Here is a 72,089-nt window from a genome sequence, read left to right as displayed (position 1 = left end):
AAGATGAAAATGTGAAAAATACAAATAAAATACTGAAATGAAAATTAAGAAAAATTTATATAGTCTTGGGTTGTGATTATCTTCTTAAGCATAAAAGAAAATCCAGAGGTTGTCAAGGAAAAAAATATAAATATCTAAAAACAAGAAATAGCCTGGAAGAAAAATATTTGCAATAGCATGACAGATAACAGGAAAATATCTCTAATGCCCCAATAGCTTTTGCAAATGGAAAGGAAAAAATAAACAAATCTGTAAAAATATGTACATATCATATTACATAAAATTCCATTGCTTTGTATTATAATAGAGATATATATCTGAGATATATGATATATACACAGAATGCTTAGATGGATGTTTATTGTGACATTGTAAAAGCCAATATATTAGAAATAGCTAACTCATCAAAAGGAAAAGGTCAAATCAACTGTGGTCTAGCTATATACTAAGAAAAGTACATGGTAGTTAAAAAAATGAGATTTTTTTTTTTAAATTTTAATTGGAGGCTAATTACTTTAAAATATTGTAGTGGTTTTTGCCATACATTGACATGAATCAGCCAAGAATGAGATTCTTATGGTGAATATTGCTGAGTAAAGACATTATATATCTTTATGTTGCTATTGTCACAAGTAATGAATTACCTAGTTCACCTTAATATAATTTCCTTTAACCACACATTCAATTCCAATTTCCTTCCCACAATTAAACATTTATCAGCTTTGTGGATATCTATCTAAAAATTTATATATTTCTGTTTTGTATTTTAGCTAAATATTATGTTACATTATGACTTTCAGGAGCTCTTAATTATGAATTATAAACTAGTAGGCTCTCTGATTATAAGAAGACTCCTGTACAGCTCACCTGAAACTGAGTCTATGGTTATGTATGAACATTAACTTTACAGTTATTGTTTTGTGCATTTATCTTTTAAGTCATATAGAAGAAAAAGAGACGTTATAAACCAAATATGCAAAACTATTTGCTTTTGTATTTAGCTAGGTAGCTGTCTCTACCATTGTTGTTTAAGTCTTCATATGACTTTGAGTTATGCATTTACCTTGTGTCCCTTCATTTCAGCTTGGAAGTCTTATAGGATGTTCCAAAGGTCAGTGAATACAAATGCAATGAATCTATTTTCTATAGTATAAATATAATTTACGCTATTCAAACTATTCCCCTATTGATTAGCATTCAAGCTATTTCTATATTTTGCCCACTAAAAGAATTGCTACCTGCCATGAGCATGCTTGTATATATATTCAAACTACTGGTGCTTTTATTTCTGTAGAATAGATTCTGGAAAGTAAAACTGCTTGATCAGAAAGTACATGTTCTGGGAATTCTCTGGTGGTCCAGTGGTTAGGACTCTGCACTTTTCCTGTGAGGAATTGGGGTTCAGTCCCTGGTGGGGGAACTAAGATCCAGCAAGGTGAGTAGCAAGGCCAAAAAGAAAAAAAAAAAAAAAATTCGTGTTCTTTTACTTTTTCCAGCTTTCCTTGCACATATGTTGGGGCCATCGAATGTAATATAAGACACATCTAAGGCTTATAAACAATGCAGGGTGATCTCTCCACACTCCTTTCAGTAACCTTGGAAACCATGTGTGCCATCTGGATCACATAAAACTGTGAGATGAATGCAGGCTAGATACCCAAACAATCAGTGGAGGAGAGCCAAGCTGGAGAGCCAATAACTCTCATGAACTGACAGGAAGGAATAATAAACCATTTTAAAGTCAGTGAGTCAGGAAGATCCCCTGGAGGAGGAAATGGCAACTCACTCCAGTATTCTTGCCTAATCCCATGGGCAGAGGAGGCTGGTGAGCAATAGTCCATGCTGTCACAGAGTCAACATGACTCAGCAGCCACATCTTAACATCTTGACAAAGTCAGTGAGATAGCCTCGTTAATCTTAATATACTGCTTTAAATACACCTTAACCCAGTTTCAATCCCTTCTCCACAAACACTTATCAGTTTGACAGCTATCCATCTAGAAATTCATATATTTCAGTATACATTTTAGCTTAATGTTATAAAATTACATTTACTGCCCTACTGTTTTTACTTAAAAATATTCCTAGAGATGCTTCAAAAAAGAATCTCATCCTTTTTAATGACTATGTAGTTTTGTTAGAGCATAGTTTATTTGATCTTTCCCTCCTGATGACCTGGGTTATTTCCAATATTTTGACTCTTACAAACAATTTCACAGTAAAAATCCATCTATGCATTTTTGAGCATGCGTGTATGTATATCTCTACAGTAATACAAAGCAGTGGAAGTGTTAGGTCATATAGCATGTACATAATTTTACTTGTTTGTTTATTTACCAGTGTACGCCAGAAACACATAATCATCTTGAAAGTCCTGTTGAATACTGATGTAAAAATTCTCAACAAAATGCTACCAAACTAAACTAGCAGCATATTGAAAGGATTTTACATCATGATGAAATAGGATTTGTCCACGAAATTAAAGAGTGATTCAATACATGAAAATCAAGTAATGTCATATAGATTACATTATATACATGTATTAATATGTACATTATATGTTACATTAATATAAGAAAGGTAAACACATTGTCTCAATACAAAAGAAAGTATTTTACAAATTCCAACATTGTTTTATAATACAAACACTCAACAAACTAAGAATATAAGAGGGTTGTCTTACATGATAAAGGAATTTATAAGAAACTCAAAACTAAATTATACTCAACAGTGAAGGATTGAAATCTTTCCATGTAATATCAGAAATAAGACAAGGTTACCTGCTTTCATCAATATTTTACTGAATGTTCTAGCCAGGGAAATTAAGCAAGAAAAAGACATTAATCAAATCCAAATTGGAAAAAAAGTATCTTTATTTGCAGATGATGTGACACTATATGGGCTTCTCTGGTGGCTCAGATGGTAAAGAATCCGCCTGCAATGCAGGAGATCTGGGTTCAATCCTTGGGTTGGGAAAATCCCCTGGAGGGGGGCATGGCAATCCACTCCAGAATTCTTGCCTGGAGAATCCCCATGGACAGAGGAACCTGGTGGGCTGTACAGTCCATGGGGTCACAAAGAGTTGGACACAACTGAGCAACTAAGCACATCATATATAATAAATCCCAAAGAGTATGCAAGAAGGCTGCTGCTGCTGCTGCTAAGTCACTTCAGTCGTATCCGACTCTGTGTGACCCCATAGACGGCAGCCCACCAGGCTCCCCCGTCCCTGGGATTCTCCAGGCAAGAACACTGGAGTGGATTGCCATTTCTTTCTCCAATGCATGAAAGTGAAAAGTGAAAGGGAAGTTGCTCAGTCATGTCTGACTCTTGGCTACCCCATGGACTGCAGCCCACCAGGCTCCTCCGTCCATGGGATTTTCCAGGCAAGAGTACTGGAGTGGGGTGCCATCGCCTTCTCCATGCAAGAAGGCTACTAGAGCTAATAGATGAACTAACTTGGCAAACTGCAAGACACAAGATAGCCATCCAAATTCTGTTGTATTTTTGTATACTAGCCATGAGGAATCCAAAAATGAAATTAAGAAAACTATTCTATGCACAAAAGCATGATAAAGAGCAGAATACTTAGGAATAAAGTTATCCAAGGAAGTTCAATATTCATACACTGAAAATTACAAAACTATTGAAAGTAATGAAAAAAGACCTAAATAAATGGAAAGATACCCCATGCTCATGAATTAGAAGATCTATATTCTTATAGTGGCAATAATTCCCAAAGCAGTCTACAGATTCAATGTGATTCCTTTCAAAAAAAAGAACAATCCATTTTCCTGAAATGGATAAGCTAACAAAAATTCTTATGAAATTTTTGAAATCCCAAATAGGTTAAAAAAAATCTTGAAGGGAAAACAAAGTAAAAAAAGACTCACATTTTCTTATTTCAAAATCCTATAAATTTATAGTAATCAAAAGAGTGTACTACTGACATAAGGATAGATATATAGATAAATGGAATAGAATTTAGAATCCAGAAATTTTTTTAATGGCCAATTAATTTTTGACAAGAGTGACAAGTCCATTCAATTGGAGAAAGTATAAGCTGTTCCATAAGTGGTAATGAGACAACTGGATATCCGCATGTAGAAGAGTGAAGTTAGATTTCAATTCACATTATATCCAAAAACAAAAAATGGATTAAAGATCTAAATGAAGAAGCTAAAACCATAAAACTTTCGAAACAAAACAGAAGCAATTCATTAGCCAAAAAAAAAGATGAATTGGACTTCATCAAAATTAAAAACATTTGTCCATCAAAGGATACTATCAGAGACTTCCCTGGAGGTCCAGTGGTTAAGACTCTGTGCTTCCACTACAGGGGCTCATGTTTGATCCCTGGCCAGGGAACTAAGATCCCACATGCCATGCCATGTGGCGTGGCCAAAACAAAACAAAACAAAACAAACAAATTAATAAATAATCTTTTTTAAAAAGGGACACTATCAAAAAAGCGAAAAGACAACCTACAGAATGGAAGAAATATTTCTGTATAATATATCTGATAAAGGTCTAGTGTTAGAATATATGGGCTTCTCTGATGGCTCAGCTGGTAAAGAATCTGCCTGCAATGCAGGAGACCTGGGTTCAATACATGGGTTGGGAAGATCCCCTGGAGAAGGGAAAGGCTACCCATTCCAGTTTTCTGGTCTGGAGAATTCCATGGAATAGTTCACGGGGTCTTAAAGAGTCAGACATGAATGAGCAACTTTCACATTAGAATATATAAAGAATTCCTGCAATTCAACAACAAAAAAACAAACAACCCAATTTAAAATTTTTGCAAAGGACTTTAATATAGACTTTTCTCCAGAAAGGATACAATTGGTCATAAGGAACATTAAAATATGTTCAACATTATTAGTCATTAGAGAAATAGAAATCAAAACCACAATGAGATACCACTTACGTCCACTGTGATGGCTCTAATCCATAAAACTGAAAATAACAAGAGTTGGTAAGAACATGAAAAATTGTAATCCTGGGCTTCCCTGGTGGAGACTTCACCTTCAATATATGAGACAGGAGTTTGATCCTTGATCCTGGAAGATCCCACACACCTCAGAGCAACTAAGCCTGTGCGCCACAACTACTGAGCCCATGCACCCTAGAGCCTGTGTTCCACAACAAGCGAAGCCACTGTAATGAGAAGCCTGTGCACTGCAACTAGAGAGTAGCCACCACTTGCTGCAACTGGAGAAAAGCCTGCATGCAGCAATGAAGACCCAGCACAGCTGAAAAAAAATGTAATCTTTACAGATTGCAATGTGAATGTAAAATGGTACAGGGCCTGTAGAAAAGTGAGTTCTTCAATGGGTTCAACATAGAATTACTGTATGATCCAATAATTATACTCCTAGAAATGAACCCCTTTTCAGAATTTAAAATAGGTATTCAAACAGTTGTACAGAAATTTTTATAGCAACACTATTCACAATAGCCTAAAGATGGAAACAACCCAGATGTCCATCAAATGATGAGCTGACAAACAAAATGGGATGCACCCATGCAATGGACTACCATTCAGTCCTAAAAATGAATGAAGTACTGATACATTCTACAATGTGGATGAACCTTGAAAACATTATGCCAAGTGAAAGAAGCCAAACATGAAAGGTCACATATTGCATGATGCCATTTGTATGAAATCTCAAAATATGTAAATACATAAAGACAAAAAGCAAATTAGTGATTCCTAGGGCTGGGGACAGGGCAGAAAGGGGAGTGACTGTTTAATGGGTACAAGATATCCTTTGGGACTAATGCAAATGTTTTGGAACTAGATAGAAGTGACAGTTGTGCAGCTTTGTGAGCATACTAAATGCCACTGAATTGCACACTTAAAATAATTTTATTTTATGTGAATTTCACCTCAATACAAAATTATATGCATTTTCGTGTTTAGAAATATTTCCTTTTGCTCCTAAGAGTTTGTACCAATTTACAGTGGCGTCAGCAATGCATGAGACTATTCCCTTCACATCACCAGGACTGTATTAAAAACCTTTTTGATCTCTAGTCTTTTCAGACTACCCCAGTTCATGAAGACTGTCACTTTCTCGAAACTATTTTTGACCTTCACCTTTTAGTCCATAATCATTCTCTAAATATGCTCGTGTAGGGCTTTACCTACTTAACAGAAAATCATTGCCAACAGGTCAGTTGTGTCCTCTTAAACCTGTCTCAGTGATAGAAACAAAGTGCTTTGCATTAGTGTTTTCTACATTTAGATCCTCAGATTTATACCTATGTTACAGATATTGTTCTAATTTTACAGATAAAAAACTGAGGTTCAAAGTTTTAGGTAATACTTTTAAACCCTGGAGTGTATCAAGGCTGGGATTCTAGCTTCCCAATCTACCTATCATTCCATGTGTCCTTCTGGCTGATGAGACTTGTTTATCAGCTTCTACACATTTATATTTTAATGGCCATACTATGTAATGCATATATGTATTCATTTAATGACACCCCCTGCTGAGGATGAGGGTAGCAGTGAACTTATGTTCTTTAGGCTGAGAAGTCTGGGACTGAGGACCATATAGATTGGCTGGTGTCAAAGTCAAAATGGTATAAAGCAATGTGCAATTTTAAATTACCAGCTTTTTTTTGCTGAATTTGAAAGGCTATCTTTATTATATTCTAAAAGTCAAGTTGTTTCTCTGTCTGTATCAACCTTCCAATGGTATTCCTTAGCTTTTTCTCTATTCTTGGGCAGTCACTTAAAAAAAATATTCTTAATCTATCTGGCAGTGGAGTTTGCTTTTACTGTTTGTTTTAATCAATTTGTGTATTTGTATATGCATGTGTATTTATAATTAAGAGAAATTTTATTTTTTATTTTTTAACCATTTATCATTTCTTTATTATTATTATTATTTTTTACTTTACCATACTGTATTGGTTTTGCCACACATCAACATGAATCCGCCACAGGTGTACATGTGTTCCCCTTCCTGAACCCCCCTCCCATCTCCCTCCCCGTACCACCCCTCTATGGTACATATACACAATGGAGTATTACTCAGCCGTTAAAAAGAATACATTTGAATCGGTTCTAATGAGGTGGATGAAACTGGAGCCTATTATACAGAGTAAAGTAAGCCAAGAAGAACAACACCAATACAGTGTACTAATGCATGTATATATGGAATTTAGAAAGACGGTAACGATAACCCTGTATGCGGGAGAGCAAAAGAGACACAGATGTATAATTCAGAGAAATTTTAAAGCAACATTTTCAAATTCCAAAAAGATTTCTTGTGATTTGAATTGAAACTGAAATGAATTTAAATACATGAATTTATGCATAATTTTCATCTTTTACAGTAGTTGTCCCACATAAGCTCTTGGGCCCCCAAGTGTACCCAAAGATTGCACTTATTGTCTCTCCTCTCAGTATTCCATGGTAACAAGGCTGTGTGAGCTGCTAAAAGCTTACATATAAATAAGTAACTCAAAGTTCCTTTTTACCTTGGTGAAGGTGGTGGTTTCTGCCCCACTACATCATCCTCTTAAAAAAATATTCTTCCAGAAGTACCTGTTTCATATGATTATGGGAGAAAGTAGAAATAAGATATTAAATAACAGTGGTTTTTATAAGATTTCATATTTGAAAAAATAAATCAATTAAATAGGAACAATATATAATGTACAAATGTCTGCAAGTAACATTCCATAGTATTCCAGGAAAAATATAATTGAGTATCTTAAACCTGAACCATGGCAGTATAACAGGTAATAGGTTTGGGGAAAAGTAGGCAGAGGTGAAAGATAATTAGAAGGATGAATTCTCAGGAATTGGTTATTGATGTGATTGAGGGAATAAAAGTAAAGGATAATACCCAGGTTTCTGATTTGGCATGTAAAAGGATATTGGCATTATTTATTTAGATGGGAAATGGTGGTAGCTTAAATGTGTGTAACGGTAGGGGAGTTGGATAAAAAAAAACAAAAAACTGGTTCTAGAGGCATATTAAAAAGTTATATCCCAATCAACATCCAAGCAAGTTATTCCGTGGAGATCACAAAATAGTCAAAGGTTTATAAGGCGAGGTAAAAGACCCAGAATAGCCACCACAATACTGAAGAACAATGAAATTGAAAGACTGGCTTCAATGACTACAACAGAAATGCAAGGCTTACGATAAATCTAAAGTAATCATGATAGTGTGGTATTTTCAAATGAGAGAAGACTAGATGAATGGAACAGAATAGAGAGCTCAGAAATAGACCCACATATAGTCAATTGACATTTGAGAAAGGAGCAAAGACAATCCAATGGAGCAAAGAGAATCTCTTCAAAAAGTGGTGCTGTAACAACTGGACATCTATATGCAAAAAAATGAATGTAGACACAGATCTTACACCCTACATAAAAATTAACTCAAAATGCATCACAGACGTAAATGTAAAATGTAAAATTATCAAAGTACTAGATGGTAACATAGAAAATCTAGATGACGTTGGATGTTGGGCATGGCAATGACTTTTTAGATATTACACCAAAACCATGATACATGAAATACTTGACAAGATGGACTTCATTAAAATGAAAAACAGCTCTGCAAAAAACAATATCAAGAGAATTAGAAGACAAGCCACAGACTGGGAGAAAACATTTGCAGAAAACACAACTGAGAAAGGACCATTATCCAAACTATACAAAGAATTCTTAAAATTCAATAATAAGAAAACCAAAAACATGATTTAAAAATGGGCCAAAACCCTTAACAGACACCTCGCCAAGGAAGAGCCACAAATAAGTATATGAAAAGATGCTCCACATCCTAAGTCATCATCTAAATACAAATTAAAACAAGATACACTGTACACTTATTAGAAAGATCAAAATCTACAACATTGACAACACCAATTGCTGTAAAGGATGTGAAACAATAAGAACTCTCATTCATTGCTGATGGGGCTGAAAAATGGTTTAACCATTTTCTAATACTGGCAGTTTCTTAAAAAGTAAACATCCACTTATCATATGATCCAGCAATCATGCTCCTTGGTATGTACACAAACGAGCTGAAAACTTACGTCCATATAAAAATCTGCACACAGATGTTTGTAGAAGTTTTCTTCATAATTGTCAAAACCTGGAAGCAACCAAGATGATTTTTACTAGGTGAATGGATAAATAAATGGTGGTACATACAGACAGTGGAATCTTATTCAGAACTAAAAATGAATGAGCTAAAAACCATGAAGACATGGAGGAGTCTTAAATGCATATTACTAAGTGAAGCAAAGCTAGTCTGAAAATGCTACAAACTGTATGATTCCAACTACATGACATTTGGGGAAGATGCATGGGTCCTGGTGGAGAGATCTGACAAAACGTGGTCCACTGCAGAAGGGAATGACAAACCACTTCAGAATTCTTGCCTCGAGAACCCCATGAACAGTATGAAAAGGATGAAAATGCAAAATGATATGACACTGATAGATGAGCCCCCAGGTCGGTAGGAGTCCAATATGCCACTGGGGAAAACGTAGAAATAGCTACAGAAAGAATGAAGAGGTGGGCCAAAGTGGAAAGCACACCCAGTTGTGGATGTGTCTGGTGGTGAAAGGCCGATGCTGTAAGGAACAATATTACATAGGAACATGGAATGTTAGGTCCATGAACCAAGGTAAATTGGACATGGTCAAGCAGGAGATGTCAAGAGTGAACATTGACATTTTAGGAATCAGTAAACTAAAATGGACAGGAATTGGCGAATATAATTCAGATGACCATTATATCTACTACTGTAGCCAAGAAGCCCTCAGAAGAAATGGAGTAGCCTTGAAAGTCAACAAGAGTCCAAAATGCAGCACTTGGGTGTAATCTCAAAAATGACAAAATGATCTCTATTCATTTCCAAGGCAAACCATTCAATATCACAGTAATCCAAGTCTAGCCCCAACCACTAATGCCGGAGAAGCTGGAGTTGAATGGTTCTCTGAAGACTTACAAGACTTTCTAGAACTAACACCAAAAAAGATGTCCTTTACATCACAGGGGACTGGAATGCAATGGTAGGAAGTCAAAAGATACCTGGAGAAACAGGCAAGTTTGGTCTTGGACTAAAAAATGAAGCCAGGCAAAGGCTAACAGAGTTTTGCCAAGAGAACACACTGGTCATAACAAACACCCTCTTTCAACAATACAAGAGATAACATGGACATCACCAGATGGTCAATACCCAAATCAGATTGATTATATTCTTTGCAGACAAAAATGAAGAAGCTCTATACAGTCAGCAAAAACAAGACCTGGAGCTGTGGCTCAGATCATGAGCTTCTTATTGCAAAATTCAGGATTAAATTGAAGACAGTAGGGAAAACCACTAGACCATTTAGGTATGACCTAAATCAAATCCCTTATAGTTATACAGTGGAAGTGACGAATAGATTCAAGGGGTTAGATCTGATAGACAGAGTGCCTGAAGAACTATGGGCGGAGGTTTGTGACATTGTAGAGGAGGCAGTGATCAAGACCATCCCCAAGAAAAAGAAATGCAAAAAGGCAAAATGGTTGTCTGAAGAGACCTTACAAATAGCTGTGAAAAGAAGAGAAACAAAAGGCAAAGGAGAAAAGGAAAGATATACCCATTTGAATGCAGAGTCCCAAAGAATTGCAAGGAGAGATAAGAAAGCCTTCTTCAGTGATCAGTGTGAAGAAATAGAGGAAAACAATAGAATGGGAAAGACTAGAGATCTCTTCAAGAAAATTAGAGATACCAAGGGAACATTTCATGCAAAGATGGGCACAATAAAAGACAGAAATAGTATGGACCTAGCACAGGCAGAAGATATTAAGAAGAGGTGGCAAGAATACACAGAACAACTATACAGAAAAGATCTTAATGACCCAGATAACCACAATGGTGTGATCACTCACCTAGAGCCAGACATCCTGGAATGCAAAGTCAAGTGGGCCTTAGGAAGCATCACTATGAACAAAGCTAGTGGAGATGATGCTGTGAAAGTGTTTCACTCAATATGCCAGCAAATTTGGAAAACTCACCAGTGACCACAGGACTGGAAAAGGTCAGTTTTCATTCCAATCCCTAAGAAAGGCAATGCCAAAGAATGCTCAAACTCACACAATTGTACTCATCTCACATGCTAGCAAAGTAATGTTCAAAATTCTCCAAGTCAGTATGCTAACTGTGAACTTCCAGATGTTCAAGCTGGATTTAGAAAAGGCAGAGGAATCAGAGATCAAATTGCCAACATCCGTTGGATCACAGAAAAAGCGAGAGTTCCAGAAAAACATCTACTTCTGCTTTATTGACAATGCCAAAGTCTTTGTGTGGATCACAACAAACTGTGGAAAACTCTTAAAGAGATGGGAATACCAGACCATCTGACCTGCCTCCTGAGAACTCTGTATAGAGGTAAGAAGCAACAGTTAGAACTGGGCATGGAACAATGGACTGGTTCCAAATTGGGAAAGGAGTATGTCAAGGCTGTATATTGACACCCTGCTTAGTTAACTTATATGCAGAGTACATCATGCGAAACGCTGGACTGGATGAAGCACAAGCTGGAATCAAGATTGCCAGGAGAAATATCAATAACCTCAGATACGTAGATGACACCACACCTATGCAGATATGCATATGACACCACACTTATGGCAGAAATCGAAGAAGAACTAAAGAGCCTCGTGATGGAAGTGAAAGAGGAGAGTGAAAAAGCTGGCTTAAAATGCAACATTCAGAAAACTAAGATCATGGCATCTGGTCCCATCATTGCATGGTAAATAGATGGGGAAACAATGAAAACAGTGATAGACTTTATTTTGAGGAGCTCCAAAATCACTGCAGATGGTGACTGCAGCCATGAAATTAAAAGATGCTTGCTCCTTGGAAGAAAAGTTATGACCAACCTAGACAGCATATTAAAAAGCAGATAAATTACTTTGTCAACAAAGGTCCATCTAGTCAAAGCTATGATTTTTCCAGTAGTCATGTATTGTGGGGAGCGAGCTCCACCCGTGGCAAAGGTCATGAGGAAGGAGGCTTGACATACGCAAAGGCGGGATCAAGCCTCAGGAGTCTCCCTGGAAATTCTCGAGCAATCTACCCCCAAAACCAGAGTCTGCCTACTTTCTGCTTTGTGCTTTCACCTACACCTCTGACTTTACGGGGGGCTGTCCCCCACTACCTCTCTGAAAAAAGAGTTAGCTTACAGCTCCAGTTAATAATTCCTGGGTGTGACAGTGTTTAACCTACAAACTCCTTTGGAAATCCTCTAGCCTGCCTGAATAGGTTTTTCCGGCCACATGTGATTGTTCAGAGCCTCCCAACTGTGAGAGGCAGGAGATGTTCTAAACTGTCTAAACACAGATTCTTTTGAGTAGTTAAAAGATTGATTAGAAATTGTATTGGTGAAGGGATTTTCACTTGTTGAGCCAATGTTTGCTGCTAAGTTTCCATATCCCTTACCTGCTGTGTCCCTGGCAGTGTATTGATTAATATAATTGGTGTAAGTAGTAGCTTTAATGTTTGTAACCTGGGACCCTTGAGTTAATTCTTTTTCTTGTTATAGCCCACCACACCTTTGCTCTGTAGGAATGCAACTTTACCTAATGCTTTTGGAGGGTGGCTCCTGACCAATCACCTTTAGAGAAAAATAAGTTTTCTGAAGAAAAGGTCTTAAAATGTTAACAGGCCTCCGGGCCAGAAGATGATGCAAATCACCTAAGCTTTTGCATATGATAAGTTTGCAGGAAGAAAGCCTGGTTTGCTGCAAGACTCTACCCCTTCCCCCATTATCCTCTATGCATAACTTAAGGTATAAAAACTACTTTGGAAAATAAAGTGCGGGCCTTGTTCACCGAAACTTGGTCTCACCATGTCGTTCTTTCTCTTACCTTCTGGCTGAATTATTCAGCCTCTTTTCTCCACTGAATTTCCTCACTGAGCTATCCTTATTTCAGCCTCTTTTCTCCACTGAATTTCTTCACTGAGCTATCCTCATTCTATTACTCTTTATATCCTTAATTAACATTTAATTAAGCAATTGTCTCCTGATCTTCGCCTACGCCGTCTCTCCTTCGAATACCCTGGATCAGCCGGGGCTGGTCCCCGGCAATGTATGGATGTGAGAGTTGGACCACAAAAAAAGCTGAGCGCCACAAGAAGTGATGCTTTTGAACTGTGGTGTTGGAGAAGACTCTTGAGAGTCCCTTGGACAACAAGGAGATCCAACCAGTCCATCCTAAAGGAAATCAACGCTGAATATTCATTGGAAGGACTGATGCTGAAGCTGAAACTCCAATACTTTGGCCACCTGATGTGAAGAATTGACTCATTTGAAAAGACCCTGGTGGTGGGAAAGATTGAAGGTGGGAGGAGAAGGGGACAACAGAGGATGAGATGGTTGGATGGCATCACTGATGCAATGGACATGAGTTTGAGTAGGCTTTGGTAGTTGGTTATGGACAGGGAGGCCTGGAGTGCTCCAGTCCATTTGCTCAAAATGAGTCGGACACAACTGAGCGACTGAACTGAACTGATGTGTGTGGAGAAGGATGTACTAATTCTTCAAGGTGTATCTGTGATTGAGATGAGACTCTGTAGTTCACATAGTTTAAGAAGGGAGTTTATCATATAACAAAGCAAGTCACAAAGCTAGTAAGAGACAGAGTGTGGATTTGGTTCCAATGCCTGGAATCTTAGCAACTGAGCTATCCTGGGGCTATTATGGGTACAATTTTTATATTTTCACTAATGTTTTTCTGATTATACTATTAGTTAATAAGAAACTTACATTATACTTTCTTACTGCAGTCAAGTATTTTTCTATTTGTCCTGTTATTCTGATTTTTATTTTTTGCTTTATGTCTTTAGGTGCATATAAATAAAGAATTAGTATACCTATTAAATGTCCCTTTTTATCTGTATGAATGTCCATTGCTTTGAATTCTACCTTGTTTAATATTTAAACAGCAGTATCAGTGTTCTTATAGATACAATTTGCATAATATACCTTTCAGTATTCTCTTAGGTTCACCCATTCTTTGTTCTTATATTCAATGTGAATCTTATAGAACCATCTCATAAATCTTTTTACTGGAACACTAAGGGGCAGAATGGAGATTTAAACTCAACTAGAAGTGACAACTTTTAACACTTAGACTTTTAGAGCCTGAGCTATATTACTTCCCTGAATACTGCAAGTCCTCTCTCCTCAGTCTCCATGCTCTCCTTGGCAGATCCCATTTACTACAATTCCACATGTCTAGCTGGAACTACCCTTTGGCCCTACAGACTTTTGTCCAATCTCAAGTGGAACTCTCCTCCTGAATGTCCCAAACTTACCTCAGTCTCAACAGGTCCAAATTTGTTTCACCATTAATTGAGATTAACTCTGTTTGTCCATGAGGTTGCAAAGAGTCGGACAGGACTGAGCCACTAAGTTCACACTGTTTCTCTGTCTCAGGTTTCCTGCTCAGTGATTTTCTAGTTGCAATGTTAGTTCTGGTCACAAGGTGACCCTGTACTCTACTTTTTAAGTTTCTTCAATAGACATTCAAATTTTGTTAAAAGAGAAAAATAAATCTGCCATTATTAAAAAAAAAAAAGTTAGGGGATATTCTTTACCTCACAATACCTATTCACTTTTGAAAATGTGTATGAATCACAAACACAGACAAAATCTACTTGGCACATTTCTTTCCCACAAAATATGCATTCATGCAACTAGTGCCTCTCTTCACCCATTGCTGACAACTGTCTTAATTTTCTACTTAATAGCTTTTCTCTGTGTCCTAGTTTATACTTATGCACAGTTTCTGTTTTCCCTAATTTCATCTTTCTCACAAGCTGGACTTACTATGATTACTTCTCAAGTCCTCAATATTAGGGACTCCATTTTTTTCCATTTTGCTTTGTTTCTTTTTTGATTCCCAGCATCAACAGCCTGATTATCTCCCCCATCCCCAGTTTTATCCAATGAGAGGGAAACATGGCTCCCTTTAGAAGAAACAATAGGATTGGAATTTGCCAGTATGAAAATATCTAAAAAATATATAATTTTGAAATTATATTTAAGAAAATAGGTGGCTGTTACAATTATTGCTTTAATGAATGTATTATTTGTTTTATTGAGAAACTGAGAGCACTGATTCTGGACCCAACAGTTTGGGCTATATCCTGGATTTACAACTTACTAGCTATACAATTTTAGGTAATTTGCTTAATGTCTATATGCTTCTGGAGAAGGCGATGGCACCCCACTCCAGTACTCTTGCCTGGAAAATCCCATGGATGGAGGAGCCTAGTAGGCTGCCGTCCATGGTGTCGCTAAGAGTCAGACACGACTGAGCGACTTCACTTTCATTTTTCACTTTCATGCATTGGAGAAGGAAATGGCAACCCACTCCAGTGTTCTTGCCTGGAGAATCCCAGGGACGGGGGAGCCTGGTGGGCTGCCGTCTATGGGGTCGCACAGAGTCGGACACGACTGAAGTGACTTAGCAGCTATATGCTTCAATTTCCTCCTATGTAAAATGGGTACATTGATAGTACAGCCCTCACAGATTCCTTATGAGAAATGGATTGATTAGTACCTGTAAATAGGTGATAACACTGTCTTGAATATGGTGTACATTAAAAGTATGTTATGAATATTTTTATTATTACTATCATTTTCTGTGTTTAACATGATGACATATATATATATATATATATATATATATATTCAGAATTGCTTTAATGGCAATAATATTATAACTGTACAAAAAATTAACATCTAAAACTTGGATGTTGAAGTAAATAACAATAGAAAAATTACCTCTTATCACACATCCATTCCCAAATGTCTTTTGTGGTGAATTTCTTCATGACCTTTTCTATTGTGTATGTACATTCCTATATATATTTATGCACCTTACTTTCTTGATTATTAGATTACAGCATTAACAACATACACTATTGATTCATTAACACTTTTTTAAGAAAAAATAACATTATCATATAAAATCTACACGTTTTTTATGATATATTCAAATGTGAGAAATGTTGAAAGATTCTAAGAACATTGATCCTAACAGAATAAAACAATTTAGATCATGTGATATACGCATTGCTACAATCCTTGATATTTTGATGTACTTCCTTGTAGTCTTTTTCTAGGCCTAATTTTTGTGTCCCCTTGAAATTCATATGTTGAAATATATCCCTGCTGTGATGTTAAATGGAGGTTGATGGAGCCTTTATAAATGGGATCAGTGCTACTATAAGAAAAGACACTCCAGAAATCTCCCTTGCTTTTTCCAAAATATGAGAACACACAAAGGATATTGCAGTCTATGAATGAGGAAGTTGGCCCTTTCCAGAAACCAAACGTGCCAGTGTTTTGATCCTAGACTTCCTGCCCCAGAACAGGGAAAAATAAATTTCTGTTATTTAATCCATCCATTCTGTGGTATTGTTACTGTAGCCCAAATGAACTAAGACAGTGCTTAATATAATTGTTTCCACTATACTACCAGTGGTTCTTCCTTGTTAGTACATGATCAAAATCATGTTAATAATATATGTTCTGGGGCCCAGTTGAAAAATGTGTTTGATTTATGTAATCCAGGGGAGGACGCCAAAATTTACATTATTAGTAAGACAGAGTGTTACCAAGTCCAAGCTCTTACTGCTTGCCACGGACCAGGTCAATAAATTAAAAGACAAGGCATTGGAGCAAAGAACAGCAACCTTATTTAAAAAGCCAGCAGACCGATAAGATGGTGGACTAGTGTCCCAAAGAACCCTCTTACTAGAGTCAGAATTCAGACTTCCTTTATACAAAGAGGAGAGAGGTTGTGGTTGGTTGTTGCAAACTTATTGGTGGTCACCAGACCCCAGAGGGGATGTAATACTTTGTTCTTGCAGCTATCCAGGTAGGTCTGATCACAATATTCCTGTAAACCTCCAACAAGACAAATGTTATTCTCTGTTCTACAACTTTGAACTCTATATGAATAGAAAGTGTTAGACCTTTAAAGGTCAAGCCTGGAAGACAGAGACTTGAGAAAGAACTGTAATGTATATTTCAGGCTACAGGCAACATTCCTTTACAAAGGTTCAGAGCAAGCATAACTAAGCACAGGTAATAGAGAACAAAAGTTAGAGGTAAAGGAATAGACCCAATATTGAGTCAGGTTTGTTCTTCTCTTTTAAAATAGGAGATTTTAAAACAAGTAGTCTGTATGAGAAATTATTTGTGTTTTGATTTAGCATGCCACCTGGTCTCTACTGGGCTTCCTGGTGACTCAGTGGGTAAAGAATCTGCCTGCAATGCAGACAGATGTGGGTTCGCTCTCTGGGTTGCGAAGATCCTCTGGAGGAGGGCATGGCAACCCACTCCAGTGTTGTTATCTGAAGAATCCTATGGACAGAGGAGCCTAGTGGGCTATAGCCCGACAGGGTTACAAAGAGTCAGACACTGAGCATGCATCATGTCGGTCTCTACTAGGCTCCTTAGGAAATACATGTCTTTGCCTCTAGAGAAATGAAATAACTTACCTGCTGTTCTTTAGTCAAGAGTAGAACTGGGTAAAGGACTTGAGGATCCCCACAGAGTCAAAATGGCTTTATTAAACATTTATTCAACATTTACAATATGGCAAACATTGTAATAGACATTTGGAATATAAGGGTGATAAAGAAACTGTATGTGCTAAGAGAATGGCACAGTTCTGCAGAGGAGTTATTGCTAACACTTTTAGGATTTTTTTTTAATCTTATAAAATATTTTAAACTCTTTTCATGTAGTGATAATATCAGATTTGGGGAATGTTACATAGTTTTGATCAAAAAAGTGAATATCTCTGTAATTTATATATATGTTGCCCTAGTGAATGGGTCTGCCCATTTCTGTGAGAGACTGTAGAGCACTCTGAGAGAGAAGTCACCTCTGGAAATAACATGGCAGGCAGAAAAAGTCAATGTTGTCACCATCTGGAGATTATTCTTACAAATTTTCACTAGTAGAAAAGAAATACAGTCCTTATTATAATTAAGATAATAAGTGGCTGACTCCAAGTGTTCAATTCATTATTTTATTTCATTCATCATTTATGTTATTAATGAAATCTCATATTCATGTTTTAACCCAGAGCTCTCCACCCAAATAGAATCATGTCTGAGTCCCTAGAGAGCAGAGGACCTATAAATAAAATAGGAAAGCCCTGTTTTTACTAAAACCTTTACTAAAATCTGCTAAAAAAAAAAAATAAGATTTTATCTGCTGAGGCACATTTGTGTAGTATCCACCTTCATAAGTGTAACAATAATCTCCTAGAAATCAGGAAGGCTTTGTCATCTTGAGGACTCCAACACGTCAACCACTGTCAGCAGAAGGAAAAAAAAAAAAAAAGGAGAAATGACAGTAGGGTCTAAGAGACATGGCAGTATCCAGAGGAGGGTGGAACCTACTTCTTAGTTGCCTTAAATTGTTCTTGGGCATAGGTAAGATATCCCTCAGGCTTCCTAAATATCACTGGAATTTGGGGTTTGGAAAGAGCAAGGGAGTTGGGTAGGGTCCAAGCCAACAAAGATTACACACACAGTACCTCATCTGATCCACTCAGAGGCCTTGGACACAAAGAGTATTCCCTTTTCCACAGATGACACCCTTTAAGGGAATGTCAGGGTAATAAAGGTGGCTTCCCTGGTAGCTCAGAGGTTAAAGTGTCTGCCTGCAATGTGGGAGACCGGGGTTTGATCCCTGGGTTGGGAAGATCCCCTGGAGAAGGAAATGGCAACCCACTCCAGTATTCTGGCCTGGAGAATCCCATGGACAGAGGGCTACAGTCCACGGGGTTGCAAAGAGTCAGACATGACTGAGCAACTTCACTTTCATTTTCTTTCAGGGAATAAATACCAGGGGTTTTATTGCTAAAACAGAAATTCTAAACAAAAAATACACCCTTGAAATGTATTTTTTTGTTCTTTTAACAAGTTTAAAAAGCTGATTGACACATTAATTACTTTTATTACACTTAAGGGCACAAGTCATAAATACAAATTTGGGGAAAATACAGTTATCACAGAGAAAGAAATTAAATAATTCATAATTATGCCATCTAAAGATAAACACTCACATTTTAGTATATATATTTTGACTCATTGTTAATATATGTAATACATAAATACATAAGCATTAAAATGAAAGAATGATAAATTTACTCACTGCTTTCTAACTTTTTTTTTTTTTTTTACTTTTGAAACACACAATGAACATGTTTCTATTCAAATGAATGAAAACACCTCTGCTGACTAAGAAAAGCTTGTTGATTTGGTCTGAATTCAAATAGATGCTGATAGTATTCAAAGTTTTGAAGCAACTGAATGAGTAAAATTACACCAAGAAAAGGCAAATAAACAGAAAACAAGATTGAAAAGTATTAACCTCAGAGAAAACCTCAGTATTCAAGGGGTAAGGAAAAGTTCATCGTGATGATGAGGGTGATCCTGCACCCATGCTAAGTAGCTTCAGTCTCATCCGACTCTTTATGACCCTATGGACCATAGCCCTCCAGGCTCCTCTGTCCACGGGATTCTCCAGGCAAGAATACTGGAGTGGGTTACCATTTCCTTCTCCAGGGGATCTTCCCAACTTAGGGATCGAACCTGTGTCTCCTATCTCCCGCATTGGCAGGCAGGTTCTTTACCACTAGCGCCACCTGAGAAGCCATCCAGGGTGGTCCTACTAAAGCTAGATGGACTATACTTAAACTTCAGGGCCCTGAGTTGAACTCTCTCATCTCTTCCGTAAACATTTCCGTATCATCTGCATCCCTATCACGTTATTTACAAACCTAAAATCCTAGGAAAGCAGAGCCCAAGCCCCTCTAATATTGCCTTCAGGCGTCTGGCTTTCTTTCCCTCCTAGAGCTTCCTCTCCATTCAGCACAGGGGCAGGATCCCTTCCTTTTGTGTCTTCCCCCCTCCCCCAGGGAACATTTTCCATGTTGAGATCCTCCCCCCCCCCCCCATCTTTGGACTCCATTACTTGTAGGAGACAAAATGGGAAAGAAAGGACTGAATGCTTGAGGCAAAGATCAGCACCGAGGACAGAGATCCTACTATACGCCTTTCAAGAATCAGATTTCTGTGGTTTCTGAAATTCTGTTTTTCACACATGAGAGGACTACTGCGCCCTCCAGGAGGCCTCCAGACGGAGCTCCGTCTTCCCGCTTGCTTCTCTTCCCCCCACCCTTTTAAACTCACCAATTTTTCCTTTACATAGACCCTTCCCCAAGCTTCTGAAGGCACAAAAGGGGAGGCTCCGTAGGGGTGCCTCAGATTGAGCTCTGTTCCCGCCCCCCCCCCCACCCCGCCCACTGTCCCTCGCATAGACTGCGCCTATCTTTGCTGTGTCTGCCGTGTCGCATTCTCACCTCCAGGCGCGCGAGGTGCTTGGTCCTGATCCGAGGACCCTCACACCTGATGGTTGGGGTCAGAGAAGCGGGAGGTGCCGTAGCAAAAACTCGGTGCGGATCTGCCCCTGCCGGGCCCTTCCTGGCCTCTCCCAGCACTGTATTTCCCAACTTTGTCCCTCCTTATCCACAGCCATCCTCAACTTTTGGTACACCTCCTCTTAAATACTCCCAATGGTGGAAGAGGGGTGACTATTTAAAATAAAACTCATTCTCCGTGTGTCTTTGTTTCCTCCTCCTGTGATTCGTTTCTGCACTCCTATGACCAAGATGTTTTGCACCAAAATGGGCGTGGGACATGGGAAGCAGGGGTTGAGTGGAAAGCTTTTCAGCATATTCCCATACTTATGTACTCATAAGAAGAAAAGCTATGACCAACTTAACATACAAAAAGCAGAGACATTACTTTGCCAACAACGGTCCCTCTAGTCAAAGCTATGGTTTTTCCAATAGTCATGTATGGATATGAGAGTTGAACTACAAAGAAAGCTGAGCACGGAAGAATTGATGCTTTTGAACTGTGGTGTTGGAGAAGATTCTTGAGAGTCCCTTGGACTGCAAGGAGATCCAACCAGTCCATCCTAAAGGAAATCAACCCTGAATATTTATTGGAAGGACTGATGCTGAAGCTGAAACTCCAATACTTTGGCCACCTGATTGGAAGAACTGACTCCTCAGAAAAAATCCTGATGCTGGGAAAGATTGATGGCTGGAGGAGAAGGGGATGACAGAGGATGAGTTGGTTGGATGGCATCACCGACTCAATGGACATGAGTTTGAGGAAGCTCTGGGAGTTGGTGATGGACAGGGAGGCCTGGCATGCTGCAGTCCATGGGGTTGCAAAGAGTCAGACATGACTGAGTGAACTGAACTGAAACTACTTGCCCCCAGCTCACCCAAAATAGACTTTGGGTAAGGAAGCTGTGACCAGAAAGCAGACTCTGATCCATTTGAGGATTCTGCCCTCAGTCCCCAGCCGTCCTGGTGCCAGGGTTATCCCAGGCAGCTTCAGTCGGAACACAAGCTTACAGTGTTGCTGAACCATTGCTTCCCCATGCCCTCACGCCTCCCCACTCCACCCCCCACCCCTCCCACCCTGCCTCATATTCCTTGACCAGAAGCTTTTCCTCCTCTGCCAAGAGGAATGGACCCAGGGCCCAGGTAGACTCCCATCTAGTGACACTGTTGCAGGAAAGGGCACCCCTTCCAGGGCCGTAAAGTGGGCTCTGGTCTAACACTTGGAAATGATTTGAGCACCTCTTCTGGGGCCTGAAAATGGGCTCTGGTCTAACACTCAGAAGTGAATTGTCCGAGGAGACACACGTGCTGACAAAGCAAGAGATTTTATTGGAAAGGGTGCTGGGGTGGAGAGCAGTAGGGTAAGGGAACCCAGGAGAACTGCTCTGCCACATGGCTGGTAGTCTCAGGTTTTATGGTGATGGGATTAGTTTCCAGGTTGTCTTTAACCAATCATTCTGACTCAGAGTCCTTCCTGGTAGTGCAAGCCTTGTTCAGCAAAGATGGATGCCAGAGAGGATTCTGGGAGGTGGTTGGACATGTGGTGTCTCCTTTTGATCTTTCCCAAACTCTTTCAGTTGGTGGTGGCTTATTAGTTCCATGTTCCTTACCAGGACCTCCTGACATAAAACAACACATGCAAATGGTTACCACGGTGCCTGGCCAGGGTGGGCAGTTTCAGTCAGTGTGCTTGCCCTAAAACACCAAAACAGTTCAGGTTCCTAATCCTCCTTCCCACTCAAACTGGGCAGCAGGAACCCTCAACCCTTGATCCTCCTGTCACCCTGGATCTGGAATGTCTGTTTTTCCACCTCAGCATTTCAAGAAGCCAGATGTACTATTTGGCTTTCTCCAATAATGGGTGAGGGGGCACTTCCCAGGTGGCGCTAGTGGTAAAGAACCCACCTACCAATGTAAGCAGACATGGGTGGGTTAAGAGAAGAGGGTTTGATCCCTCCGTAGGGAAGATCCCCTGCATGAAGGCATGGCAACCCACTCCCGTATTCTTGACTGGAGAATCCCAGAGGAGCTTGGCGAACTACAGTCTATAGGGATGCAAAGAATCAGCCTGACTGAAGTGACTTAGTATACAATCATAAGGAAGAGACCACTTAAAATTCTTGTCAGGTTAGCCCTTTCCCTTGTTCTAACCTCTCCTCAACCTGCTCCTTCTCAGAACCTCCTCTCGTGGTATTCTTTTCCCCTGAAGCCCTTACCTGCACCTAAATGGCCAGAAAGCTAGGTATCAGGAAAGAGTGCTGGAAGTGGAAAGTGAAACATTATCTTTCTTCTGTGTATGTTCACATTAAATTTTTTAAATTTTAAATGCTTTGTTTTTGCATTTCAGAAATACAGTACTTACATTTGTAGGGGAGGAAGAATATGGGTATTTATCCTCAGATTTCTCTTTTCGTTGTAGTGCTTTACTATTTGGCTAAATTAACATGTATCAAATAGAAAATATTTTCCATCAGCTACAAAAGAAAGAGCAATTTTTAAAAACATGCTAATTGTTCACAATCTTTAAGACACACTCTTTGGAGAGTAAAGTAACACAATAAAAATAAGATTTTCTACTAAATAGGAAATTCTTCATAACTTGGTCATGTTTATCATTTAAAGAATGCTTCTGGTGATACTTCCCAAATAGTTTTTAAAAATTGGGTGAATTCGTTTGAAATTTTTAAACCTAAATTTTTCTAAAAGAAATCCACATTTTAGATGTTCAGCAAATTAATCCATGTAGAGCCTAGTAAATGTCCTATTTCTGTCTTGTTTTAGAAAAATGAGCTATCTCTTCCACTTTGAGGCATTTTAATCTTTATAAATGTGAATTAGTTCAGTTGTGTCCTGTCAGAGGGATGCAGCCTGCTAGGCCTCTCACCTCTGGCCTCTTTACCTCCAGGAAACCCAGGAGAAGTCTAGCCTTGCAGAAGGGTTGCTGCCTGCCAGCCCATCCCCACCTAGATGGCTCTTCAGCCAGACTTCCAAAGAACTCTCACCCACTAACCATATTAATTAACTTAGACAAGGTGTTCTCAACAAGAGAAGTCTGTGGACCACCTGAAATTCTATGCAAATTTGTACAAGTTTGGGCTAGTGGGGTACATGCACTTTTGTGGGAAGATGGTTTGTACCTTAGGTACCTGAGAAAGCCTATACATTAGCAGGGCAACATGATGGGGAAACTGAAGCTGTGAAGTAGAGACAAGACAAAGGAGGAGAAGGAGATATGAGGGGAAGGGAGAAGAGACTGAGTCCAAAGCTGAGCCAAGTTAATAGTAAAACACTACAGTGCTCAGGTCCTGGCTCCCAGAGTTCCATTCAAAACTGGCTGTCAATTCTCAGATCCCCTTAGGATCCTAGTCTTCTCTCACTTCAGTTCAGTCACTCAGTCGTGTCCAACTCTTTGCGACCCCATGGAACTGCAGCACACCGGGCTTCCCTGTCCATCACCAACTCCCAGAGCTTCTTCAAACTCATGTTCATCAAGTCGGTAATGCCACCCAACTATCTTATCCTCTGCCGTTCCCTTCTCCTCCTGCTTTCAATCTTTCCCAGCATCAGGGTCTTTGCCAATGAGTCAGTTCTTCGCATCAGGTGGCCAAAGTATTGGAGTTTCAGCTTCAGCATCAGTCCTTCCAATGAATATTCAGGGTTGATTTCTTTTAGGATTGACTGGTTTGATCTTGCAAGTCCAAGGGGCTCCCAAGAGTCTTCTCCAACACCAGAGTTCAAAACCATCAATTTTTCAGCACTCAGCTTTCTTTACAGTCCAACTCTCACATCTATACGTGATTACTGGAAAAACCATAGCCTTGACTAGATGGACCTTTGTTGGCAGAGTAATGTCTCTGCTTTTTGTATGCTGTCTAGGTTGGTCATAGCTTTTCTTCAAAGGAGCAAGCGTCTTTTAATTTCATGGCTGCAGTCACCATCTGCAGTCCTTCTGGAGCCCAAGAAAATAAAGTCTGTCAGTGTTTCCATTGTTTCCCCATCTATTTCACATGAAGTGATGGGACCAGATGCCATGATCTTTATTTTTTGAATGTTGAGTTTTAAGACAATTTTTTCACTCTCCTCTTTCACTTTCATCAAGAGGCTCTTTAGTTCCTCTTTACTTTCAGCCATAAGGGTGGTGTTATCTGCATATTTAAGGTTATTGATATTTCTCCTGGAAATCTTGATTCCAGCTTGTGCTTCATCCAGCACCATTTTGCATGATGTACCCTGCATATAAGTTAAATAATCAGAATGACAATATACAACCTTGATGTACTCCTTTCCCAATTTGGAACCAGTCTGTTGTTCCATGTCCAGTTCTAACTGTTGCTTTCTGACCTCTGTACAGATTTCTCAGGAGGCAGATCAGGTGGTCTGGTATTCCCATCTCTTTAAGAATGTTCTACAGTTTGTTGTGATCCACACAGTCAAATGTTTTGGCATAGTCAATAAAGTAGAAGTAGATGTTTTTCTGGAACTCTCTTGCTTTTTTGATAATCCAGTGGATGTTGGCAATTTGATCTCTGGTTCCTCTGCCTTTTCTAAATCCAGCTTGAACTTCTGGAAGTTCATAGTTCATGTATTGCTGAAGCCTGGCTTGGAGGATTTTGAGCATTATTTTGCTAGCATGTGAGATGAGTGCATTGTGTGGTAGTTTGAGCATGCTTTGGCATTGCCTTTCTTAGGGACTGAAATGAAAACTGACCTTTTCCAGTCCTGTGGCCACTGCTGAGTTTTCCAAATTTGCTGGCATATTGAGTGCAGCACTTGCACAGCATCATCTTTTAGGACTGCAAGCAGCTGTACAAGACTGAAGCAACTGAGCACAAGTGAGCACATAAATGACATATAACACTATATTAGTTTCAGGTGTAAAATATGGTGATTCAATATTTGTATATATGACAAAGTGATCACCATGATAAATCTAGTTCACATTCATACACTATTTTATAGTTTCAAGAACACTTGTGAATAGATGATATAGCTGGAAAAGCAGAATCCCCATCATTGAGGCCTTTCAGAGAAAGGGCTTATGGAAAGGGTAGACTGCCAGGTCAATAGGAGCTCAGAGAAGGCAAAGGCCAGTTAGTCCAAAATAGTCAGAGGAAGCCTCATGGAAGTAAAAGACCTTGACCTAGGCCTCACAGGGTGGGCAGGACGTAGATGGAGGGTGGGAAGGGAAGAGACCAGTCTGACTGTATCCTGACCCCATGTCCTTACCATTACCCTGGCCTGTTTTAAGCTTCCTTGCTGGGTCAGGTTCATTGTTCCTCTTTCTGGGTATTTATGTCTATTGACAGTGGCTATTGTCTGAAAGCAGGTACAGTGAAAGCACTTTTTGACAAGCTCTGCACTACCCCCAAGGACTTTCTCACTTATTTCCAGGTTATAGACTCTGAATTGGTCAATCTTTCTGGATAGTTCTTGAAAGTGAAAGTGTTAATCACTCGGTCGTGTCCAACTCTTTGTGATCCCATGAACAGTAGTCTACCAGGCTCCTCTGTCCATGAAATTCTCCAGGCAACAATACTGGAATGGGTAGTCATTTGCTTCTCCAGGGGATCTTCCCAGGTCTCAAGCACGTCCCAGGTGTCAAGCACTGCAGACAGATTCTTTAAGGTTTGAGCCTTCAGGGAAGCCCTTTAGTTCTTCAGTTCAGTTCAGTCGCTCAGTCGTGTCCAACTCTATGCGACCCCATAAGTCACAGCACGCCAGACCTCCCTGTCCAACACCAACTCCCGGAGTTCACCCAAACTCATGTGCATCGAGTCAGTGATGCCATCCAGCCATCTCATCCTCTGTCATCCCTTTCTCCTCCTGCCCCCAATCCCTCTCAGCATCAGGGTCTTTTCCAATGAGTCAACTCTTCGCATGAGGTGGCCAATGTACTGGAGTTTCAGCCTCAGCATCAGTCCTTCCAATGAACACCCAGGACTGATCTCCTTCAGAATGAACTGGTTGGATCTCCTTGCAGTCCAAGGGACTCTCAAGAGTCTTCTCCAACACTACAGTTTAAAAGCATCAATTTTTCGGTGCTCAGCTTTCTTCACAGTCCAACTCTCACATCCATACATGACCACTGGAAAAACCATAGCCTTGACTAGACGGACCTTTGTTGGCAAAGTAATGTCTCTGCTTTTCAATATGCTATCTAGGTTTGTCATAACTTTCCTTCCAAGGAGTAAGCGTCTTTTAATTTCATGGCTGCAATCACCATCTGCAGTAATTTTGAAGCCCAAGAAAATAAAGTCTGACACTCTTTCCACTGTTTCCCCATCTATTTCCCGTGAAGTGATGGGACCAGATGGCATGATCTTCATTTTCTGAATGTTGAGCTTTAAGCCAACTTTTTCACTCTCCTCTTTCACTTTCATCAAGAGGCTTTTGAGTTCCTCTTCATTTTCTGCCATAAGGGTGGTGTCATCTGCATATCTGAGGTTATTGATATTTCTCCCAGCAATCTTGATTCCAGCTTGTGCTTTTTCCAGCCCAGCGTTTCTCATGATGTACTCTGCATGTAAGTTAAATAAGCAGGGTGACAATAAACAGCCTTGACGTACTCCTTTTGCTATTTGGAACCAGTCTGTTGTTCCATGTCCAGTTCTAACTGTTGCTTCCTGACCTGCATATAGGTTTCTCAAGAGGCAGGTCAGATGGTCTAGTATTCCCATCTCTTTCAGAATTTTCCACAGTCTATTGTGATCCACACAGTCAAAGGCTTTGGCATAGTCAATAAAGCAGAAATAGAAGTTTTTCTGGAACTCTCTTGCTTTTTTGATGATCCACTGGATATTGGCAATTTGATCTCTGGTTCCTCTGCCTTTTCTAAAACCAGTTTGAACATCTGGAAGTTCACAGTTCATGTATTGCTGAAGCCTGGCTTGGAGAATTTTGAGCATTATTTTACTAGCATGTGAGATGAGTGCAATTGTGCGGTAGTTTGAGCATTCTTTGGCATTGCCTTTCTTTGAGATTGGAATGAAAACTGACCTTTTCCAGTCCTATGGCCATTGCTGAGTTTTCCAAATTTGCTGGCATATTGAGTGCAGCACTTTCACAGCATCATCCTTCAGGATTTGAAATAGCTCAACTGGAATTCCATTACCTCCACTAGCTTTGTTCGTAGTGATGCTTCCTAAGGCCCACTTGACTTCACATTCCAGGATGTCTGGCTCTAGGTGAGTGACCACACCATCGTGATTATCTGGGTCATGAAGATCTTTTTTGTACAGTTCTGCTGTGTATTCTTGCCACCTCTTCTTAATATCTTCTGCTTCTGTTAGGTCCATAAAATTTCTGTCATTTACTGAGCCCATCTTTGCATGAAATATTCCCTTGGTATCTCTAATTTTCTTGAAGAGATATCTAGGCTTTCCCGTTCTATTGTTTTCCTCTATTTCTTTGCATTGATCGCTGAGGAAGGCTTTCTTATCTCTCCTTGCTATTCTTTGGAATTCTACATTCAGATGCTTATATCTTTTCTTTTCTCCTTTGCTTTTTGCTTCTCTTCTTTTCACAGCTATTTGTAAGGCCTCCCCAGACCGCCTTTTGCTTTTTTGCATTTCTTTTCCATGGGGATGGTCTTGATTCCTGTCTCCTGTACAATGCTATGAACCTCTGTCCATAGTTCATCAGGCACTCTGTCTATCACATCTAGTCCCTTAAATCTATTTGTCACTTCCACTGTATAATCATAAAGGATTTGATTTAGGTCATACCTGAATGGTCTAGTGGTTTTCCCCACTTTCTTTAATTTAAGTCTAAATTTGGCAATAAGGAGTTCATGATCTGAGCCACAGTCAGCTCCCGGTCTTGTTTTTGCTGACTGTATAGAACTTCTCCATCTTTGGCTGCAAAGAATATAATCAGTCTGATTTCAGTGTTGAGCATCTGGTGATGTCCATGTGTAGAGTCTTCTCTTGTGTTGTTGGAAGAGGGTGTTTGCTATGACCAGTGCATTCTCTTGGCAAAACTCTATTAGCCTTTGCCCTGCTTCATTCCATATTCCAAGGCCAAATTTGCCTGTTACTCCAGGTGTTTCTTGACCTCCTACTGTTGCATTCCAGTCCCCTATAATGAAAAGGACATCTTTTTTGGGTGTTAGTTCTAAAAGATCTTGTAGGTCTTCATAGAATCGTTCAACTTCAGCTTCTGCAGAGTTACTGGTCGGTGCACAGACTTGGATTACTGTGATATTGAATGGTTTGCCTTGGAAATGAAGAGAGATCATTCTGTCATTTTTGAGATTGCATCCAAGTACTGCATTTCGGACTCTTTTGTTGACCATGATGGCTACTCCATTTCTTTTAAGGGATTCCTCCCCACAGTAGTAGATATAATGGTCATCTGAGTTAAATTCACCCATTCCAATCCATTTTAGTTTTCTGATTCTTAGAATGTCGACGTTCACTCTTGCCATCTCCTGTTTGACCACTTCCAATTTGCCTTGATTCATAGACCTGACATTCTAGGTTCCTATGCAATATTGCTCTTTACAGCATCGGACCTTGGTTCTATCACCAGTCACATCCACAACTGGGTATTGTTTTTGCTTTGGCTCCATCCCTTCATTCTTTCTGGAGTTATTTCTCCACTGATCTCCAGTAGCATATTGGGCACCTACCAACCCAGGGAGTTCCTCTTTCAGTATCCTATCATTTTGCCTTTTCATACTGTTCATGGGGTTCTCAAGGCAAGAATACTGAAGTGGTTTGCCATTCCCTTCTCCAGTGGACCACATTCTGTCAGACCTCTCCACCATGACCTGCCCGTCTTGGGTGGCCCCAGACAGCATGGCTTAGTTTCATTGAGTTAGACAAGGCTGTGGTCCATGGACCACATGTGGTCCATGTGGCTAGTTTTCTGTGATTATGGTTTCATTGTGTCTGCCCTCTGATGCCCTCTTGCAACACCTACCATCTTACTTGGGTTTCTCTTACTTTGAACGTAGGGTATCTCTTCATGGCTGCTCCACCAAAGCACAGCCACTGCTCCTTACCTTGGACGAGGGGTATCTCCTCACAGCAGCCCCTCCTGACCTTGAACGTGGAGTAGCTTCTCTTGGCCCTCCTGCACCCGCGTTTAGTTCTTAGGCAATTGCTAAGCACTTAAATATGCATTCCCTTTGAGCCTGTAAATCCATTCTTAGGTATTCACCCTGAGGTGAACCCACAGGGGATAGGGCTCACTCTCAAGAGGATAGACCTGAAGAAAAGGCATAAAGCAAGTCTTGCATTTCCTCTCCAGGTCCTTTGGACAGAATACTCTAGGGTCCTAGATATCTAGAACATGGTCTAGAAGGATAGAAGTGAAGGTTCCAGGTTGGCATATCTTCTTGCTCTTCGGCTCTTTGGTACCTGGGGAAGACAGCATCCAGAGGAGCAAACTGATTACTTCCTGGCAAATATCACCACTGAGAGAGTCAGTTCCTAGGCAGGTTGATAAGGAGTCTAGGGGTCCCCAAAGAGAGAGGAGTCTGGAATTCTCAAGGAGGAAGAAAGGACAAACTTTTTTTCTTTCTCCACATTCCTTATGATTATATAACAATAATGTATCCTGCCTAAGGACAGTCTTTGGATTCAACCTTCTGTTATCTTAAAATGTAAATTATGTGAGTAGACCTGGTCTTTACAAGGATGTATCTTGCCTGAGGACAGTGTTATCTTAAAATGTAAATTATGGGAGTAGGTCTGATGAGGTCTTTACAACCTCCAGATATTCTTTGGATTATATAACTTCATTGTTAACACTAGCAAGCGGGTACTCTTTCTGCCCCCTTCTGATGCCTATGTCAGAAGCTTTCTCTATCTCCTTTATACTTTAATAAAACTTTATTACACAAAAGCTCTGAGCGATCAAGCCTTGTCTCTGGCCCCGGATTGAATTCTTCTCCGGGGGCCCAGAATCCCGGTGTATTCGCGTGATTCAACAACAACTTTTCACCACCAAGACTCTGGAGTCAAACATCATTTTTTTTCATTTTGAATCCTTTTCCCCAAATGAAATCCTAATATAATTATTTTTAAAAATATAAATATAATAATAGTTTGCACTTCTAAAGCACTTATCATATGCCAGGCACTATTCTCAGGACTGTAAACATACTAACTTAACTAAAGTAATTCTGTCTTTGTTTTTTCCAACTATAAAAGACATGAATTTGTTTAAAAACAAAAAAATAACACAGACCCCAAATTTCATCTCTTGTGCTAAAGCCAATGATACCAAACTTAGACTTAATATCCCACCTAATTGCAGTTTTAGCCTCTTCCCAGAAATGTAATCTTAAATCAACCAGCCTGGAATTTTCTGGTCAAACAACAGTAAGGTAATGTCACATAGGCCCTCTCCATTCCCCAAAGAAAGAAGTAATCTGCTTCATAAAACCCTCGCTGCTCCCTTCCTCTGCTCATGCCAGACTCTATGCAAATCCCTGGACTGTAGCCCACCAGGGTCCTCTGTCCATGGGATTTTCTAGGCAAGAATACTAGAGTGGGTTGCCATTTCCAACTGAGGGATTGAACCCACCTCTCTTGCATCTCCTGCATTGGCAGGCAGATTTTTTTTTTTTAATTGAAGGATAATTGCTTTTCAGAATTTTGTTATTTTCTGTCAAACCTCAACACGAATCAGCCTAGGGTATGCATATGTCCCCTCCCTCTTGAAGCTCCCTCCCATCTCCCTCCCAATCCCATCTCTTTAGATTGATACAGAGCCCATTTGAGTTTCCTGAACCATACAACAAATTCACATTGGCTATCTATATGGTAATGTAAGTTTCCATGTTACTCCTTCCATACATCTCACCCTCTCCTTCCCTCTCCCCATGTCCATAAGTCTCTTCTCTATGTCTGTCTCCATTGCTGCCCTATAAAATAAATTCTTCAGTACCACTTTTCTAGATTCCATATATATAACAGGCAGATTCTTGACCACTGGGCCACCTGGGAAGCCCGTCCCTTCCTCTCCCCTCCCCCCAAAATTATCCTTGTCTAAAAATAATCTTTTTATTTATTTATTTATTTAAAACTATATCTTTACTTTTTAACACCAAAACATTTTGGCACTATTTTAAATGTAGTTTTTCACTTTACTTAATACTTTCCTATAGTTTTTAAAAAGTAACTGAAAAAACAAAATTCGGCTGAATAAATGTGAGGAACTAATTCGCTTTATAGAACAATTCATGAATAGGGCAGCAACCCACCTAGCAGCTAGCAGAGCGCTGTCAGGGGTTGTATAAAATGGAAGGTTTCTATAGGCTGGCGAGTCGGGCAAGGGAGCCATTAGCATAATAAAAGAAAGGATTGAAGCTATACCCCAATAGAAAAGTATTAACAGTAAAGTTTAAAACTACATTAAAAATAATACTTCTGTCCCAGGCCTCCCCAACTCAGCTCTTCTTTTTTTAAAAAAAAAACAAAAACAAAAAACAACCCGCTGCCAAACCAAGCCTGTTCCACAACAGCCAAGGAGCAGATTGCAGATGAAATGGAAGCTGAGGCAGGGGCAATGGATGTAGGTTAGTGTTCTTAATCCTGGGAGCAGAAGGCAAGAAAAAATTCTTGAAGAAAGTAGAAAAGTTTAGGAGCTCCAGAAAAAAAATGCAGCCCCTCCCTAGTAATCAGAGAAAGGCAAATAACATTTCCCCCCTCTGGGATAGGCGAAAAAGATGGACAGGGCAAAATGTACAAGAGGGGAGGGAGCAGAGGACTAGCCCACATCTGCCGCGCTTTTGTTGGGAGTGGAAATTGAGGACCAGAGATCACTGATGACGTAGACCTCATGTGACCAGGAGTCGACGTGTGCAGAAGTCCTGCTAGTCTGGTCCTTGTTCCCTTCTGGGTACCAGCTTCCTTCAGCAGCGGTAGCCGGTGGGGCCAACGGTGGGGAAGGAGAAGGAGTCTACTGGCTGAAATTTTTCAGGTTGGTGGCAAAATAGATGCTGCCTGGGAATTTCTAGGGTGGGGATGGCCTAGAAGCAGAGATTTAAGGGAGCCCTGAAAAAGTCCATCTCTCCACCTCCCACCTTCAGGTCTGCAGAAAATGATGACCCTTGGGAAAGGGACTAGGGGTCCCGGAAGAAAGACAAGGAGACCTGTGATAGTTTAAAAATAATCATCCTTTGCCACCTAAGACCACTTTCCCAACCCCTCCCCTCCCCCCACCCCCAACCCCCAGTTTTAATGATAGTTTGGAAATTTGCTTTTCCGACTCCCTGTCTGATGGAAAATTCGAGCTAACTTGCACTATGGAGAGGGAGAGAAATGAGGGAAACAGAAGGCAGGAAAGTTTCCATAACCGAGAACCTTAACAGGAAAAGTGCGTGGAGTTGATCAGTCCGCCGAGTGCTCACCCCACCCCCACTCTTATCCCCTCCCCCTCCCGTTTCCCGTTGGTCTGCAGGTCTGCTACTCTGAAAAGGCCAGGAAGAAAAGTGATCGGATCCGTACAGGAAGATGAAGGAAATATTATAAAGACCCCTGGGGTGGAGGTGAGCAAAGGAGGGACTGAGGTCATGGGCCCCTATGTTCTTCCCCCGCACCCCTCTTCTCCCAGCTTACTCTGTTCTAGGAGGGTCTTGCGTTCTGCCTTGTGTGAGAGAAATGGTTGAGAAGAACCTTGGAAAAGGCTGGAGGGAGGGACGAGGGAGGTGAGGAGGTGGAAAATGGAGGTGAGAACGACAGGCTCAGGGGAAACCCTGATGGCTGACGTATCCTTCTTGCTTCCTAGAAGTAGTTGTTTTCAAAGAAAAATAAGTAGAAGAAAAGAAAGGAAGAGGGAAAGAAAGGGAGACACAAGATGAAACCCTGTCAAAAAACTGAAGAAAAACCAGAAAATGAGAATGAACCCAAACTTGAAGAAGTACCAAAGCCTGAGGAAAAGCAAGAGGAGGAGGAAAAAACAGAAGGAACTTTTAGAGAAAGACTGATTCAGTCTCTCCAGGAATTTAAAGAAGATATACACAACAGGCATTTAAGCAAGGAAGATATGTTTAGAAATGTGAATGAAATTGATGAGATAAGGAGAGTCAGAAACAAACTTATAGTGATGCGTTGGAAGGTTAATCGAAACCATCCTCACCCCTATTTAATGTAGTTTACCTTGATTTCTGTTTTTTTCTGATGTTGACATTACTTTCTTTTTTGTTGTCCTGTATATCTCTGTCCATCTTTCTGCTTTTAACTTGTTGCTATTAGTGGTTTTAGATGCATCTCATTGTTTATTTCAAACCAATCTACAAGTCTTTGCCTTTCAAAAGGAGAGCTTTACTCATTTGTACAAAAAGAGATTCCTAACAGTATATAAAATGTAAAAAAAGTTACTAATATGTGAATATCGTATTTTTGAAAGGGAAGGGTACATTTGTATATTGCATATATACACAGAAGAATATGTGAAGGATGAAAGACAAAAAATATAATCTGTGGTAGGATTATGAGTGATTTTTTTTTATTCAGTTTATTTGTATTTTTCCTTATTCCTAGAATGTACACACTTTATTGTTAAAAATAATAGAAGTTTTATAACAAAAAAAGGAGTAACCAAGAGTAGTTGTTATATTTCTAAAGGCATTGAGACACAATATTTATTAGCAGAATTTTAGAAGTAAATGTGAACTCCAGATTACCACCAGACCTCTTAGCTAGAAAAATAAATTTTATATCTTTTCTCATTTGCAGTATAGAGATAATAATGATCTTTCTGGGATCTCATGAGGACCAAATAAGGTACTGACCATGAGCTATATTTGATAGGCTTTTATTTCCATGTGCCCATGTAGGATGCGAAATCCTTAAGAGATTTGTTTTAGGTATTTTGGAGGGAGAAGGTTAGTTCTCACCTGTGCTTAAGGAAAAATCCAGACAGCTGTCAGGTGGGTACCGCCTTTGTTTTTCTCTCCTCCTGTGCCTGCCCAACCTTCTATGCCCCTCCCCTTGATACTACCACGTGTATTGGATATTTCTGCCCCTTCCTTCAGATTCTGTACCTCTCAGCCCCCTAACACGGCTGATGTGCTAGAAATCTCAAACAGTGAAGCCCAACATATTTCTTTGGAACCTGCTTGATTCTCCAGTCTGAGCTCTACAGAAGTGGGGGAAATGCCCATCTCTTCAGTTTAGATAGACGTTTATGCAGGGCTACTTGGGCTGTGATATCTTACTGATACCTTGGCAACTTTGGGGTTTTAATCAGAGAACCCCTCTTCCGTATAGGACTCAGACACAATGGGTCTGTTTAGGGTTGGGACCAGAAAATAAGTCTGAATAACAGACATTATGCTTTAGTCAGTGTTGCTTCTGAGTCTAAAGATTGGTTTATCTTCCTGAGCCTCGTTTCCTTAGGGTGAGTGATCTCTCCCAAAAGACTGGTGGCCGGCCTCCTCACCAACTCAAAAGACACCCTTAGACTTGTGTAAGTTTTAAAGGGAGATTCAAGTCAGATTTTGGGATATTCCCATTCTTTATTGGAAATGTATAAAAGTGCTGTGTAAGACTTACTGTGTATTTATATCTGCATCCAGATTTTCATAACTATATGTGTATCTGTGGATCACAGTTACACCAACAGTGTGTTATTTTTCCTGTGTGATGCTCTTTTGGGGAGCAGTTAATCACTTCAGACCATTCTTTGAGGTTATGGCAGCTTGATGGATGCAGGTGAAGGTCCAGGAACTCAATTGCCAGCATTATAAGACTGGTTGAATCCAGCCCCATGGCACTGAGGAGTGGCACTGTGGCAGGACATGGAAGGACTCCCCCAAGGCACACCCCTCTCCAAGATGATCTGACATTGGTTTTTCTGCTCCAGCTTGCAGCAGGCACCGACTCTCCTAGGCTGAGGGCCAGGCTGTCCTGGACATGCATACCTGGAGGACAACTGTCCCATTGCAGGTCAGAGCACTAGACTTCCTTTATTCCTTTTTTTCCCTCACAAAAGGGCTTGATGGGAACTTTTTAAAGGAAAAATGTAAGATTTCAAAAGTCACTAACTAAAAACATTGGTTGTGATAGTCTTTGTCCCAGCAATGACTACTCTGGAGGTAATCAGATAACTTGGGATTAAGGTAGAAGGGCCTACTGGAGATGATTTCAGATAATACACAAATATTTTAAGTTGTAATATCCATGTATTTGGGGCTTCCCAAGTGGCATTAGTGATAAAGAACCTGCTTGCCAATGCAGGAGACATAAGAGATGTGGGTTCAATTCCTGGGTTGGGAAGATCCTGGAGGAGAGAATGTCAACCCAGCCCAGTATTCTTGCCTGGAGAATACCATGGTCAGAGGAGCCTGGTGGGCTGGAGTCCATGGGGTCACAAAGAGTTGGACACTACTGAAGCAACTTAGCATGCACACACATATTCATGTATTTATTTGAATGTATATTAATAAATCTTTAAGGCAAACAATGATAGTTTAGATTAAGGGAAAGCTATAAAGTTTCCTTTTCAAAAAAGTACCCAAATTTCCTTTTCAAAAAATATTCAAATTAAATAAGTGAGTCAGTTTGAAGACAAACATGAAGTAGAATACTATGTTAATAGCAAAGATGGTACATAGATATGGCAAAAGTTACCCTAGTGGGAAATGCTGTTGCCACTCTTTTGTAACCCCATGGACTGTAGCCAGCCAGGCTCCTCTGTCCATGGAATTCTCCAGGCAAGAATACTGGAGTAGATAGCCATTCCCTTCTCCAGGAGATCTTCCCAACCCAGGGATTGAACCCAGGTCTCCTGCATTGGCAGGTGGATTCTTTACCACTGAGCCACCTGGGAAGACCGGAAATATTGCCCCAGTATAATTGATTTAGAGAATAATATCTGGAAACACCTGTCAAGAGGGGTGCAATAAGAGATTTTACCCTATCTACAAATTAACAAGTTAATATTAACCTGCTACTGTTTAACCTGCTTTTGCTATGGCAAATGGCACTAGAATCCCAGTCCTAAGGACATTATTACCCATGGTAAAAGCAGTAGCCTTGGCTTCATTTTGGTTTGTATCAGTTCCCCATGATCAAGTCCCATAAGCTGACACAGCCCGTCATGGATGACGGAACATGCAATGCACCGTGTTCTAGGAAAGATGCCCATAGTTTGGAGAACTCACTGCTTTCATAGTAAGCAAAAGCAAGCCTGCTGTGTCCACAGAAAGGAAAAGACATTACCTCATGCCTCAAAGTTGCTTGCTGCAAATAAACTCTGAGAAATGGCCTGCTTGCATAAAGAGTGGTCAGGGCCTTAAGAATGTACAAGGATGCTCAGGACTCAAGGCAGATTGACTCTCCCAGTAACACTTTTCTCTGTACAACAAATCTTAATGTGAATGGTAAGCCTTTCCTAACACCACAAATTTTGATTTATTATTCCAAGTTAAAGCAGATAATGCATTATAATACTGTATACTATAAATATGAAATTTGTAATTCTAATTTTTACTTTAATACATAGGACTTTGAATGAATACTAATTAGCTGAATGAAAAGAACATCACCTAAGAAACTACAAGTAAACAATCTATGAGGAACTTTGAAGTTACAGTAAGACATAGCTACTGTGACACACAAAATTAAAGAAATAGAGGAGCAAAAACCATGGGTTTATCAAGATGCTAATAACAGGAAAAATATTCTGCAAAATTTTTCACTGAGAAATTGACAGGAGTGTGTGTGTGTGTTTGTAAGTCAGCCCCAGATCCTTTACATATACAATCGTTACTGCCTCTATAAAAGGAAAAGCCAAAAGCTAGGAGGAAAGCTGGTCTGTTCCCTCTATAGGAAAGTTTTGAGGGGGGGGGGGACCTTTTGCACATAATGGTATCCTAAATCAATCATTTGATATTTTGACACCAGTGTTTTGCAAGAGCTTCAGAAAAATACAGCTGCATCATTTGCTAGATAATTTACTTGAGTATGGGACATCTTTTCATGTACTATTGGTCATTCAAACATCTTACTTTGAGAAATGTCCATTCAAATATTTTGCTTAAACACCCCCTTAATATTTTCAGTACACTATAGGTAAAGAATCCATTTACAAGGATGAGGTAGCTCCATATGTACTGCATGTTCACCATGCATTATTACAAGAAAAATGAAGGACAGGAGGTTAAGTATAATATATACAGGTGGCGCTAGTGGTAAAGAACCTGCTTGCCAGTGCAGGAGACGTAAGAGACCCAGGTTCGATCCCTGGGTCAGGAAGATCCCCTGGAGAAGGAAATGGCAGCCCATTCCAGTATTCTTGCCTGGAGAATCCCTTGGACAGAGGAGCTTGATAGGCTACAGCCGATGGTATCGCAAAGAGTTGGACACGACTGAAGCAACTTAGCACATACCCACAAATACCAACATAAAGCCCTTCAGCTCACTAAAGGGAGTGACTGTGTCTTTCAAAGTGATATCTTGATATCTCATCAGACCTCTTGCTATCTGATTGTTTACGGAATAATTACTTTTTAAAAATTTCTCCTAGTAAGTCATTCTATCATCCTTGCATTGTAACATGTATCCTTGCATGTCAAAATAGTTTCTTGTACTTACACAAAGTCCTTCCCTTTTATGAATTCTGAGTCCTTTTCCAGATATTATGCTATTAACCTACTATTTAACAGAAAAGGAAGCAAGGCTTAAAGAGATTATGTGTTTCAGCCAAGGTCACCCAGCTATTAAATGGAACACCTGCCTAAGGTCAAAGCCCTCACTCCTAATCTCTACTCTGCAACAGTTGGTATTTAATAAATACTAACAACAACAGCAGCAACACTGCTAAATGGATTCCCATTATTTCCTTAAAGCTCCTACTCATTATCCCAGAATAGACGTTACTTCTTTTAAAACAGTTTTATTGAGATATAATTCACACACCATAAAATTCACCCACCTTAAGTGTACAAGTCAATAGTTTTTAGTGTACATTTTCACATCAAAGAGAAATACCATACCTTAGCTATGATCCTGCCCCCATGCCTCTATCCCTTCAGCCCTAAATAAACATTAATCTACTTTCTGTCTCTATAGATTTCCTTTTCCTGGACATTTCATAAAAATGGACTCATAAAATGTGGTCTTTTGTTATTGGCTTTTTTCACTTAGCATATGTTTTCAAGGTTAATCCATTGTGTACCATGTATTAATTTCCTTTTATGGCTGAACAATATTCTGTTGTATGGATATGAACATTTTGTTTATCCATTAGTCCATTGATGGATATTTGGGCTGTTTTCATCTTTTGCTTGTTATGGATAATGTTGCTATGTAGATTTATGTACAAGTTTTGTGAGGACATAATGTCCACCTCATGCGAAGGGTTGACTCATTGGAAAAGACTCTGATACTGGGAGGGATTGGGGGCAGGAGGAGAAGGGGATGATAGAGGATGAGATGGCTGGATGGCATCACCGACTCAATGGACGTGAGTTTGAGTGGACTCCGGGAGTTGGTGATGGACAGGGAGGCCTGGCGTGCTGCGACTCATGGGGTCGCAAAGAGTTGGACACGACTGAGTGACTGAACTGAACTGAATGTTCTTATTTCTCTAGGGTAGATATCTAGCAATTGAATTGCTGTGTCATACAGTAACTCTATGCTTAATTGTTTCAGGGACAGCCATATTATTTTCTAAACTGGCTGACCATTTTACCTTCAGTGTGTATACTGCTGTATACTTACCAGCAGTGTGTAAGGGTTACAATTTTCCCATATCCTTGGCAACACTTTATTTTCTGACTTTTTGACTGTAGCCATTTTAGCAGAGGTGAGTGATATCTTATTGTGGTTTGGATTTACATTTCTCTGATGGTTAATGATATTGAGCATCTCTCCATGAGTTTACTGGCCACTAGTATATATTACTAGGAGAAATGTCTATTCAAATCCTTTGCCCATTTTTAATTGGGATATTTGCCTTTTTATTATTGAGTTGTAGGAGTTTTTATATACTCTGAATACAAATCCCTTGAATACATGATTTGTACATATCTTTTCCCATTCTGTGGGTTATCTTTTTACTTTCCTGATAGTATACTTTTTAGAAAATTATTTATTTTATTTATTTAGTTTTGGCTGATCTGGGTCTTTGTTGCTTTGCATGGACTTTATCTAGTTGTGGTGAGTGGGGGCCATTCTCGGTTGCAGTGCACAGGCTTCTCATTGCAGTGGCTTCTCTTGTTGTGGAGCACAGGCTCTATGTGCACAGGCTTCAGTAGTTGCAGGAAGCAGGCTCAGAAGGTGTGGCTTGTGGGCTCTAGAGCATAGGCTTGGAAGTCCTGGTGCCAGGCCTAGTTGCTCTGTGGCATGTAGAATCTTCCCAGAGGAGGGTTTGAACCTGTGTCCCCTGATTGGCAGACAGATTCTTATCCACTGTGCCACCAGTATCCTGATGGTATACTTTGATGCCCTCCAAATTTTAGTTTTGATGAAATTTAATACACATTTTTTATTTTTCTGCTCATTCGTTTGGTATCAAGTTCATGAAGATTTGTCCCTACATTTTTTCCCCTGAGAGTTGTATCATTTTAAATCTTACATTTAGGTCTCTGATCTATTTCTAGTTAATTTTTTGCATATGGTATGAGATATGGGTCTCATTTCATTAGTTTGCAAGTGGCTGTCTAGTTGATCCAGGACTATTTGTGAAAGGACTGCTTTTTCCCATTGAATGGTCTTGGCATCCTTGTCAAAAATCAGCTGAAACATAATTTTATTTCTTTGGGACTGGAATGAAAACTGACCTTTTCCAGGCCTGTGGCCACTGCTGAGTTTTCCAAATTTGCTGACATATTGCGTGCAGCACTTTCACAGCATCATCTTTCAGGATTTGGAATAGCTCAACTGGAATTCCATCACCTCCACTAGCTTTGTTCATAGTGATGCTTTCTAAAGCCCACTTGACTTCACATTCCAGGATGTCTGGCTCTAGGTGAGTGATCACACCATCATGATTATCTTGGTCGTGCCATGGTGATTATCTTGGTCATGAAGATCTTTTTTGTACAGTTCTTCTGTGTATTCCTGCCACCTCTTCTTAATATCTTCTGCTTCTGTTAGGTCCATACCATTTCTGTCCTTTATTGAGCCCATCTTTGCATGAAATGTTCCCTTGTTATTTCCAATTTTCTTGAAAAGATCTCTAGCCTTTGTTTTCCTCTATTTGTTTTCCTCCATTCTGTTGTTTTCCTCTATTTCTTTGCATTGATCGCTGAGGAAGGCTTTCTTATCTCTCCTTGCTATTCTTTGGAACTCTGCATTCAGATGCTTATATCTTTCCTTTTCTCCTTTGCTTTTTGCTTCTCTTCTTTTCACAGCTATTTGTAAGGCCTCCCCAGACAGCCATTTTGTTTTTTTGCATTTCTTTTCCATGGGGATGGTCTTGATCCCTGCCTCCTGTACAATGTCACGAACCTCCATCCATAGTTCATCAGGCACTCTGTCTATCAGATCTAGTCCCTTAAATCTATTTCTCACTTCCACTGTATAATCATAAGGGATTTGATTTAGGTCATACCTGAATGGTCTAGTGGTTTTCCCTACTTTCTTCAATTTAAGTCTGAATTTGGCAATAAGGAGTTCATGATCTGAGCCACAGACAGCTCCTGGTCTTGTTTTTGGTGACTGTATAGAGCTTCTCCATCTTTGGCTGCAAAGAATATAATCAGTCTGATTTCAGTGTTGACCATCTGGTGATGTCCATGTGTAGAGTCTTCTCTTGTGTTGTTGGAAGAGGGTGTTTGTTTTAACCAGTGTATTTTCTTGGCAAAACTCTATTAGTCTTTGCCCTGCTTCATTCCGTATTCCAAGGCCAAATTTGCCTGTTACTCCAGGTGTTTCTTGACTTCCTACTTTTGCATTCCAGTCTGCTATAATGAAATCCAGATGTTCAAGCTGGTTTTAGAAAAGGAAGAGGAACCAGAGATCAAATTGGTGGATCATTGAAAAAGCAAGAGAGTTCCAGAAAAACATCTATTTCTGCTTTATTGACTATGCCAAAGCCTTTGACTGTGTGGATCACAATAAACTGTGGAAAATTCTGAAAGAGATGGGAATACCAGACCACATGACCTGACTCTTGAGAAACCTATATGCAGGTCAGGAAGCAACAGTTAGAACTGGACATGGAACAACAGACTGGTTCCAAATAGCAAAAGGAGTACGTCAAGGCTGTATATTGTCACCCTGCTTGTTTAACTTATAGGCAGAGTACATCATGAGAAACGCTGGACTGGAAGAAACACAAGCTGGAATCAAGATTGCTGGGAGAAATATCAATAACCTCAGATATGCAGATGACACCACCCTTATGGCAGAAAGTGAAGAGGAAAAGCCTCTTGATGAAAGTGAAAGTGGAGAGTGAAAAAGTTGGCTTAAAGCTCAACATTCAGAAAATGAAGTCATGGCATCTGGTCCCATCACTTCATGGGAAATAGATGGGAAAACAGTGGAAAGAGTGTCAGACTTTATTTTCTTGGGCTCCAAAATCACTGCAGATGGTGACTGCAGCCATGAAATTAAAAGACGCTTACTGGAAGGAAAGTTATGACAAACCTAGATAGCATATTGAAAAGCAGAGACATTACTTTGCCAACAAAGGTCTGTCTAGTCAAGGCTATGGTTTTTCCAGTGGTCATGTATGAATGTGAGAGTTGGAATGTGAAGAAAGCTGAGTGCTGAAGAATTGATGCTTTTGAACTGTGGTGTTGGAGAAGACTCTCGAGAGTCCCTTGGACTGCAAGGAGACCCAACCAGTCCATTCTGAAGGAGATCAGCCCTGGGATTTCTTTGGAAGAAATGATGCTAAAGCTGAAACTCCAGTACTTTGGCCACCTCATGCGAAGAGTTGACTCATTGGAAAAGACCCTGATGCTGGGAGGGATTGGAGGCAGGAGGAGAAGGGGACGACAGAGGATGAGATGACTGGATGGCATCACTGACTCGATGGACGTGAGTCTGAGTGAACTCCGGGAGTTGGTGATGGACAGGGAGGCTGGCGTGCTGTGATTCATGGGGTCGCAAAGAGTCGGACACAACTGAGCGACTGAACTGAACTGACCTGAACTGAATTTTATTTCTGGACTCTCAATTCAGTCCTATTGACCTATATGTCTATCATGTGACAGGATCACACTGTTTTGATTACCATGGTTTTGAAGCAGTTCTGAAACCAGGAAACATGAGTCCTCCTATTTTATTTATTTCCAAGGTTTTTTTTGGCTATTTAGGGTGCCTTGCAATGCATATGAATTTTAGAATAAGCTTGTCAATTTCTACAAAGAAATCAGCTGGGATTATGAAAGGGATTGCATTGACTCTATAGATCAATTTGGGAAGCATTACCATTTTAACACTATTAAAATTTTCAATGGGATTTTTTTTCCCGTTTAATTGCATCTTCTTTAATTTCTTAATGGCATCATTTAATTTTCTTCTTTAATTTCGATAATAGTTTACAGTTTTCAGAGTATCAATTTTATGCTTCCCTTATTAAATGTATTTCTAAATATTTCGGTCTTTTTGATACTATTATAGGTAGATTGTTTTCTTAATTTTCTTGTTCTGATTGTTCATTGTAAGTGTATAGAAATATGGCTGTATTGAAATATCTTTATATATTCATCTTATATCTTGCAACCTTGCTGAAGTTGTTTGTTTTGTTAGTTTATCAGTGGATTCCATAACACTTTCTATACATAAGATTATGTCATCTGTAAATATAGTTCTAATTCTTATTTTTCAATCTGGATGCCTTTTATTTCTTTTTCTTGCCTAACTGTCTTGGCTAGAACCTCCAGTTGTAATGTTGGATAGAAATGGTGAGAGCACATATCTTTGTTTTTGCTCCTAATACTAGGGAAAAGATATTCATTGTTTTAACATTAAGTATAATGTCAGCAGGGGGCTTCCCTGGTAGCTCAGCTGGTAAAGAATCCACCTGCAATGCAGGAGACCCCAGTTCAATACCTGGGTCAGAAAGATCCCTTGGAGAAGGATACACTTCCCACTTCAGTATTCTTGGACTTCCCTGGTGACTCAGACGGTAAAGAATCTGCCTGCAGTGTGGGAGACCTGAGTTCAGTCCCTGGGTTAGGAAGATACCCCAGAGGAAGGCATGGCAACCTACTCCAGTATTCTTGCCTGGAGAATCCCCATGGACAGAGGAGCCTGGCAGGCTACAGTCCATGCAATTGCAAAGAGTCAGACACGACTGAGAGGCTAAGCACAGCACAGCACATAATGTCCATGGAGGGTTTTTGTAATAACTTTCATTATGCTTAGGGAATACCTGGTTTGGGGATGTTAAATCAAGCTTGCATTTTGGGATAAATCTTTTTTGGTCATAATGTATAACTGTTTTTATATGTTTCTAGATTTGTTTTCCTAGTATCTTGTTGGGGGATTTTTGCATCCATATTCATAGGCAATACTGGTTTGTAGTTTTTTCTTGCAATATCCTTGCCTGGATTTTGTATCAGGGTAATACTGGTCTCACAAAATAAGAGAAGAAGTGTTTCCTTTTCTTTTTTTTTTGAACAATTTGTGAAGGATTCTTCCTTAAATATTTGATAGAATTCAGTTGTGAATGGAGAAGGAAATGGCACCCCACTCCAGTACTCTTGCCTGGAAAATCCCATGGACGGAGGAGCCTGGTAGGCTCCAGTCCATGGGGTCTCGAAGAGTCGGGCACGACTGAGCAACTTCACTTTCACTTTTTACTTTCATGCATTGGAGAAGGAAATGGCAACCCACTCCAGTATTCTTGCCTGGAGAATCCCGGGGACAGAGGAGCCTAGTGGGCTGCCGTCTATGGGGTCTCACAGAGTCAGACACGACTGAAGCGACTTAGCAGCAGCAGCAGCAGCAGCAGCAGTGAAGCCATGTGGCCTAGAATTTTATTCGTGGGTAGTTTAAAAAATGTATTACTAATTCAATCTCTTCATTTGTTATAGGTCTATTCAGATGGTTTATTTATTCTTGAGATAGTTTTGGTAGTTTGTGTTTTTCTAGGAATTTGTCCATTTCTTCTATTATCTAATATAAGGGCATGTAATATTTCATATTGTTCATTCATAATCTTTTTTCGTATCTATAAGGTCAGTAATACCAGCCCCTCTTTCATTTCCAATTCTAGTAACTTGACACACATTTCTCTCTTTCCCTCTCACCCTCTCTCTCACCAATCTAGCTGAAGATTTGTCAACATTGTTGATCTTTTCAAAGAATCTGCTTTGGTTTCACTAATTTTCTCTATTCTCTATTTTCCATTACATTAATTTCTGCTCTAATTATTATTATTTCCTTCCTTCTGCTTGCTTTATGCTTAGTTTGCTCTTCTTTCCCAGTATCTTAAAGTGGAAAGTTAGGATGTTGATTTGAGATCTTTCTTCTTTTTTAAATACAGGCTTAAAGCTATATATTTCCCTTTATGCAAGTTTAGCTCTATCCCATCATTTTGAGTACATTGTGTTTCTAAATACCAAAGTTCCACCCCATAAGTTCTGGTATGTTGTATACTATGTTTCATTTTTCTTTAATTTCAAAGTATTTTCTGATATCCATTTTGATTTGTTCTTTGATGCATTGGCTATTTAGGAGTGTTTTGTTTAATTTCCAGATATTTGTGAATTTCCTAATTTTTTTTTTTTCTGTTGTTGATATGAAATTTTATTGCAGTGTGGTCAGAGAACATATCTTGTATAACTAACTTCTAATCCTTTAAATTTACTGAGGGTTGTTTTATGGCCTATTACATGGTCTACCATGAAGACTGTTCACTGTGCACTTGAGAAAAATATGTATTCTGCTGTTGTTGGGTGGCATATTGTATATGTCTATTAGGTCTAGTTGGTGCATGGTGTTCTGACATCTTCTATTTCCTGGTTGATCTTCTGTCCAGTTGATCTATTTATTATGAAAAGTGGGCTATTAAAGTCTTCAGCTATTACTATTGAATTATCTATTTCTCCCTTTTTTATTGTCAGTTTTTGCTTCATATATTTTGTTGCTCTGTTATTAGGGGCATATATATTTATAATTGTCATGTATTACTTATGTGTTAACTCTTTTATCATTAAATTCCCTCTTGCTTCCAGTTTTTGGTTTGGCATGGAAAAAACTTAGAAGTAGTAACAATAAGTAAAAAGTTGTATAAACTGAAAATCAAGAACTCTTCTTAGATCCATTAAATGACTGAAGTCACAAATCAAATCCCTGCTACAGACAGGTGACAGACAGGCAGATACAGAGAATCACAATTTGCTAGAGTAAAACCTATAAACAGTTTATATTGATAGCATATCAGTACTGATATGCTGCTGCTGCTGCTGCTAAGTCGCTTCAGTCGTGTCCAACTCTGTGCGACCCCATAGACGGCAGCCCACTAGACTCCTCTGTCCCTGGGATTCTCCAGGCAAGAATACTGGAGTGGGTTGCCATTTCCTTCTGATATAGGAAAACCTAAACTATAGTTTACGAATTTCTAGAAGCTCATTGTGGACAAGTCTGAGATTTAAAACTCCAGAGAGGCCCAGTTTAAGGGGTGCTCTCATACTTTCATGAGTTACTTTTTAGAGACCTATGAGGTTCTCACAGTGAATATTAGAGAAAACCTCTTTGTTCTTCTGGAAGGGGAAGGGAAAAGTAGGCACTTTTAAGTGTATCCAGAGCATTCTATTCTTCTTAATAGTCAAGAGAAACTATTTTTTACAAGAGCCTAATCAGAGTTTTATCAGAGCCTAACTGACCTGGAGGAAGGACAATATCCAATCCCAATGCCTCTCTCATCATCCTGTCCCAACTAAATGAGAGTGAGGTGAGGGACTTAAAAGCACTTGTAAAGGCCATAGTCCTGTCCATATGCAGTTGTTAGGCTCCTATTATGACTGAAGTGACTTAGCATAGCATAGCATAGCATTGCCAGTTGATTAATCTACTATTTTTAAACAGTGTTCTTGGGCATCAATTGTTCTGCAACCTAATTCAATCAAACTGGGGCTCCCTTGCAGGAAAAGTTCCAAAGGTCAGTGTTTAATATTTGTTCCAAACAAGGAAGGAGAACTCCCCACAGCCATCTTCTTACCTGGCTTTTAAAAAAAAAAAAAAAATTTATTTATTTGTCTGTGTCAGGTCTTAGTTGTGGCACTTGGGATCTTCATTGTGTCATGTGAGATCTTTCATTGAGATGCATGGACTCTAGTTGTGGCACACTGGCTTAGTTACTCCAAGGCATGTGGAATCTTAGTTCCCCAACCAGAAATCAAACCCACATTCCCCGTATTGCAAGGCGGATTCTTAATCCCTGGACCACCAGCGAAGTCCCCTTACCTGACTTTTTAAAACAATCTAGCCAGTTTACAGCTAACTGGTATCTTCACCAAACCCCTGAATCACTTCCCAATTGCCTCCACAACAACCATTCTGTTTTTAGAGCAAATTTGGCTGGAATGCCTCCATACTTTGTTGCAAATAAAGTAACTTCCATTGGGAAAATTTTAGTACCTATATGATTCATGACTTTCTTCTCTCCCCAGGAAAAATCTCTGAGCCAGGGCTCTGGATCTGGGGGTGGAGACAATGGCACTCTTATCTTTGAATGACACTTGTGCTTTAGCACCTGATGTCTTAAGTAGGCAGAAAGGAAACAACAGCCTGATGTTCTCTCACCTTGCTTCTCATAGTGTGGAACCACACCTTACAGCCAAACCAAGAGTGATAAGGACCCCAGCAGTCTCAGTGGTACCACACCCACAGGACAATTTCCATTCTATTAGTGAGGAATGGTTGGAAGGAAAGAGCCCCCACCTCTCAGTTGCACTCACCTGGAGCCTAACCTCGCAATCTCAGTAGTTGGGGCAGGATAAGAAATACTGTTATATTCCTCTTCCGAGAAGGAAATCGCCATGGCTGTGAGCTGCAGGAAGAGGATATCCCGTGTTCTTGGCTGATAGTTAGGAGAGCAATTTTGCTTCCTTGACATGGGAGTGAGGAAAAACGGAGAGGTCTAGGTTCAAATACCACAGACTCATATTTCTTGTGAAGTTTTTATAGATTTTCTTGAATAGTTTTCCACTTAATGGTTTCCTTAAAACCTTTCTAGAGCCTTTAAATTGTTTTGCCTTTTTTTTTTTTTTTAATGAATTTCACTAGTTTCAAAGGAAAGCAGATCCACAGAGATCCTCATATTGTCATAGCAGAAATTGACCTCCTGGACATTTCTTCTTCCTGGAAGACTTCACTGGCAACTGGGTTAAGTCCTCTTACTCAGTGCTGTAATCTCCCCTTCACTACTTATCACACTCTCCTTGTTTCCTCCCACTAAACTATCTGCTACATAACAATATGAAGCCTGTATCTGTCTTATTGCTTTTTATATCTCCAGGGCCTGGAACACAGTAGATGCTTAATAAATTATGATTGAATGAAAAGTATATTTCTGATATTTTAATTAAGTGGAAAGAACTATGTCCTGGAAATCAGAAATGTAAAAACAGTACTGAGATTGAGATGTGGAATGGGCAGGCAGTGCCTGGCACAGAAAAGGGCTCAAACAATACATGGATAAAAGAAAGAATGAGAAATAGATTTGGGACTTTTAAAAATTATTTATTTATTTAATTTATTATGTTTTGGCTGCATTGGGTCTTTGTTGCTGCACGTGGGCTTTCTCTAGCTGCAGCGAGCAGGGGCTACTTTCCATTGTGGTGCATGAGTTTTTCATTACAGTGGCTTCTCTTACTGCAGAGCAAGGCTCTATGTGCATGAACCTCAGTAGTTGCAGCATGCAGGTTCAGTAGTTGTGGTACATGGGCTTAACCGCTCCATGGTGTGTGAAATCTTCCTGGATCAGGGATCAAACCTGTGTCCCCAGCACTGGCTGGCAGACTCTCAACTACTGGACCACCAGGGAAGTCTGGGACTTATTAATAAATGAAACTGAGTAGAGGGCAAGAGCATGGAGTTAGGAACTAAACTGTATGTGTTTGAATTCCTGCTCTACCACTTCTTATCTGTTGCATAGGCTTGCTGTCCTACAATACTCTTATTTGTAAAATAGGGGATTATATTAGCACCTACCTCATAGAATTTGGTGGAGAAGGCGATGGCACCCCACTCCAGTACTCTTGCCTGGAAAATCCCATGGACGGAGGAGCCTGGTAGGCTGCAGTCCATGGGGTCGCTAAGAGTCGGACACGACTGAGCAACTTCACTTTCACTTTTCACTTTCATGCATTGGAGAAGGAAATGGCAACCCACTCCAATGTTCTTGCCTGGAGAATCCCAGGGATGGGGGAGCCTGGTGGGCTGCCGTCTATGGGGTTGCACAGAGTTGGACACGACTGAAGTGACTTAGCAGTAGCAGCATAGAATTTGGGGGAGGATAAAATGCAATAATGAATATACATATATAACACTGTTTGATATATACCAGCATTTATGTAAGTGCTGTTTTATTTCATTTTCATCACTATGTATTTTTAAGGAAACTAGGATAATTCTGTATATACTATTTCATAGCCTGAATTTAAAAGAAAAATAATTAACAATTTTTCCCTTCTACTTACAAAAAGAATACCTTGTCCTCTGAGATAATTTAGAAGATAGAGGTAATCACCACTTAATGCCCAGCATTAGAAAAACATTTTTAATCTCAAATATGAGGACAAGTACAATAAATGGGAGGGGATGAGGGAGGAGTGGGAGTGGAGGAGGGGGTCATCAAGTCACCAGGCATAAGTCTCTAAGTGTAAAATATGGCTCAAGATACTGTCATGCTACAAATGCCTAAGTCTTAGATTTATGGTGGGAAAAGTAGCCCCTGACTCAGGAACTGGGGCAGGGGTGTAACACGAAGAAGAGGAACAGAGGAAGGGAGGAGTGTATGAGTGTGCGTGTGAGAAAGACAGAGTATGTGTTAGCTTACTGTTTAGTTATAGATAAACTTGGGGTTTCCCTCGTGGTTCAATGGTAAAGAAACCACCTGCCAAGCAGGAGATGTGGGTTTGATCCCTGGATCAGGGAGATGCCCTAGAGAAGGAAACAGCAACCCACTCTGGTATTCTTGCCTGGGAAATCCCATGGATCTCTAATAGATAGTGAGGTCCTGAATATTTGTTGATTTCACACTCAGATGTCTTAGCCTTATGGCTTTGTAATTATTTAATACAAGATCTCTTGAATGAAATATTGAGTCCATTATCTTTCAAATGTTCCAAACTCTTAAAGTAACATCTTTAAAATTTTATCAGGTCTGTTCTCAGTTCTTCAAAGTTCTTGGCATCAAAATTATAATGGCCATAGCTTATTGGGAAGCTAAAGTAGGCATAATTTCCTAGATTTTTAATACATTAATTTCAATTTGTTAATACATGCTTACATTTAGGAAAAAAGAGAGAAGCACAATAGGACTGTAGTACTGAAGCATCGGGATGACCCATAGAGAACTATTCTAGGCAGGAACAGAGATATCCACACCCACAGAGCCCACCATGTGCCAGACTATCTGCTTTCAATCCTTGCACTCACCCATGAGAGTATAACGAGAGGAAAACAGGACAATAACTACAATCCAACTGGGTACCTTTCCAGCTAAATACATGTGAGCTATATATCATGGCAACATAACAATAACCCTGTATGCGAGACAGCAAAAGAGACACAGATGTATAGATCAGTCTTTTGGACTCTGTGGGAGAGGGCGAGAGTGGGATGATTTGGGAGAATGGCATTGAAACATATATAATATCATATATGAAACGAATCACCAGTCCAGGTTCGATGCATGATACAGAATGCTCAGGGCTGGTGCACTGGGATGACCCAGAGGGATGGGATGGGGAGGGAGGTGGGAGGGGGGTTCAGGATGGGGAACATGTGTATACCCGTGGCAGATTCATGTTGATGTATGGCAAAACCAATACAATATTGTAATTAGCCTCCAATTAAAACAAATAAATTTATATTAAAAATTAAAACACTGATAATCACTTTTGATTCAGAATCCTCCTCATCCTTCTAGGAAATCTATCTATCAGTTATCGATTAAAAGGTCTATGCTGCTGCTAAGCCACTTCAATCTTGTCGACTCTGTGCGACCCCATAGACGGCAGCCCACCAGGCCCCGCCATCCCTGGGATTCTCCAGGCAAGAACACTGGAGTGGGTTGCCATTTCCTCCTCCAATGCACGAAAGTGAAAAGTGAAAGTGAAGCCTCTCAGTCATGTCCGACTCTTCGAGACCCCATGGACTGCAGCCTACCAGGCTCCTGCGTCCATGAGATTTTCCATAGACTGACTATAAGTCTATAAGCTCACATGGTTATGTAGCCTGGGAAGTCCCATGATGTGCTGTCTACAAGCTGGAGAGCCAAGAAAGCCAGTGGTGTACTTTAAAAGCCTGAGAGTTGGAGAGCTAACATGTAGGTGCCAGTCTGAATTAGAAGTCCTGAGAACCAGGAACACCAAAGACAGGGAAAGATCAAAGTCTCAGCTCAAGCAATCAGGCAGAGAGTGAATTTGGCCCTCTGCTTTTCTGTTTTATTTAGGCCCTCAGAGGTATTAGATGATGTCTACCTGCATTGGGGAAGTCTGCTTTACTCAGTTTTCCAATTCAAATGCTAAACTTTTCCAGAAACACCCTCACAGACACACTCAGAAATATTATTCAGTCAGATATATGGGCATCCAATGGCCTGTTGGAGACATAAAATTAACAATCACACCCTTTTCCCTGTGTTTACTCAAATGACTTGAGAGTTTGAAGAAGAGGGATATAAAGACAACTCTTATGTGAATACCTAAGGTAAGATTGCTATCCCACATGATTAATCACCACTGAAGCTCAAGCTTGATTTCTAGAGAACCTGCTGCTAAGGACTCACATCCAAGCATTTCCCTTTCAAGTGTTTCCTTGGAAGACTGGGCCATATCTTGTATGTGACTCTTACCTCATAATCCTCACATGAAACTCCTATAATTCACAGGTCTCTTTGTGCTAGTCTGTATCAATTTCTGGTAAATCTGTATCTCAATAACTCCCCTCTTCCCAACTCTGGAACCTGTAAGCATGGTAGGATTTACTTTCACACTTATCCAGAATTGGGAACTTTGGTAGGGGATTAATCTTAGCCCTTTCTCTACCTGGCCACACCACAACATAATCTTTCAAAAATGTTCTTTCCAGGCTCCCATAGCATTTGCTGCTAAGTTGCTTCAGTCGTGTCCAACTCTGTGCGACCCCATAGACGGCAGCCCACCACTCTCCACCATCCCTGGGATTCTCCAGGCAAGAACACTGGAGTGGGTTGCCATTTCCTTCTCCAATGCATGAAAGTGAAAATTGAAAGTGAAGTTGATTAGTCGTATCTGACTCTTTGCAACCCCATGGATTGCAGCCTACCAGGCTCCTCCGTCCATGGGATTTTCCAGGCAATAGTACTGGAGTGGGGTGCCATTTCCTTCTCCGCCCATAGCATCTAGTTCAAAATCCCAATGGTAATGCAGATATCCAGCAGAGGAATAAGTGAACCTTAACACATGATGCAAAGAATTGACTCATTGGAAAAGACCCTGATGCTGGGAAGGATTGAAGGCAGGAGAAGGGGACAACAGAAGATGAAATGGTTGGATGGCATCACTGACTCCATGGACATGAGTTTGAGCAACCTCTGGGAATTGGTGATGGGACATGGAAGCCTGGTGTGCCACAGTCCATGGAGTTGCAAAGAGTTGGACACGACTGAGGGACTGAACTGAACTGAATATCTTGTATATATCCCTAAACGTTATGTACTGTTCTTTTGGGATCCCATCTCCTCGGCTTTGGTGAAGGAAACCAATCAAGTGGCTGGTTCCACTATAATTATAGGAGATAAGGAAAGGAAATAGGTTCTCTTCATAAATACTGCACTTCCCCGAACATAAACACAGGCTCCTCCTTTCCAGTACTATACTACTCTTCTTATTATTTTAGGGTAAAAGTCATCACACCAGTTCACTCTCTCTGTCCTTCAGGGCACATGAGTCCCAAATTAAGACTCTTATATCCTTCCAACTCAGCCTTAGAAATTAAAAAAATTTTGTTCTCAACAGGTTGTTACCTACCTTCAACTCCTCAGAAAACACCAAGGACAAGAAAAGATCTCAATCAACACCTCACAACACTTTAGTGAAGACAACATCATTACAAGGACAAATTTCACCTATCTTTATTATTTTTAACTAATTTATTTTTTAATTGAAGGATAATTGTTTTACAGAATTTTGTGTTTTTTTTTTTCTGTCAAACATCAACATGAATCAGCCATAGTTCACCTATCTTTAAAATATCACTTCATTACAACCAACCTCCCATGTAGCATAGCCTCTAACCTTGAAAAATACACAAATGCATGCTTTCATCCAAGAAAATTTGGTGGTTTCAAGCAAAAGACTAATCCAAGATGGATCTAAAAGATAGTAGCAAAGAACTGAGCCACTGAGAGAACCAACAATCTACTTTTCAAATTTTGTATTCAATGGTTACATGTGTGCTCACTCGCTCAGTCATGTCTGACTCTTTGCGACCCCATAAACTGCAGCCCACCAGGATCCTCTGTCCATGGGATTCTCCAGGCAAGGATACTGGATTGGGTTGCCATGCTCTCCTCCAGGGATCTTTGCAACCCGGGGATTGAACCAGCATCTCTTACATCTCCTGCATTGGCAGGCGGGTTCTTTACCACAAGCACCATCTGCGGAGGCCATTCAATGGTTATGTCATAGCAATTTGTCTACTTTCAGGGGATTCTTTCTAGGTAATTCCTAATTTTCATAAAAGTTTTTCTATATTGCTCTAAATATAGTCCCCTGAATGAAAAGCAACCTATTAGCCTCAGTATGCATGCTGCATGCTAAGTCGTTTTAGTTGTGTCTGACTCCTTGTGACCCTATGGACTGTAACCCGCCAGGCTCCTCTGTCCATGAGATTCTCTAGGCAAGAATACTGGAGTGGGTTGCCATTTCCTTCTCCAGGGGATCTTCCAGACCCAGGGATTGTCTCTTATGTTTCCTGGGTTGGCTGGCGGATTCTTTACCACTAGCGCCACCTGGGAAGCCCCATTAACCTCAATAGTGGATATATCAGTCAACAAATATTCACCAATCACCTACTTGGTACAAAGAATTCTATAAATCACTGACTTTGCAAAGTAGAAGACAGAAGATGTGTTTGGGACCCTCACAGATTTTAAAGACAAGCATATCTAGCTAAGGACAGAACTATGCTTTGCCCACTCTTTAAACCTTGTTAGAAACCATCTAATAATAGTAAAAAAAAAAAAAAAAAGTAATGAATCAACTTTCATTGATGAATCTTTAGGCTCTGTGGTACATACTTGAAATATGTGATTTACTTCTAATAATCCCTGTTTCACAGAGGAAGCACAGAGACCTTGATAAGTAACTGACCCAAAGTCATACATCAGTACAAGTAGCAGAAACATGATTTAAACCCAGACATGTCTGATACCACAATTCATGCCTCTAATTGGCATGATTCCAACAGGTATCATTAATAGAGCTACCTATATGAAGAGTTGTTAATTGTGAGACAGAATTCAGGAATCACTAGCATTCCTTTCAGAGAAGGCAATGGCACCCCACTCCAGTACTCTTTCCTGGAAAATCCCATGGATGAAGGAGCCTGGTGGGCTGCAGTCCATGGGGTCGCTAAGAGTCGGGCATGACTGAGCAACTTCACTTTGACTTTTCACTTTCGTGCATTGGAGAAGGAAATGGCAACCCACTCCAGTGTTCTTGCCTGGAGAATCCCAGGGATGGGGGAGCCTGGTGGGCTGCCATCTATAGGGTCACACAGAGTTGGACATGACTGAAGTGACTTAGCAGCAGCAGCAGCATTCCTTTAAAAGACAAGTATTTTTTAATTTGAGCTTTTGAAGCAATATATCAATATTTCTTTATATCTCTAAAATTAGTAAATATATATGTATATATATATGACACATATATATGTCATATATAAATAGATAGATACATGGGCTTCCCCAGTGGCTCCTCAGTAAAGAATCCGCCTGTAATGCAGGAGATATGGGTTCGATCACTGGGTCAGGAAGATCTCCTGGAGGAAGGAGGGCAAGGCAACCCACTCCAGTATTCTTGCCTGTAAAATCCCATGGACTGAGGAACCTGGCAGGCTTCATGAGGGTTCCATGAGATTGTCATGGTTTTGACATGTCTATAAGGTCAAAAAGAGTCAGACATGACTGAACATGCATGCATATATACATAATTTTATATATTTCAAACTACATATGCAGTAGGCATATACTCTTCCTTTATTCAGTGTCCCAGCTAGTTTAGCAGGATGGGAGATTACATAGGAGTTTGGAGCCAAAGGGCTTCCCAGATGGCATAGTGGTAAAGAATCCACTTGCCAATGTAGATGACACAAGAGAGGCAGGTTCAATCCCTGGGTTGAGAAGATTCCCTAGAAGAGGAAATGGCAACACACTCCAGTATTCTTGCTCAGATAATCCCATGGACAGAGGAGCCTGGCAGGCTACACTTGATGAGGTCTCAAAGAGTCAGACACAACTGAAGCCCCTGAGCACCTGAGCAAAACTAGAGGCAGTTAGCATTTGCCTGGCCCCTCTGGCCTCAGTACATATAACTCTTGGTTCCTTGAACACAACCAACACTTACTAAATATTTTTAAATAATAATGTCATTTTCCTGGAGAAGGAAATGGCAACCCACTCCAGTGTTCTTGTCTTGAGAATCCCAGGGATGGGGGAGCCTGGTAGGCTGCCGTCTATGGGGTCACACAGAGTCGGACACGACTGAAGTGACTTAGCAGCAGCAGCAGCAGCAATTCCATTTTCCTAAAGGCATCTCTATTTTGTAACCATGATTTTTAAAAATAGTTTTCAGTTATTTCAAGTTGAAAAAATGAACAGTTACACTCAAGATGAGTTTCAGGTTTAATTGCTTCACATACCCCATGCCTATTTCTAATATTTTTTGGAAAAATTCACATTACAAAAAACATGTCTTTGGAACTAACTTTTACCAGTTGTATACTTAATTTCTGAGATCACTCTAAGGAAGTATGTGTAGGAGTGCTTTGCCAAGTTTGGAAAGGAAAGCAGAAAATAAACAGGCTCCTTTTTTTTTTTTTTTTTTAAGGCTCCTTTCCTCCGAAGACTGTGGTAGCAAAAACATCACATAAATTTACATAAAATGGTCAAGGTCTGACAACTGGACTTCTACCTCAAGATTTACTTTACAGATCATTTTGAAAACACCAACTGTATTCGGGAAGATACTTGTATTTTTTCAAAATAAGATTTCAAAATAAAATGTTTCCAAAATGTTGTTGATGTTGTGTGGTGGAGTCCAAAGAAAATATTTTCTGGGTAGTACAGGTGAACAAACAAATCAAACAATGAGGCTTTTTCTTTCCGCAGGATGAAGCATTTCTTTCAAAAATGAAATCTTGTAATTTTTAATTTTTTGATGGCATGCTTTTTAAAAAAAGAAATAAAGAGAAATTATTAGGAAGGATATATACAACCCATTCTACCTTCTCGCCTGTCTGACAAGTTTCTTGCTCCCTCCCCACCCTAACCTTCAACCTAAATGTCCTAGAAGAGTATGAATTCAGGACACTTGGTGGGCAATGGCGGGGCGGAGTGGGGGTGGGGAAAGACTTCGGTCAGCGAGAAGAGGAAAGAAAGCAGAAAAAGCCAAGGCCAAGGCCTAGGGGCGGAGAGGGGGTAGAGGGTGTTGTAGACCCTCCCTTATAACCAGAGAAAGGCAAACTCTAACCGCAGGGAGGTGATGCCACTCGTGGGCAGTCAGATTGGAGAAGAGCGGGATGATTGATTGACAGGGAGGTGCGCGCTGTGGCCCAGCGCACAAACAGGCGGTTGTCCGTGCTTGTGCACGAGGCGGAAGTGGGGCGCTCCTGCTGCACTGGCCGCCGGAGTTGGGGGCGAGCTCGGCGGTGACGTGGGGTGCTCACGTGATCGCGAGCTGCAGAGCGACGCAGCCTTCGGTGCAGTCGTCACTCCTGTCTGGGTACCAGCTCCCCACTCCCCTGCGCACGGCGGGTTGGCATCAGGCCCGCAGCAAGCGGAGCAGGTAAGGGCCCCGGGGCCGCGCGCTGACGCCAGGGAGGCAGCTGCCAGCCAACCCCAGAGGCCGGCACAGGGGTTTAGCGCGACGAGTCCCAGCAAGCCCTCTCCACATCCCGGCTTTCCTGGGAACAGAAATAGTGGCCCCCTGGAGTGGGGGTGCAGGGGGGCAGGTTTCCAGGGAAGGCAGGAAAGCAACTCAGAGCGATGGGAAATCATCCCTGAGTCACCTGGGAGCGGGGCGGGGATGGGGGCATCTGAGGGTGGGGGCGGGGACTCGGGGCGGCTAGGCGCGGAAAGGGGGGTTGGTGGGAGTAGGGGACGCGGGGTCGGGAAGGCGCCAAGCGCCCGGCTGCAGCAGCCTCCTGTCCCCACCCTGGCCCTTTGCAGGTCTGCCGAACCAAGTGTGGCGGCGGCGCACTCGTGGCGAGGATCAGAAGGAGCAAGAGACAGCAAGGATAGGCCCAGGTCAGTGCCGGGAACAGTGCAGGGGAGGAAGGGGACTGGTGCACAGCCCAGCCTGAGATCCCTTGCTAACTTCCCCAGACCCCATGCCCCGTCCTCCATTTTGGTGCCTGCTGCGCTCTGGGAAAGAATCCTGGGAAAAGAAAAATGGTGGGCTTTGGGTTTGAGGGAGGGAGGGAAAAGGAGAGCGCTGGGAAAGAGGTCAAATTGAAGGCTCCCCAGAAGGAGCACGAAGCGCCTGAGGTGGGAAAAAAAAAATTTTTTTTTAATCTTTACTATCAGAACTCTGAATCCTGCTGGTCAGTGCACCAAGCACTCAGTGTCTCTCCTTGCCTTTGTCTTACTTGTTCAAAGAAAAATAACCGGGGGAAAAAAATCTCATCATGGCTAATATCCACCAGGAAAACGAAGAAATGGAGCAACCCGTGCAGAACGGAGAGGAAGACCGCCCTTTGGGAGGGGGCGAAGGCCACCAGCCAGAAAGAAATCATAGACGGGGACAGGCTCGCCGACTTGCCCCTAATTTCCGATGGGTTATACCCAATAGACAGGTCAATGATGGGATGGGTGGAGAGGGAGACGATATGGAAATATTCATGGAGGAGATGAGGGAAATCAGGAGAAAACTTAGGGAGCTGCAGTTGAGGAATTGTCTGCGTATCCTTATGGGGGAGCTCTCTAATCACCATGACCATCATGATGAATTTTGCCTTATGCCTTGACTCCTGCCATTTCCATGAGATTAATACTGTGATTTCCACTGTTGTTCTGTTTTTCCTTGCATTTTCCTGATAATGCCTTTACTGATCCGTTTGCTGTGAACCTTATGTAATTTCAGTGTGTCAGGTGGGTTCTGTGTTACCAGCTTCTAATTACAGATTGCCTTGGCATCCAATCTAAGTTTCTGTCAACAGTAAAGTTTCACCCATTTGCATGGAAAAATGTAAAGTTAATAAAGTAATTAAAAAGCAATTTATACATTTATTATTGTCTGATTAAAGAAAAAATACATGAACCCTTCAAAAATCTGAAATCACATATCCCAGGATGGTAATTGGAGCACATTTCTCTGTGGTTGGATAATACATGACTTTTTTTTTCATTTATTATCTGGGATTTTAGAAGCAATGAGAACAGTTTTTCAATGAGTCTGTGATTGAACATAATTACTGGTTCAGCAGACTTAAAGAAAATTGAACTTTAAGTATCTTCCAGCCTTAACTGGAAGTAAACCCTCCCTTTATTACAGATACATTCCTGTAAAGAGTCAGTCTTCTCTTCTGTGAAATGGGATAAATAATTTCTGCCTTAGAGGGCTGCCGAATGGAATACATGAGGTGTGGAACTGTTGGCCTGCCTCCTATGCAACTCCCCAGCATTTAACAGGACCCTGGCTCTCATCAGATCCTTGGGCAGTACTAAGGGGAATTTTCACCCAGGCTCACAGCAGGAAAAATAGGTGGGTTCCACTCTGTCATTCCAGTCATATTTGCAGTACCCCTACCTCCCTGATTACTGCCATGTCAGTTGGGCATTCTTTCCCTTCTGCTGACTCCTATTTCAGTTCATGTTGACGATGTGCTGGAGTCCACAAGGTAACAAAAACCTACTGATCTGTCTGTAGTGCCTGGTGAGATAAATCCCCCCTTTGACTTCTATAAAAGTTGTGGGAGAAAGCCTTCATCCTCACTTTGGAGTTATATTTACCAGTGAGTACAATTCCCATGGTTCTTGTTCTTAACATTGGTTCTGAACAAGACCCTTTTGGTTTTACTCTGTCCATGGGATTCTCCAGGTAAGAATACTGGAGTGGGTTGCCATGCCCTTCTTCAGGGAATCTTCCTGACCCAGGGATCGAACCCACGACTCTTAAGTCTTTTCCATTGGCAGGCAGGTTCTTTACCACTAGTACCACATGGAAAGCTTCAACAGATATTTAATTATTTTAACCGATTCATTAATAGAGTTCAGAAACCAGCTTAATACTGTTCCTAAGTGGCTGTCCTTAATTAAGTGGCCTAGTGAAAAGTGAAAGTGGCTCAGTCATGTCCAACTCTTTGCAACCCCGTAGACTATACAGTCCATGGAATTCTCCAGGCCAGAATACTGGAGTGGGTAGCCTTTCCCTTCTCCAGGGGATCTTCCCAGCCCAGGGATCGAACCCAGGTCTCCCAGTTGCAGGTGGATTCTTTACCAGCTGAGCCACAGGGGAAGCTCAAGAATACTGGAGTGGGTAGCCTATCCCTTCTCCAGCAGATCTTCCCAACCCAGGAATCGAACCAGGGTCTCTTGCATTGCAGGTGGATTCTTTACCAACTGAGCTATCAGGGAAGCTCAATCACCTGAAGGAAATGTTAAAAAAAAGCTTTCACTTGGGTGCCCCAAGGAACCCTGTGTCATTCCTTGAATCACCTGATCATTAACTACTGTTTTGACAGTTGCTCAGGTGATTCTGCTTCCCTGGGGGCTCAACAGTAAAAGAACCCGCCTGCTAATGGAGGAGGCACGGGATTGATCCCTGGCTTGGGCATATCCCCTGGAGAAGGAAATGGCAACCCACTCCAGTATTCTTGCCTGGAGAATTCTATGGACAGAGGAGCCTGGTGGGCTACAGTCCATGGGTCACACAGAGTCAGACGCGATTGAGCACACATGCAGGTGATTCTGATGCATCTGAGTTTTGCCAGCATAGGCATGGAGAAACACTGACAGTGATGACACCATTTTACAAACATTGTGATCTGATTGGCTTATTTAATTTCACAAAGAATGTACCTTTCCAAATTTTAATATTTCCAAAATTGGGATTGCATTAAACAATGTATGTCTGTATTTAAACCAGTACCTTTTTTTACATTCTTTTGTTCCCTGTGCTGTACAGAAGGACCTTGTTGCTAAACCAGTACTGTTTTTTTACCTTTCCAAATATCCTGTTAAGTTAATGCATTATTACAGTTTATTATTAATAATAATTATATGACTGTTAAATAAATTAGGCATTATCTTTTCTGTGCAAGCCTGTGCCCTTTTATAACAATGCTTTTGTCTTAATTACTCTGGAGCTCAATTTCCAGCAGTGTCTGATGTAGATATTTAATAACATAATAATGCATTTAATTATTATTAAAGCTTTTAGCAATTATAACTTATCTAAAATAATATATAGCAACAATTAACATTGGTTCTTTGTGAGTTGTTTATTTCTTTACACTTGTTTTAAAAGTTTCTATGAGAAACATTTGAAGATGAAATACTTTTTATAATTATTTGTGTTATACAAGGTGATTAGACATATTTGGATTATGCAGAAATATAAAGAAAAATATAAACAAAACCATAATCTAATTATCCAAAGAAAGTACAATTTACAAAAATTATAAAATTTTTTATTATCATCCTATACTAGTCATGATTAAACCAGGTTTAGTCATAATTAAACTACTCATGATTAAACTTAGTCATGATTAGACCTCTTAAGAGAAATATTGCCTCTTTCACAGCCCCTGCCAAGGAGACATGTTTAACTTGTTATGTTTATTTTTTGTCTTCTTACCACTCTTCAAAGCTAATTGGATCATATTTGACCTACTTTTCAGTTGTTGTTCAGTCACTCAGTCATGTCTGACTCTTTGCGAAACCATGGACTGCAGCACTCCAGCACGCTAGGGTTCCCTGTCCTTCACTAATCTCCCAGAGTTTGCTCAAACTCATGTCCATAAATTGATGATGCCATCCAACCGTCTCATGCTTATCACTCCCTTTTCCTCCTGCCTTCAATCTTTCCCAGCATCAGTGTCTTTTCCAATAAGTTCGCTCTTTGCATTAGGTGGGCAAAGTATTGGAGCTTCAGCATCAGTCCTTCCAATGAATATTCAGGCTTGATTTCCTTTAGGATTGAGTGGTTTGACTCCTTGCTGTCCAAGGGACTCAAGGGTCTTCTTCAGAACCACAATTTGAAAGCATCAATTCTTTGGTGCTCAGCCTTCTTTATGGTCCAACTCCGACATCCGTACATGACTACTGGAAAAAGCATACCTTTGATTATATGGACCTTTGCCAGCAGAGTGATATCTCCACTTTTTAATACACTGTCTAGGTTTATCATGCTTTTATTCCAAAGAGTAAGCGTCTTTTCATTTCATGGCTGCAGTCACCATCTGCAGTGATTTTGGAACCCAAGAAAATAAAAACTTTCAATTAGCTCCTGTTTTTCAAAACTGAAAATAACAGTCATGTTTCAGCAAGCCAACTCTCAGTGGGCAAATTTGGGAACATTACATGAATACATTTAGTTAATAGAACTAATTTATTTCTATATGAAATTTAAAAGTTGTCTAGTGAGTAGAAAAAGGACTGATTACAGGAATGAAATGGACAAAATCCTATGTCTATTCCCTGTCTCCTTCCCTAATATCATGTATTTCATATAATAAATGTGCTGATTTTGTTTAGAATGATCTCATTTAAAAATTTTCATGCATATAACATGAAATGTAATTGCTGTCTTGTGTAACCAGTTAAAATGCTTTCTAAGTAATATAAACATACATAACCAAATGAATAAGGCATCTCTACAAATTTGAAAATCTTAACATTTATTTGTATTTTTAATTTTTGCTCAAACATTGTTTTAAAAGTTATGATTAGCCTGTTCAGGAATTTACTCTTTCCTGTGTAGCCAATGGAAAATATTTTCCATTTAGTTCCCACAAATGGAATGAGCATTATTATGTTTCTGATTGTAAAATATGCCTTCTAAAGTGGTTTTGTTGTTGTTGTTTTGAAACAGAAGAGAAAATTTATTAAGAAGACAAATTTTAAATCTTGATTTCAGCACCATGTTTCCTTTACTGAAATCACATGCGTAGATTAAAGTTTTTATCTAGTTTTCCTAAATTAGCAAGATTACTTAATCTCTGATTAAAGTTTGATTTTTAAAAGAGGAAGCAGGAATTCCTGGGTTGTCTAGTGGTTAGGTTCTGCACTTCCACCGCAGAGGGCACAGGTTTGATCTCTGGTCCAGAACTAAGATCTCACATGCTGCATGGCTAAAAAAATAAAAAACAAGAGGAAGCAAACTAAATGTATCAGTCAACTTAAAGACAATGAAAAATTTGATGAAAACTTGTTGAAAAAGCACCAATAAACAAGAATAATGAATTTCAAAATATTTTTGAATCATTTAGCTGGCAATATGTTGTTTACTCACTAAGTTTTGTCCAGCTCTTTTGGGACCCCATGGATTATAGCCCCGCCAGGCATCTCTGTCCATGAGATTTCCCGGGCAAGAAATCTGGAGTGGGTTGCCATTTCCTTCTCAAGGGATCTTCCTGAGCCAGGGATTGAACCTGTGTATCCTGTGCAAAAGGCATCTCCTGCATTGCAGGCAGATTCTTTACCCCTGAGCCACGTGGGAAGCAGCTAGCAATATAAACAGTGGTTTTTATCATGACAATGCCTCAGTTATTTCTCTCTATTTATTAGTAAAATGGAGACAATAATTTCCAGGGCTGCTGTGAGAACCAAGATAGGTAAAGAGCATGTGAACTGGCACAGGCAGGATTCACGTCCCTCAGATTCCCCTCCGTTGCTGGAAGTAGCATCCAAACTGAGTGTCACAAGCCCACTCCATTCCTCTGCTGTGGGGAGCCACCTCCACCCTCCATCATTACAGATTTCTCTGGACAGCTCAGTGTCCCAGTTTGTCCCTTATAGAGTTGTGCATAAAGATCCTCTACCTGACTTAGAATTGTGCTAGCTTAGGTGAGTACTATCTTAATGATGCTTGGACCATGGTGTGTTGTATATTTTTAGCAAAAAGTTCTTTTTCTCAGTATGTGTCTATGGTTTATTGTGTATGCAACAAGCCCTCTCTTCTCCATAACGTTCAGATATTAAGGGCTCAGTCTTGCTTTTTATTCACTCTGACAATCTCTATCATGTCATTAGAGGGCTTAGACAATTTTCATTTAAATGATTATCAATATAGTTGTCTCACAACTCAGTAATGCTTGTTCATTTTTAAATTGAAATACAATTTGTGCCTCAGCTTGTAAAGAATCTGCCTGCAATGTGGGGGAGCTGGGTTTGATCCCTGGGTTGGGAAGATCCCCTGGAGAAGGGAATGGCTACCCACTCCAGTATTCTGGCCTGGAGAATTCCATGGACTGTATAGTCGATGGGGTTGCAAAGAATCGAAAACGACTGAGCAACTTTCATTTCACAACTGATTTACAGTATTATGTTAGCTTCAGGTGCACAGCATAGTGATTCAGTATTTTTACAGATTATATTCCATTCAAAGTTATTATAAGGTAATGGCTATAATTCCTTGTGCTGTAAAAATAAGGGTATGGAATTGAGATCTATTCATTTTTAAAATCTTTTTCTCTCTACATTTCATTTTGAATTGTTTCTATTCCTATGTCTTCAGACTCACTAATCTTTTCTTCTGTAATATCTAATCTGCCATTAACCCCATCTAACATATTTTTTAAATTTCAGACATTGTAGTTTTTATTTCTAGATGTTCAATTTGGGTCTTTTTTTTTTTTTAACATTTTTTGTGTTCTATGTCTCTACTAAACATCTTCAGTCTTTCCTCCAGCTTCTTGAACATAGGCAGTGCAGTTATATCTATTTTAATGTCCTTGTCTAATTGTACCATCTTTATCTTTTCTTGGTCAGTTTTGATCGATTGATTTCTTTTCTCCTCATAATGGGTTAGATTTTCCTGATTCTTTGCTGACCTGGCAATTGTTGACTGGATACCAGGTATTGTGAATTTTACCTTTTGAGTGCTACATAGTTTTGTATCTCTGTAAATATGATGGTTTTTATTCTGGAACACAGCTAAGTTACTTGTAAACAGTTTGATCTTTTTAGGTTTTTATTTTAACCTTTGTAAGATGAGAACAAAGTACTGTTTAGCTTAAGCTTAATTGTACCCCATTAATGAGGAAAAACTCATCCAAACACTCTTTCTGATGTCCTGTGAATTATGAGATCTTCAAATCTGACTGGTAGGAGCAGGCACTATGTCCAAACTTCTATGCACTTAAGAAATTATTCTCTTTAATCCTTTTGGATGGTTCTTTTCCTGATCTGGGATCATTTGCTCACAGGTGTGTAATCAGTACTCGGATAAGTAGTCAAGGGCTGCTGCTGCTGCTAAGTTGCTTCAGTCATGTCCGACTCTATGCAACCCCATAGACGGCAGCCCACCAGGCTCCCCCGTCCCTGGGATCCTCCAGGCAAGAACACTGGAGTGGGTTGCCATCTCCTTCTCCAGTGCATGAAAGTGAAAAGTGAAAGTAAAGTCGCTCAGTCGTGTCCAACTCTTAGCGACCCCATGGACTGCAGCCTACCAGGCTCCTCGGTTCATGGGATTTCCCAGGCAAGAATACTGGAGTGGGGTGCCATTGCCTTCTCCTTAGTCAAGGGAGACCCTCTGTAAATCTCGAAAACTTTTTCTCTGTGGGGCTCTTTCCTTTTTGGTACTCTGTCTTGCAATCTCTAGCTGCTTTGGACTCCCCAGATTCCCTTCTTATCCTAATCTATAGTATACCACCAGGCTCTCCACGGATTCTCACTTTCTACACTGTGGCCTGAAAACTTTCTTCAGGAAGTAGGCTGGGGCAATCATAAGAATAATCTCACTTTTTCCCAGTCTTTTAGGGACCACTGACCTCTGTTGCTTAATGTCCTGTGTCTGGAACAGGACAGTTCTTAGAATGTCTTGAACAGTTTGTTCATAGAATGAAAGGTGATTTGTTTGTTTCAGAATGAAACACTCTAAGTTACTTTATCCTGATCAGGAGCAGAAATTCTGATATATCTTGAATAAATGTTTAAAGTAGCCATTATGACTGTGTGGATCCTTAAGTCCTTAGCCTAATTCTACCCATAACTAAAGAATAACAGGCAAGTCACTTCATTTCTCTAGAGTCAAAGACTTGAATTTCCCAAGGAGCCTAGCAGGGGTAGTATGACACAGCAAATTAAAACATGAACAAAAATTTTATGTTATATTATAAAAGAAAAATGCCTTTTACCTATTAAAAACAGTAAGAAATACTTGACTCAAGATTATTGCAATAAGGATCAAAACTATTGCAATAGGGGAGAGAAATTAAACTCAACTGTAAATACGACAGGGACAGGTAGGGATTTATGGCCAATGGGAAAGGTGCAGGAAAGGATGAAAAATTATGAAGAGGAACTTGGTTATGTATCAAGCTTGAATAGATATCAAGGTTGGGAGAATTCTTGATAAATTGCCTAGCCAGAATGTCTTGCTAAAACTGGACTTAGCAGGCCAAAGCCAGAACTGAGGACAAGACCTCATTGAAAAGAAAGCCAGAGAAGCCTGAGTAAAATTTTGGTCCATGAGGGAGTCCTTGTCAGTATGTATCAGTGATTTTTTGCAGCATTTCCCAAAGACTACTTGCTTCAGAATCTTCTATCTCCCTTGTTAATAATACAGACTTTGGTACTCCTCTCCAGATTTCATGAGTCAAATCCACTTCCAACTGGGCCCCAAAATATACATTATTATCATGTTCCCCTGAGAGATTTTAATGCACACTAACACCTGAGAACCACCAGCAGTATGGCGGAAATACAATTATATTGAATACAAACGTGCCTAGAGAAAGGCTACAAGGAAATACATCAAAATGCCAGAGATCCTAACTGCATATATCAAATGACCTAAATTGTCTTATTCTGTGTTAGGATCAATTTGTTTTTAATTTCAACATTTCTCATATTGGGCTACATCATAAAATACATGTTATGTGATCAGTTTATTTTTCTCAAAAAAGTATTTCTGAATAAATGGTGTATGTTGCAGATACTCTAATAATTAAAAAAAACTAAGGTATGAAATATATATGGGAATGTGCATATAAAAGCAGAAAAAGTCATAAAGGAATTCACCACAAATGACATATGGAAATAGATGTGTGATAAAATGTAATTTTTCTGTTATTTACTTCAGTGTCAGGTTTTTAGATTTTAATTTTTTGTATAGTTATATTATTGCCATAAAGGAATTCTGAATATGTCATCATGTTAATTTGGACTACACAGAAAATTATGATACTAATCCAGTATTCGTAACATAGCACTACTTTTAGTGTGTACTATATTTGAAACAGTGTCTTCAGCTATTTACAGGTACTAATCAATCCATTCCTCAGAAGAAATCTGTGAGGGCTGTACTATCAATGTACCCATTGTACATAGGAGGAAGTTGAGATACATAGTGATTAAGCAAATTACCTAAAATTGTACAACTAGTAAGTTGTAACGGAGAAGGCAATGGCACCCGACTCCAGTACTCTTGCCTGGCAAATCCCATGGATGGAGAAGCCTGGTGGGCTGCAGTCCATGGGGTCGCTACGAGTCAGACACGACTGAGCGACTTCACTTTCACTTTTCACTTTCATGCATTGGAGAAGGAAATGGCAACCCACTCCAGTGTTCTTGCCTGGAGAATCCCAGGGACGGGGGAGCCTGGTGGGCTGCTGTCTATGGGGTCGCACAGAGTTGGACACGACTGAAGCGACTTAGCAGCAGCAGCAGCAGCAGCAGCAGTAAGTTGTAAACCCAAGATACAGCTCAAAATGTTGGGTCCAGGACCAGTGCTCTCAGCATTTCATAAAACAAATAATAAATCCATTAAAGCAGTGATTGAAACAGCCACCTATTTTCTTCAATATAATTTTAAAATAATGTTTTTTAAGATATTTTAGTAGTAGCAAATTCCAATCCTATTGTTTCTTCTAAAGAGAGACATGTTTTTCCTCACACCGAATAAAACTGGGTATGAGATGAAGTGAAGTGAAGGTGAAAGTGGCTCAGTCGTTTCTGACTCCTTGCAACCCCATGGGCTATACAGTCCATGGAATTCTCCAGGCAAGAATACTGGAGTGGGTAGCCTTTCCCTTCTTCAGGGGATTTTTCCCAACCCAGGGATCAAACCCAGGTCTTCGACATTGCAGGTGGATTCTTTATTAGCTGAGCCACAAGGGAAATCCAAGAATATTGGATTGGGTAGCTTATCCCTTCTCTAGAGGATCTTCCTGACCTAGGAATGGAACCTGGGTCTCCTGCATTGCAGGTGGATTCTTTACCAACTGAGCTATCAGGGAAGCCCAAGGGTGGATATAGTGGAGATAATCAGGCTATTGATGTTGGGAACCAAAAAGGAAAAAAAGCAAAAGGAAAAAAATGAAGTCCTTAATGTTGAGGACTTGAGAGGTAATTGTGGTAAGTCCAACTTGTGAGGAAGATGACATTAGGGGGAAGAGAAACTATGCAGAAGTACAAACTAGGACCTAGAGTAAAGCTATTGAGTAGAAAAATTGAGACACCTGTCAGCAATTGAAGAATGGCATTAGTTGTATGAATGCATATTTCACGGGAAAGAAATGTGCCAAGTAGATTTTGTCAGTGTTTGTGATTCATATACATTTTCAAAAGTGAATAAGTATGAGGTAAAGAATATCCCCTAACTTGTTTTTTAAAATAATGACAGGTTTCTTTTTCTCTTTTAGCAAACTTGACTGTCTATTGAAGAAACTTAAAAAGGGTCACCTCTGTGACCAGAGCCAGCATTGCACTTTGAACACCACTGAGCAGGAAACCTGAGACAGAGAAATAGGGTTAATCTTAATGGTGGAACATATTTTGACCTGCTGAGATTGAGGTAAGTTTGAGACATTCAGGAGAGTTCCATTAAAGTTCAGACAAAAATCTACAGGGCCAAAGAGTAGTTTGGGCTAGACATATGGAATTGTAGTGACAAATGCAGAAATGAATAGGATCTGCCAAAGAGAACATAGAGACTGAAAAGAGAGAGGACTTGTAATATTCAGGGAAGTGATATAGCTCAGGCTCTAAGAGTCCAAGTGTTAGAACTTCTCACTTCTACTTGGGTCTAAATCTCTACTCAGCCCCTCAGTATTCCAGTAAAATACAACTATGAGATAGTTATGTAAGATTCACATTGAATATAAGAACAAAGAATGGGTGAACCTAAGAGAATGCTAAAAGGTATATTTTGCAAATTGTATCTATAAGAATGCTGATACTGATTTTTAAATATCAAACAAGATTGAATTCAAAGCAATTGACAATTATATAGATTAAAAAAAGACATTTAATAAAGAGAAAGATCAATCCACTAGATGGTATTCTAATTATTTATATGTGCCTAAAGACATAAAGGAAAAAAATCAGAATAACAGAACAAGTATAAAATGCATAATTATAGTGAGAAGGAATAATACAAAGCATTTTTTTGGTAAATAATAGTATTATCAAAAAATATCAGTAAGGACCTCAAAGATTTTACAAAATTCTTAACATATTTGACCTTATCATATATATAGAACACAGTGAATAACAACTATTGAATAACTGGGGAACTGAAGTTTGAAACAGTTCCAGAGCTTGCACAGGTGGGGAATAATTCAGTCAAATTGCAGTCTTTCCGAATACTGGCTTTCCCAAGTGGTGCTAGTGGTAAAGAATTTGTCTGCCAATGCAGGAGATGCCAGAGACACAGGTTCAATCCCCAGGTTGGGAAGATCCTCTGGGGGAGGAAATGGCAACCCACTCCAGTATTGTTGTCTGGAAAATTCCATGGACAGATGAGCCTGAAGGGCTACAATCCATGGGGCCACAAAGAGTCGGACACAACTGAGAACACACAGACAAAAGTGAGCATTCACACACCAGGAGCATTCAGTAGAGTCCTCAGAAGGAAAATATTTGAGTAGTAGTAATAAATTAACACTAGAGTAAAACCTGCTGTAAACATGCCTGATAAAGTTTAAAGAAAATCCTCAAGAGTTAAGATGATCTGCCTCCAAGAACAAAATCCTGCATTCTTTAAAGGAAGAAAACATAATCCCAATATTTAACCACGTAAAATTCACAATGTTCATCATTTAATAAAAAGTTACTAGTAATACAAAAGTAGTAGGAAATTATGACCAATAATTAAGAGAGAGAAATACTCAGTATAAACAAAACAGAAATTATAGCAGCATCCAAGGTGAGGTTAACATCCACAGATTTAAAACAGCTATTATAAATATGCCCAAGGATTAAAGGAAAGTATTATTATAATGAGGAGTTAAACGGCAGATATAAATGTTCCCAAGTGAAGCTTTGAATGAAAATAGTATTTGTTGAGATTAATGGTAGACCTGACACTCACTGAAAGCTCATTGAGTTGACAGCCCTAGGAACAGAAACTATCAGGAGCTTCTTCATTGATCTGTGCGACAGTACCAAGATGTCTAATGTATCTATAATTAGGGAACAGTAAAAAATTTTTGAAAAAAAGAATGGCAGAATGTTTTCCAAATTTAAGGAAAACTGAAAACTCAAAGATTCAAGAATCTCAATGAAGCCAAGCCGGAAAAACAAATAAGGCCACGCCAAAGCATATAATGACAAAATATCCGAAAACTAGTAATAAAAAGAAAATCTTAAAAACAGCTGGAGATATAATATCATATATGAAACGAGTCGCCAGTCCAGGTTCGATGCACGATACTGGATGCTTGGGGCTGGTGCACTGGGATGCCCCAGAGGGATGGTACGGGGAGGGAGGAGGGAGGAGGGTTCAGGATGGGGAACATGTGTATACCTGTGGCAGATATATGGCAAAACCAATACAATATTGTAAAGTTAAAAAATAAAAAAAAAGAAACACAAATGTAAAAATCACCGTGCATGGTTTACTTATCAGAAATGGTGTAAGCCAGAATATGACTGAGTCATGTTTGAAGTACTAAAAAAATAAAAACTGTCAAACTAGAATTTGCTGTTCTCTGTAAATATCCTTGAAAATAATGATAAAATACTTTCAGTCAGTTCAGTCGCTCAGTCGTGTCAGACTCTTTGTGACCCCATGGACTGCAGCACGCCAGGCTTCTTTGTCCATCACCAACTCCTGAAGCTTGCTCAAACTCATGTGCATCCAGTCGGTGATGCCATCTGACCATCTCTTCTTCTGTCATCCCCTTCTCTTCCTGCCTTCAATCTTGCCCTGCAGCAGTGTCTTTTCAAATTCCATCAGGTAGCCAAAGTGTTAGGGCTTCAGCTTCAGCATCAGTCCTTCCAAAGAGTATTCAGGACTGATTTCCTTTAGTATTGACCAATTTGATCTCCTTGCAGTCCAAGGGACTCTCAAGATTCTTCTCCAACGCCACAGTTCAAAAGCATCAATTCTTCAACACTCAGCCTTCTTTATGGTTCAACTCTCACATCCAGACATGACTACTGGAAAAACCATAGCTTTGACTAGATAGATAGACCTTTGTTGGCAAAATAATGTCTCTGCTTTTTAATATGCTATCTATGTTGGTCATAACTTTTCTTCCAAGGAGCAAGCGTCTTTTAATTACATGGCTGCAGTCACCATCTGCAGTCCTTTTGGAGCCCCCCAAAATAAAGTCTGTCACTGTTTCCAATGTTTCTCCATCTATTTGCCATGAAGTGATGGGACCGGATGCCATGGTCTTAGCTTTTTGAATGTTGAGTTTTAAGCCAACTTTTTCACTCTCCTTTTTCACTTTCATCAAGAGACTCTTTAGTTCCTCTTAGCTTTCTGCCATAAGGATAGTGTCATCTGCTTATCTGAGGTTATAAATATTTCTTTAAATATTTCTTTGAATACTAACAAAGCCTGAAAGAGTTTGTTGCCAGTTGACTAGCAATATAAGAAGTATTTTTTAAAATGTACTTCAGACTGAGGGGAATAATGCCAGATGGAACACTGAATCTGGGCAAAGGACAAAGAACACCAAATATGGTAAATAGGTAAGTAAATATACTTTTTCTCAGTTTTAAATATTTTTTTAAAAACTAAAATAAGATAGCATATTAAAAAGCAGAGACATTACTTTGTCCACAAAGGTCTGTCTAGTCAAGGCTATGGTTTTTCCAGTGGTCATGTATGGATGTGAGGGTTGGACTGTAAAGAAAGCTGAGCACTGAAGAATTGATGCTTTTGAACTGTGGTGTTGGAGAAGACTCTTGAGAGTCCCTTGGACTGCAAGGAGATCCAATCAGTCCATCCTAAAGGAGATCAGTCCTGGGTGTTCATGGGAAGGACTGATGTTGAAGCTGAAATTCCAATACTTTGGCCACCTAATGCGAAGAGCTGACTCATTTGAAAAGACCCTGATGCTGAGAAAGATTGAGGGCAGGAGAAGGGGACGACAGAGGATGAGATGGTTGGATAACATCACGAACTCAATGGACATGGGTTTGGGTAGACTCCGGGAGTTGGTGATGAACAGGGAGGCCTGGCGTGCTGCAGTTCATGGGGTTGCAAAGAGTCAGACACTACTGAGCTGCTGAACTTACTGAAAATAAGATAAATACATTATGTAATTCATATGATATGTACAGTAAAATACATTACAAAAATACCACAATAAGGGAAAATAAAATAAAATATGATTATTGTAAGATTCTTACATTTATATGTGAAGTGCTAAAATCAGTGTTTAAAAGTAGATAGAAGTTAAAAATACAGTGTGCAAATTCCACCGAAACTAGTAAAAATAAAATAATGTGTACTAATAAGCCAACAGAAGAGATAACATAAATTACTAAAAATGGTCAAGTAATTCAAATGAAGGCAGGAAAAGATCAATTCAAAAAGAGATACAAATAGAAAACAGCAAAACATCAAATTTGAACCAAATTGTTTTGAAAATTACATTAAACATAACTATTATGAACATTCCAATTACAATGTTAGTTTGTCTGATTGGATGAAAAAGCAGGACCCAAACATACGCTCTATAAAAAATAGACTTTATTTTAAAAAATTATTTACTTATTTGGCTGCATCAGGTCTTAGTTGCTGCTCTCAAATTTAGTTGCTGCACAGCATATTGGATCTTAGTTCCCTTCCCAGAGATTAAACCCACATCCTCCACATTGCAGGGTGGATTCTTAACCACTGGACCACCTGGGAAGTCCCAGAAAT

At 40.0% G+C, this 72,089-nt stretch overlaps 2 protein-coding genes across 9 annotated transcripts; both read left to right on the top strand.

Annotated features, from left to right (window-relative positions):
* Nucleotides 1–32,257: 32,257 nt before the first annotated feature.
* Nucleotides 32,258–55,841, top strand: TCEAL9 (transcription elongation factor A like 9). Of its 7 annotated transcripts, none has more exons than XM_070784549.1 (5): nt 32,258–32,407; nt 32,888–32,975; nt 33,218–34,897; nt 35,294–35,376; nt 55,653–55,841. In XM_070784549.1, the coding sequence occupies exon 3, from the start codon at nt 33,284–33,286 to the stop codon at nt 33,578–33,580; it is 297 nt and encodes a 98-aa protein (XP_070640650.1). In that variant the 5' UTR covers nt 32,258–32,407; nt 32,888–32,975; nt 33,218–33,283; the 3' UTR covers nt 33,581–34,897; nt 35,294–35,376; nt 55,653–55,841. The 7 variants fall into 7 exon arrangements, 2 of the variants coding, with proteins under 2 accessions (XP_070640650.1, XP_070640649.1); XM_070784548.1 differs by having other exon boundaries at nt 33,215–34,897; XR_011565339.1 differs by lacking the exon at nt 33,218–34,897.
* Nucleotides 55,842–56,550: 709 nt separating this feature from the next.
* Nucleotides 56,551–58,039, top strand: BEX3 (brain expressed X-linked 3). 2 transcript variants are annotated; one of them, XM_070784547.1, is made up of 3 exons: nt 56,551–56,609; nt 56,993–57,070; nt 57,469–58,039. In XM_070784547.1, the coding sequence occupies exon 3, from the start codon at nt 57,481–57,483 to the stop codon at nt 57,787–57,789; it is 309 nt and encodes a 102-aa protein (XP_070640648.1). In that variant the 5' UTR covers nt 56,551–56,609; nt 56,993–57,070; nt 57,469–57,480; the 3' UTR covers nt 57,790–58,039. The 2 variants fall into 2 exon arrangements, with proteins under 2 accessions (XP_070640648.1, XP_070640647.1); XM_070784546.1 differs by having other exon boundaries at nt 56,591–56,609; nt 57,422–58,039.
* The last annotated feature ends 14,050 nt before the right edge of the window (nt 58,040–72,089 follow it).

This window comes from Bos indicus, chromosome X (assembly GCF_029378745.1).
Source record: "Bos indicus isolate NIAB-ARS_2022 breed Sahiwal x Tharparkar chromosome X, NIAB-ARS_B.indTharparkar_mat_pri_1.0, whole genome shotgun sequence".
NCBI lineage: Eukaryota > Metazoa > Chordata > Mammalia > Artiodactyla > Bovidae > Bos > Bos indicus.
Note: the sequence above shows the minus strand (reverse complement) of the source record. Positions and strands in the feature narration are given on the sequence as shown.

Bases quoted from the DNA above. Each gene is read 5' to 3' on its own strand.
- BEX3 (XM_070784546.1), top strand. From the start codon at position 57,451: ATGGCTAATATCCACCAGGAAAACGAAGAAATGGAGCAACCCGTGCAG.
- TCEAL9 (XM_070784549.1), top strand. From the start codon at position 33,284: ATGAAACCCTGTCAAAAAACTGAAGAAAAACCAGAAAATGAGAATGAA.